The sequence below is a fragment of the Phyllobates terribilis genome, unplaced genomic scaffold (assembly GCF_046119375.1).
Source record: "Phyllobates terribilis strain yellow unplaced genomic scaffold, ASM4611937v1 Scaffold_85__1_contigs__length_6476398, whole genome shotgun sequence".
Taxonomy (NCBI): domain Eukaryota; kingdom Metazoa; phylum Chordata; class Amphibia; order Anura; family Dendrobatidae; genus Phyllobates; species Phyllobates terribilis.
In genome coordinates, this window is record NW_027362845.1 from 1,903,139 (window position 1) to 1,975,227 (window position 72,089).

The window sequence follows — 72,089 nt, forward strand, 5'->3', positions numbered from 1 at the left end:
CTAGTCCCTATATCCTAGTTATGTACAGCATAATTCCCTATATCCTAGTCCCTATATCCTAGTTATGTACATCATAATTCCCTATATCCTAGTCCCTATATCCTAGTTATGTACAGCATAATTCCCTATATTCTTATATCCTAGAACGCACTGAATAAGATTGGATTGAGGACTGGTCCCCAAGAATTATAATAAATAATTGATATACAACCATCAATATAGAAGCACAAGCACTTTAGTAGTTATGGGTTATTTAACCCTTCGCTGAAAGAATTCCACTATCCAGCACTGTGTGTTTTTAGTGTGTCTATCCTTCCGTTATATCTAATATGTGAAATAAAAGTTATGTTTTATTTTTAGGTCTATATTCGGGATCTCTATTTGCCTTTGGCAATCTGTGTATGTATGAAGTAAACCCTAAGCTGACCTCTGAACAGATTTTGTTAGTGTATGGATAAAATCAATGTCAACCCTACAATTCACAGCCACTTCACATAATGTCCGCTTTTATAATGGATATAACTGTTTGTGTCAGCTTTTTAAAAAAAGGTTTTCGTACATATGGAATATTCCTTAATAAACACATTTATATCCAAAAAATTAAAATTTACAAAATCATATAGGGGTGAGAAGGAAATACCCCAATTATTAGAATTCATGTAGCTAATAAAGGATGGCATGTTATTGTTACAATTGTCCCATATAAAGAAAGGGTCATCAATGAACCTTTTATATAAAGTTATATACTTTTTCCATTTATTATTTTGAATAAAAATCTCCTCAAATACCCCTATGAATAGATTTGCGTAGGTTGGTGCGACCTTTGAACCCATCGCAGTGCCTCGCGTCTGATGGTAATGATCACCTTCAAATGTAAAATAATTATTTTTTTAAATAAAGGATAGCCCTGTGTAGATGAAGGATTTGTCTACTGGACAATCTGACATCCGTCAAATATTTTTGAAACATGTCAATCTGATATCCTTTAATATATTTTAATATAAAGATGATACATCTAATGTGAGAAAACCATAATTCGGCTCCCATTGTATCTCTTGTAGAAGTTGAATTAGATGTGTAGAATCTTTTAGATCGTTAGGTAATTTTGACACATGATCCTGCATTAATTTATCAATATATTCTGACAGATTGCTCGTCAGAGATCCAATGCCTGATATTATAGGTCTTCCAGGGGGATTGGCAAAATTATTATGGATTTTTGGAAGGTGATAAAAGAAGGGAGTAGTGGGATTTTTTATTAAGAGAAACTTTTTTTCTTTTAGATTTAATATATTTTCCTCCATTGCTCTGTTGATCAAACTATTATATATTGGCATCACTTCAGGTAAAGGGTCTGACGGAATTGTCCACATCCACATCTGATATTATCCTGTATGCTTCTCTGCAATAATCTGTGCAGTTTTGTATTACTAAATCCCACCTTTATCAGCAGCTCTAATGACTAAGTTTTCATTATTACCTAAGGATTATAGGGCTTTTTTCTCAGATATTGAAAGATTATTTATATTTTTTTGTGGTGGGCCTCCTTTAATTGTAAGTTCTTTTAATTTATTCAGAACTATATCATGGAAGGTGCTAATGTGATGTCCCTTACTCTCGATCGGATAAAAATAGGATTTTGTTTTTACATTCACATGAAATTATAAATCAGTTTGTAATGAAGATAAAACAGGCTGTTCTCTCACTTTATTTATAGCAAAATGTTTTTTGAATCAGTCATTTTCCTCATAAATACCTGAAGTTTTAAAAAAAGATCAAAGTCTTTGGGTTTGTTTGTGGGATAAAAGGAAAGTTATTTTGATAACATCATTTGATAAAAGGTAGTCCGACAGATTAAAAATATTTGTGGGTATTATTGTTTGGGGCTTGGGGTAGGTTTATTTTCCCTCTTTTCTACCTCCTCGAGTTCCTCTAGTAGGTTTTTTTCTTTCCCCTGGTTTGGGGGAGAAGTATTGGTTAATTGCCCTTTCTTGGGAGACACAGCCCGGGGTAAAAAAGGTACCAGACCTTTAGTCCCAGTTGTGGTATTGTCTACTATAATAATATTGCTTGTTTTTTTAGTAGAGGAAACAATGTATTGAGAGGTCCGGAAGTGGAGTAGAAATGGGATCTGAGAATTCGATTAGAGCAAGAGATTCAATTTCATTAGGTGGAATTAGACTTTTATTTAATTTATTGCCCTTGTCTCAGTTTTATTTTTACTTACACAAACACTTTCCCTTTCTTCATTTATTCTATTTGTAGTCTAATGTTGTCTAGATGTTTTTTTGCATTAAGAACCAAAATGAAGGTAGAGGTTTTCCATTCAGAAGATGGAAGTATTGTATTTGAATTTTATATAGGAGGAGAGTTTGTCAAATTTGTTCTCCTGCTCATAGCACTTTTTGTAGATTCAACTGTTGCAATTGATAGAGGTTCAATTCTATTTGGTAGGCCTTTCTCAATTATTTTGCTATTTGTTATCTTCGGTTCGATCTTATTATTTTCATTTTTTTTTAATTTTTTTTTTTATTTGTATCAATACATTCATTAGCCTTGTCCTTTAGTTGTATAGGTAGATTTATTTATTTTTCGATTTATTCATTATTGTCTCATGTTCCAATTGTAATATGGATGTGATAGTGTTAGAATTTTTTTTATATTCTGGATGAGATTCAAACCTTAATAGGTCCTTGTGACAAAACAGCTTTTTACCTTAATCAGCCAGAAGTCTACATTTGTTAAGCCAAGAAAAATCCACTATTCTGTTTGTGTTGACTTGTGAATGTATGTCATACGATTATTAGTATAAAGCTGAATGTTGCCGTCTCTTGTTTTTTAAACAATGATGTTTGTTACTATGCTAATTGCATATTATACTAAAGCCATCTAGATGTTGATCTACAAGAGCCCCCTGCTATACCAACTATATAAATTGATTAAATGCTCAAACAATGAGACATGAGCCCTGTGGAATAATACCCTCCCTAATCCTTGACCTGTGGATGCGTGCGTGAAAGGACAACTGTAACTATTTAGGGGACATATGCCTCTGTAGCAGTGAGAATTGAAAGAGAGAATCAAAAATCAGTCACAGTCTTCTGGGCATCAGCTTGGTAGCATGGCTCAATCCAGAGAGACACAGATTTGGATTCTACATGATTCTGGTCTACGGATGTACAGCCCTGACTGGAAGGATACGGATCTGCTCCATTGACCATCAGAGAAGCCATGGATACATTTGGGGAGACCAGGTTGGGACGATGAAGTCACCTGGCCCCATTGATATGTTATTTGGGGTTGCCAGGTGGGACCTTCTGGTCGCCTGGAACCCATGGAAACTCTCGGAGAGGTCAGGGTGGGACTCTGGGGTCTCCTGGCCTTGTACCTCAATGGACTGTCAGCTTCCTAGGCTTGCTGCTACCTCCTCTCTGTGGGCGCCCACCAAAAGTGGGGGCCACTGGTTGAGGTAGTTGACCCTGGAAGTCTCAAAATTACAGTTCTATCCATGACGGGTCAGCGGAAGGAAAGACTGTGTAATGTTGTACCACCTTGGGTATTTGCTGTGACTGTTCTGTTTAATGTCCGTTTGGTGGTTCAATAAAATATTGCCACACTGCTTTACCCTCACACTGTGTTGTCTGAGTAGTATTATGCCAACGGAAGACCACAGGTCTTCAGTTCTTAGCTAAAAATATAAAACCTTTTCACTTGCAGTTTCATACAATTGTGTTCTCTTTTTATGTAAACATGTTAACATAATGTGCAGACAATTATTTAAATTAGAGTCCCATTCAAGTGTAAACATACTGTCATTAGGAAATGTTTGTAGAACTGTCCATGTCCATAATGGATCCTCCTGTTTGTCTAATAATTTGTAACATGAGCCATTCCCTTGATGATAGAGAAATTTGTGGATAATTACAATGCTGCCGGTTTATTGAAGACGTCAATTCAGAAAGGTTTATTAAATATAATAATTGAATATGGAACGTGCAGATCGCTCAGATGTTTTTGATATCAATGAATCTGGCTCTATGTTTCTGCACTTCTATAGAATAATCTGGAAAGATCTAGATTTTGGACCCATTGTTTGTTACATCTGGGTGATGCCTTGCCTGTCGCAGGATAATATCTTTGTCCCGGTAGTGTAAAACTTTAGCCAGCACAGGTCTTTGTGGAAGCCCAGGAGGAAGATGAGCACCCTATGAGCTCATTCTACAGCTTATAGGAGGGTTAAGGCTTCAAGCCTGATTATTAATTTCAGCCAGTTTTCAAATAATTCAGTAGGAAAGGAGCCTTCTATTTTTTTCAGTCACACCACTAAGTGGTATATCATTGAGCCTTGACCTACTTTCAAGATCATCTGTTTCTGCCAGCAGTGCTGATATTTTCTGTTCTGCAAGCCTGTTCTCATTGCTTGCATCAGCTATCTGGTCCTCAATGGCACCGACTTAGCCTTCCACTGCCCCTGCTCTATTTTCTGCAGTTTGTGTCATATACCTGCTATCTCATCTTTAAGACCACCAAAATGTACATTGAAAGCAGAGAGAGAATTTACAATGTACCACTGCAATGAAAACATCTTTTAAAGTAGGTTCCTTAGGTACCTGTATGTCCCATTGGCGCAGATTAGGCCGTGGGGCAGTGAGTATTGTGCCACATGCAATTTTGTGGTCTTTTCATCCCCTTCAAAGCGGCTGCCTCTCCCATCTCCTGCACACCCAACTCCTTCACTTGGAGCCCATGCACAGGTGTGGGGTAGCTGTTATAAGAAGGCCACTGTCACCTGCTGACACCTGTGTTTCTGTGCAGGCAAATTGCTACAGCCTGGCCACCACTTCCCTCCTCCTAGTCTCCCCTGCTCAATCTGTCTCCAGCGTGACAACCATGGTGTCATCTTGGAGCTGAGAGACTGCTTCTCCCGAAGTCTTTATGTGGCTTTTCCTGGTCATTTTTTTCCCCTGGAGCAAAGTACTTCCACACTCAGACAGTTAACTAGTAGATGTATGCCGATTTTCAGGATGGTCGTCAGGTCTTATATTGGATAAATAGCTAGATGCTCGGCAGGAGCTCCTACATATGCTTGTTCACATATGTCGTCAGGGTTGTTGCCCAAAAGTACTGCTGCTTTCGGTGTGAGTGGGATAGTCGTGCAAGAAAATATTGCTACAAAAAAAGGGACTGGCCTCTCCAACATTCACTTCAGCAAGGGAGTAAACTGTCCTGCATCCAGAAGTTGAGGATCCACCTAGGCAATGGTGGTAACAAAATCTTATCAAGTTGGGCCTAATGAAGAACTTTGTAAAGGCTATGGATAAAAATGTAAAAGCATTCATGCATCTGATTGATAACTTTCCAAGGTTAAGTGAAGCAAATATAAAAGAAGGAGTCTTTATTGGACTTCAGATTCGTAAGCTTCTTCAAGATGAGTAGTTTCTTCATTTGTTCCAGGGCAAGGAAAAGGCTGTATGGTTTACATTTGCATTTGTGGTAACTAACTTTTTGGGAAACTCAAGAGCAGATACAGTAACTATGAAGAGTTGGTGTTATTTCTACTCAAAACATGTAAGGATCTTGGCTTTAACATGTCCTTAATGACTAATTTCTTATATTCTAGACTTTTCTTCTACCAAACTGTGGAGTAGTGAGAGACGAGGATGGTGAGAAATGTAACCAAGATATTGCAGCTATGGAGAAAAGATATAAAGGAAAATAAATCCATCAATGCTTGCAGATTACTGTTGCATAATTTTAAGAGATGATCCAATACAGGAGTACAAGAAACAAGCAAAAAAACAGTTATCATTGAATGAGGACTAATTTTGTAGTGCAATTTCTGTAACTGTTTAAAATTCGCAATAGGGTTTAGACAGGTTTTAGTTATTTGAATTGTTTCTAAGTTTTCTCTAAATAAATATCAGAAAATTGGCATAACAAAATATTCTGCATCTGTATATTTACAAAAATAATAATGTTTCAAAGTGCTGGAATTAAATTATATGTAGCAGTAAAAGGAAAACTCATTGTCCAATTTGAATTCAGGAGGTCAAACTCATTAAGAAATGGCTCAGTTCATAACGGAACCTGACAACTTTTAAAAATATGTAAAACAGTTTTACATGATCTGAAAGGTCCATAAGCTAGGTTCTTCAGCTGCTCAGTCAGGACGTCCAGCCTCTGTACAGGTCCCAGTACCTTCCTCTCCTCTTCTGCACCAATCAGTTAGATAAGTGTGGGGCTTGAGAAGAGAGCAGTTCTCTCACTGATCAGGAAGGACACTGTCTCATTGTTCTCAGTCACAGGAAGCTACCTTCAGTCTATAGGACACACTCACTTATTAGCACAATTTTTTCTTGCTAAAAGTGTGTCTTTTCAAGTAAAAATTTTCCACATTAAGGATATAAAAAAGGCTTCTCCCCGATGTGACTTTTCTGATGTCTATCAAGATGAGCTGTCCGGTGAAAAAATTTCCCACATTCTGAATAGGAAAAAGGCTTCTCCCCTGTGTGAATTCTCTGGTGCTTAACAAGACTTGATTTCCTTGTAAAACATTTCCAACATTCTGAACATGAAAAAGGTTTTTCCCCTCTGTGAGTTCTTTGATGTGTAACAAAATCTAATTTCTGGTTAAAACATTTCCAACATTCTGAACATGAAAAAGGCTTCTCCCCTGTGTGAGTTTTCTGATGTGTAACAAGATGTGATTTCACTGTAAAACATTTCCCACATTCTGAACATGAAAAAGGCTTCTCCCCTGTGTGAGTTCTCTGATGTGTAACAAGAGCTGATTTCTGGTTAAAACATTTCCCACATTCTGAACAGGAAAAAGGCTTCTCTCCTGTGTGAGTTCTCTGGTGCTTAACAAGACTTGATTTCCCTGTAAAACATTTCCCACATTCTGAACATGAAAAAGGTTTTTCCCCTGTGTGAGTTCTTTGATGCGTAACAAGAACTAATTTCTGGTTAAAACATTTCCCACATTCTGAACATGAAAAAGGCTTCTCCCCTGTGTGAATTCTCTGATGTTTGATAAGACTTGATTTCTCTGTAAAATATTTCCCACATTCTGAACATGAAAAAGGCTTCTCTCCTGTGTGAGTTCTCTGGTGCTTAACAAGATCTGATTTCTGGTTAAAACATTTCCCACATTCTGAACAGGAAAAAGGCTTCTCCCCTGTGTGAGTTCTCTGATGTGTAACAAGATGTGATTTCTTGTTAAAACATTTCCCACATTCTGAACATGAAAAAGGCATCTTCCCTGTGTGAGTTCTCTGATGTATATCAAGTGTCGCTTTCTGGAAAAAACATTTCCCACATTCTGAACAGGAAAAAGCCTTCTCCCCTGTGTGAATTCTCTGGTGCTTAACGAGATTTGATTTCTCTGTAAAACATTTCCCACATTCTGAACATGAAAAAGGCTTCTCTCCTGTGTGAGTTTTCTGGTGATTAACAAGACTTGATTTCCCTGTAAAACATTTCCCACATTCTGAACATGAAAAAGGTTTTTTCCCTGTGTGAGTTCTTTGATGTGTAACAAGATCTAATTTCTGGTTAAAACATTTCCCACATTCTGAACATGAAAAAGGCTTCTCCCCTGTGTGAATTCTCTGATGTTTGATAAGACTTGATTTCTCTGTAAAATTTTTCCCACATTCTGAACATGAAAAAGGCTTCTCTCCTGTGTGAGTTCTCTGGTGCTTAACAAGATCTGATTTCTGGTTAAAACATTTCCCACATTCTGAACAGGAAAACGGCTTCTCCCCTGTGTGAGTTCTCTGATGTGTAACAAGATGTGATTTCTTGTTAAAACATTTCCCACATTCTGAACAGGAAAAAGCCTTCTCCCCTGTGTGAATTCTCTGATGTCTATCAAGATGTGCTTTTGAGAAAAAACATTTCCCACATTCTGAACATGAAAAAGGCTTCTCCCCTGTGTGAGTTCTCTGATGTGCAACAAGATCTAATTTCTGGTTAAAACATTTCCCACATTCTGAACATGAAAAAGGCTTCTCCCCTGTGTGAGTTCTCTGATGTGCAACAAGATCTAATTTCTGGTTAAAACATTTCCCACATTCTGAACATGAAAAAGGCTTCTCCCCTGTGTGAGTTCTCTGGTGACTAAGAAGACTTGCTTTCATGTTAAAACATTTCATACACTTGAAACAAGAAAATCTATTCTTTGCTGTGTGAATTTTTTGATGTTTAAGAAAAAGTTTTTTGAGGGGAAAACTATTTCCATATTCTGACCGTGCAAATGGCTTCTTAGCTTTAGGAGCAGTTAGTTTTTTAATGCTTAGTTTGTGACTTTGATTTTCCTTAGTAGTCGGTAATGAATCAGAAGATAGGACCTGTTTCAAAGGATCAGATGACATATCTTTGCTGTAAAGGGATGATGGTATATTTGGAGTAATAGCATTCCCTTCAATTGTATCCTGTGAGATCTCCAGCTCATCTGATTTGAAAATTGAAGATGTCAGCTGTCCCTCTGATCTCCTAGTACAGTCATCTGCCAAGTAAAAAAAATATATTTGAATAAAATATTCTTGAAATTTATATTTTTGAACATTTCTAAACTGTTGGTACAAATGGCAAGTTATGTAAAAATATTGAATTATTCACCAAGACAATGATAGTTCACAGTCTAGTAGAAAACCTCATAGCATGAACCAGTAGAGTTTGGTGTTCAACTGTTTCTTCATTCTGCCTCCCAAATATCAAATATGCAAAAATTATACCAATAAAAATTTCTACTCATATCACAAAAAACAAGCCTCCACTCAGGTCCATCATCTGTCAACGGAAAAACAGAGGTTTCCACATCATTAGTGGCTCAAAAACTCTTGAAAAGCAACATGGCTTCCATAAACCAATCCAGCAAAATCCACTCTTCCAAATTCAAATATGCTTCCTACTTCACTCAAATGGAAAGCACCACATCCTACTAAAGCTCATGCATAATGCCGGAAGGTGCCTGATACAGCCTTGTTCTCCGCTGGTTAAGTCTTCTGTGTTCAGCTCCCGTGTTGTGTATTTTCTTCTTAGTTTCTTCTTGTGATTCCAGCCCGTTTACTGACTACTATTGTGTCTTCTGATTTTGTATTTTCTCTGCCCTCCTGGTTCTGATCCGGCCACCTGACTATTCTTCTTGTCATCTCACACCACAGAACAGCAGGCAACACTAAGTCCAAGCCTAGGGGTCTTTGTTTAAGTACAGATCCATGTAGAGGGGTTAAAGGGTGATGGGCAAAACTTTGACTATAGACAATAACACATCTGATGAAAAGATCAAAGAAAAAAAAAGAGTAACTAGTGGTGAAACCTCTCCGGGATAATTAGAGTATGCATCTTGATAGCTCCTGGCAATTTAAACTATAGTAAGGGCCAATATTTTATGTCAAATGAGTCTCAAAAAGAAATATACATTTAATGAGAACTTTTCATAATAGTGCAGAGCTGAGGTGCCTTAAATTTAGAACTCGTGCATTTGGATGAGACAATGGAGACCTTTTTTGAAAGACTACCAGGGAATTACAGAGTTAGGTGAGGCAGGCCAATCCCACCACAATCAAACTATCATACATAATGAACCTGTAAAAAAAAATTCAGAATAAAAAAAAACACATTACATCCCCAACAAGAATGCATGTTTGGGGGGGACTCCAACACTAAACCGAAGTTGCACTTATTTATGGTAGACCGTTGGAGCTACTATGAGTCCTGACCAGAAGAGTAGAGAAAGTATTAGTGCCCCCATTTTAGGATAAATTGTATCTAAATTCTTTAGGATTGATAATATTATTTATGACGTGGAGTGAATCCATGAAACCAGGGCTCGAGCCAACACATCTCCTGCAGGCGTGAATATATGTATATTACAGCCATCAGCCACTCACAGCTTAGATACTGTATATATCATGGCACAGGTGTAATGTTTTTTGTATACTTTATCTATTTGAAGTGATTTGGTTTAAAAAGAAATTGAAAAGTCAGGATAAAGGGAAACTCTGTTATTATACAGAAATTCACACTTGGCCCTCACTGCACGTTTAATGTTGTCGATCATAAAAGTGAGGTTTGGTCATAAAGACTGGATCTGGTCTTGTAGGGACCATATGAGGACATTCAGCAGCACAGAAGGGAGAGAAGGTAGATTCATCTAATAAGATATCAGGGATCTAGGAAGCCAACAGCATCATTACCCTCCGCTTTCTCTTACAGGCCCATCATAATATTTTTCTTCAAATGATTTTTGTAACTTGTCAGCACATTCTACGTACACTGTCATTTGGATTGGTAGTTTACAAATCTGGGCAGGTAAGAGTCAGGATCTTCTAATTTCAGTTGGTAGGTGGATCCTCCAGGTTGTAAGTTCTATAGAAAAGGAGTTTTAATATCCAAAGTCATTTGAGGAGTTTCAATGTCCAAAGTCATTTGAACAGTTTTTGGTGGAGGACAATTGTGATCCAGCTGGACTACATGACCGGTAAATCAGCCACAGCCGGTGACTGAGAAGAATCAGTGACTTCTCTACATTTAGTGGTTACTACTCACCTGGGTAGTCATATGTAGGAATCTCCTCTTTACACCGCTCATCCCCCCTCACATATGTCTCTATAGTATTAATATGGGTCAGATCTTCACCCTGAAAGAAATATTGTACAAGTCACAGACAGATGGAGAAGTCACATCTATGATCAGTAGTGAAGAGCGAGTACCGTAATATTCGTAATCGCTATAATCGTTACGAGTACTTTGTAATAATCGCGTATTCGTTCCGAATAGCGAATACAATGTAAGTCAATGGGAAATGCGAGTAATGTTCTGCTAGACCCTAAAAAGGGGTCTGGGGGCCTGAGGAAAAGGCTGATGGATGGGAAAGTGATGAAACAGAATGAGAAGAGCCTGGAGAATATGCCTGCATGCATTTCTGACTCACATATGGTTTCTGGGAATAAGTTTGTCGCAGTGTTACGCCACTTTTACAGACACACAAGAACAACTACCAAACCTTACCTAAATTGCATTTAACATGCCAAAAAGGTTAAGAAACAGTTTTTCCTGCACAATCACTTGTATATAAGGCTAAATAAACCAGAGAAACCAAAAAATATCCCTTTTAGCCTTTGTTCACACATACTGCTGCAGCTTTTTTTCACCTTTTACAATTGGGAGGGTCCTGATACATTTTGTAGGTCCCTCTGTCAAACATCATTTTTAGTTCGCTATTCCCCAGCACTTTACAAGCACAGCTAGAACGTACTAGTAGGTATGTTGATCTTTGACCTGAGAGGCCTCAGGTGGCTCTATAACATGCGACTTGGAGGGACAGCTGTTCCTTAGACATTTGGGCGGTCCCTCCATCATTGACACTCAGATAGTGGAATACATATACAATAGCAGTTTAAAATGTGCCCATTGTAGCGTTGGGCTTGATCCTCCTTCTCCTCCAACACCACGCGATACTGCGGCCCTAAATTCAAATGTTCAGAGGCCCTGCAGAAGGCAGGAAAGCTGAGTTTTGTGAGAGCCCTCGTGTGGCCCTGTAACATACATTTTGAAGTGCCCTCCTGTAGAGATTTTGGAGGTCCCTCGTGTACATCTGAGAGTGCCCTCACTTACTCATATTGTAGGGCCCTCAACTCTATTATTTAACTCATTTAGGGGCAGAGACTACAGAGAAAAAGCCAAGAGACATGGAGTACTAGAAGGTAGCAGTAAGTGCGGCCTGCGATCCTCAGGTATGGCTGAACTCAGTGAACCGGAAAAATAAAGCTGCACTAGTCAACTGGATGACGAGCTCAAATATATCACTTGTGCAAGTCAATGGACTAAGGATATATGGTGATCCCCTCCAGGATGGGTTGGTGAAGCTTCTCCAAATGGCTCCGAGATTTTGATTGTCAATATTCCCAGATTATATAGGCAGAGAAGACTTCTTGATATTGTACTACTTGGACCAGTGCAGAATGTGCATCGTACTCCAAAAATTACTCCTGGGGGATGTGTCATAAGTGCAGGGAGATTCCTTGACAAGGGCCTCCCCTTGTCAAACATTATCTACGATGGAGTACTGTAGTAGTTGTGGCCCTCAATTCATATTTTCAGAGGGCCATCAGTCGGTCATCAACAGTCAGGGGATACATATTCAATAGAAATTTACACAATCTCAGTCACAATGTGGCACAAGCCAGGCATGTTTCTTGCCAAATAGGTTGACTGACAGTACATTTCTATTGAATATGTATTCCCTATCTCAGTCACAATGTGGCACAACCTGTGACAAGGGCCTCCAACCTCCAATGACAAATATTAGTTTGGTAGGACCACTGTACATTACAGATTTGTCCACTGCACAATGTGCATAGTGTAACGGGTCTGGGAGGTGGAACCTCTGAGCAACTATACAAAGGGGCAGTCCTTGTAAGGAAGCGGGTGACTCCCAGGGAAGGCGGGCAGGTAGTCACGGCAAGTGACAGGGACAGTCTCTGGGTAGAAGGGCAGGAGGTCACGGCAAGTGACGGGGACAGTCTCTTGACAGGCGGATGGTCACGGCAAGTGACAGCAGGGTAAGAGTCTCTAGACGGGCAGGTGGTCACGGCAAGTGACAGCAGGGAAAGAGTCTCTAGACGGGCAGGTGGTCACGGCAAGTGACAGCAGGGAAAGAGTCTCTAGATAGGCTAGCAGGCAGGTGAGCGCTCCCAGGTGAGCGGGCAAGAGTCTCTGGACAGGCAGGTGGTCACGGCAAGTGATGGCAGAGCCTCCAGGTAGGCTAGCAAGCAGGTAGCAGGTGAGCGCTCCCAGGTGAGCGGGCAAGAGTCTCTGGACAGGCAGGTGGTCACGGCAAGTGACGGCAGAGCCTCCAGGTAGGCTAGCAGGCAGGTAGCAGGTGAGCGCTCCCAGGTGAGCGGGCAAGAGTCTCTGGACAGGCAGGTGGTCACAGCAAGTGACGGCTAAGCCTCCAGGTAGGCTAGCAGGCAGGTAGCAGGTGAACGCTCCCAGGTGAGCGAGTAAGAGTCTCTGGACAGGCAGGCAGGTATCAGGCAGGTATCTGGCAGGTACTTCCTGGTCCGCAGGGGGACTGATCCATAGACAGACTGGCAGGTGCTGGTAGGCAGACTGTCGGACCACAGGATAGCAAGCAGGTAAGCAGATATCAGGCAGGTATCAGGCAGGTATCAAGCAGGAATCTAGCAGGTGACTGGCAGGTGACTGGCAGGTAACTGGCAGGTAACTGGTAACGGGACCTGAGGGCTGAAGCAGAGTTGAAAGGCTTTGCAACAACATTGCTCGGGCACCTCCATTTTGGAGGAGGTGCCTTATATATGGTGAGGTCCTCCGGCCATTCGCCGGGGACTCCTTAGGACGGCGCGCGCGGCTCCTTTAAGAGAGGGGAAGCGCGCGCGCGCCCTAAGCACAGAGGCCGGGAAGCAGCGCGCGTTGCCAGCAGAGCGGGAGGAAGACGCCGGGCACGGAGCGGAGAGGTGAGGGGAACGGCGTCCCTGCCTAGCAGGAGGCAGGGACGCCAACGCTACACATAGGGGTTCGTAAAAATTAGCCCAATGGGCTGAGTCATGGTTGACACAGGAAGCCACCATCCCAAGGGTCTCCAATCACAAATAGTAGTTAGGCTGGAGTAGGAATACTGTCCTGGTTTTTCCACTGCACAATGTGCATAGTTTGTAAAAATTAGCCCTATGGGCTCAGTCATGATTGACGATGGAAGGAATCTTGTTTTATGGGAAGGGGGTGACGTTAACAGCAGTAGCATGAATCTGCATTTTTGATGAATTTAGGTTGGCTTGCTGTCATCTAGAGGGATTACAAACTGTGGATATATCCAGTCCTTGTTGAATTTAATCAGAGTAAGTCTGTCTGCATTTTCTGTGGAGAGGCGTGTGCGCCTATCAGTGATGAGTGCCCCAGCGGAACTGAAAACATGCTGAGACACCACACTAGCAACCGGGCAGGCCAGCACCTCCAAGGCATATAAAGAGAGGTCGGGCCAAGTGTTCAGCTTAGACACCCAATAATTAAAGGGAACTGAAGCGTCAGAAAGGTCACATGTATGGTCACTTAAAGTAACCCTTGACCATGTTATGCAACTTATCCCACCTAGGCATTTTTATAGGCAGATAGCCTTTGCTGTTTTGCTGGTTTATTGAAAATTGCCCAATTTGGGCACATTTTCCCCCCTCCTCCGTTGGAACTGTTGTTCGTGTCTCTCCCCATTATCCTTTGGTGTTGAAAAGAGCTGGTACCTCTGCCACCAGCATTATCTGAGGGTGATGTTTTCAGCAACTGATCTACAAGGCCCTCTTAAACTATTCCATTGTACAACCCCTGGCAAAAATTATGGAATCACCGGGCTCGGAGGATGTTCATTCAGTTGTTTAATGTTGTTGAAAAAAAGCAGATCACAGACATGGCACAAAACTAAAGTAATTTCAAATGGCAACTTTAGGGCTTTAAGAAACACTAAAAGAAATCAAGATAAAAAATGTGGTACCCAGTAAGAGTAATTTTTTTCAGACCAAGCAGAGGGAAAAAATTATGGAATCACTCAATTCTGAGGAAAAAAATATGGAATCACCCTGTAAATTTTCATTTCCAAAACTAACACCTGCATCAAATTAGATCTGCTCGTTAGTCTGCATCTAAAAAGGAGTGATCACACCTTGGAGAGCTGTTGCACCAAGTGAACTGACATGAATCATGGCTCCAATATGAGAGATGTCAATTGAAACAAATGGGTGGATTGGACAACCTTTCAGGGTAGGATCTGGTGTCCGTCAGGGCTGTCCTCTTAGCCCTTTGCTTTATGCCTTTGCAATTGATCCCTTCCTATCTTGAGGATAGTGGCCTACGCGGACGATGTCACCGTCTTTATTTCTTCGCAAGATGAGGCAATGGTGGTGATGTCACAAGAGGAGCGCTACTCGGAGGCATCCGGGTCCAAGATCAACCAGGATAAGTGTGAAAGTCTCTGGCTGGGAGGCGGAGATCCCGGGTTTGATCTTCCGGACACCCTCCCCGAACCCCAACACCACGCCAAAGTCCTGGGCACTGAATTCGGCCACGGTAATTACCCCATGAAAAACTGGGAAGGCAGAATCAAAGGTGTCACCCAAAGAGTGGACCAATGGAAGGGTTGGTCTTTGAGCCTGAGGGAAAGGGTTGGCCTGTGCAAAGCTTTCCTGCTCCCCTTGCTAATCTACCTGGGCAGCGTCTGTGTCTTGCCAGAGCATCTCTGGACACGGGTCTACAGTCTGTTCTTCCAGATGTTATGGGGGAATAGACTGAACCTAGTCAAGCGGGAGGTCACTTACCGCACGAGGAGACTAGGGTGGTTGGATATGGTGAACCCCGTCGTGTTCCTAGTGAACACCTTCTTGAAAGTTAACGTGGCAAACCTCTGGAAGGAGAGGGCTCCTCCATGGGTATTATCCTGCAAGGGATGGTTTCAGCCATCAATCTTCAGGGGGAAGATTGAAAGATCTTCACACACTGCATGGGCATCTCCCGGCTTATGTTACCCCGGTTCTGAAAATGATCCACCGGTGGGATCTGGGAATGTGGGAGGTGAGGTCCCTCCTGAGGAAACTCCTCAATTGGAGGGTCTTGCTTTCTCATTTTCAGAGTCCACTGGTCCTCAAGAACTGCCCAAGTCGGGATCTAAAGGTTGGGGGGAGTTTGTTAAATTCTAGCAGGATCCCCAAGAAGTACTGGGACTTGACTTGGCGCTGCTTCCAAGGTAAGCTGTGTGTAAGGGGCAATTTGAAGTACAGGAGCTCCGAGGACAGGAATTGCCCCGGTGAGGCTTGTGCTAACATGCTGGAAAGCATGGAGCACTTCCTTCTTCATTGTCCCTTTAATACAGAGGTGTACAACAGGGTGGGAGCTTCCATTGGTTGGCCATGGCTGGCTACTCTATCCTATGCCAGGTGGGCCTATGGAGCATTCGGAGACATTGGGAGAAGGGACCGAACCACTTTATTCATACTAAGTGTAGTGGTCAGGTATTTCACGTGGAACGCACGAGTTTTAGTTTCAAAGCAGAGTAAAATCCTAAGTGCAAATGAAGTTTGTAGGAACATCCTAGGTGACCTGGTGAAGGCACGTTCTCTGGAGTATGAAAGACTGGCTGACCGGAGGGTGGCCCGCTTCTGGAGGGGCTTTTCCTTCAGGGTGCCTTAGTCTGGTAGTACTCCTATATCCAGGTGGTGGGCTGATGTCTTTTGTTTTGTATTTATATCTCCTGAATAGGTTTGCAAGCATCGAACTTGAGCCTTGGATGGTGAGCATGTAGGTTGCCTTTGCCCTGGCCTCTGCTTAACTTGGTATGGCAGATGCTACAGACTACAATGTTTTTCTCTGAAGGACTTTCAGAAAAAAAAATTCCACACAGCAGCTGAACGCCCCCTTGCCCTGACTTGGCGCACAGCGGGAGTGCTCTTGGGAACAGTTGACCCAGTTCTCACTCTGGGCAAACCACAACTCCTTGGTGCCTGTTTTGGTGCTACATATCCATCTTCCTCTGTGTTGCTGTCATGGCTATGCATGCCAACGGTTCAGGTCGGATCAGTGGACTCATAATCGACTACCTCATCTTCCATGTCATCCTCCTTCCCAGTTGACATTGTAGGCTGACCTGATAGCAACTGTGTCTCATCATCATCAGCCTCCACCTCTGGAGAAAAAAAAATGATGTTCCGCCAAGTGTCTTTCTTCTGGCCATAGGTCCTCAAATAGATAAGCATCAACGCAAGCCACCTCCTCTTGTCCCTCTTCAATGCTGCACAGTGATAGTCCAGAGCCAACCAAAGTATACGTACCAAACAGATCCTCGGAGTGGCCAAGCTTGGGGTCATATGTCTCCTGTGACTGAAAATTGTTGGAGGGAGGAGAACCAGCTTCAGGATTGGATGGGCCAGCCTTCTGTGTATCCACAGTAGACTGTGTGGTCGTGGAAGATTTGTTGCTGCTTGACAAATGCGTAGTGGCCTTGTCTGCTATCCAAGACAGAATCTGCTCTCGCTCTTCTGGCTTCCACACACGTTTACGTTCCAGACCGGGAAATTTTTCCAGGAAGATACTGGATGCATCAAGCTTCTTCTGACCTGACACAGACTGAGTGCCTTCTTGCGCACCACTGACACGTCCCTTAACAACAGTCTTTTTTGGCATTTTGGGTTTTGTTGACACATTTTCAGATATTGATGGCACAAGTCAAGCTAGCTGTCACAGCCAAAATAGTGGTTAAAATGGCCTGGTGAGTGCTTTGTAGCAGGCAGTAGGAAATGTTTGGACTACTGCTTAGTGTAGGGCACTCAATGATTCAATGATTTTTTAAGTGGACTAACATGGACAGAAGGTAGGCTCTGACCCCTAAAACAGCAGGGAAAATAGACCGGTGCTAAAAAAAAAAAAAAAAAAAAAAAAAAAAAAAAAGGCAGAACAAAATGCTACTTCTGTGTGTGCTGGCAAAATATTGCTGTGCCTCTGACAAGAGCTGTTTTAATATGGACACTGGAAGAACACTACCTAATACACTCCCTACCTAATACACAATCTCTCCCTCCTTGTACTCTGACTTTGTTGTGTGTCTTCAGCTCTGAAAAGAGCTATTTTTTTGGTGGTATTATGGAGCTAGTGAGCGGCTCCTTTAAACACAGAACTAGTATACACGGCAGGTAGCCCTTACAAGGGCTTTTGTTTTATCAAGAGGCCTAAACACTCTCCCTAGCAGCTCGGCAATCTCTCCCTATGCTTATAGAATGCAGGCTCCAGACGCAATGTGCACAAAATGGCGACGACAGGGCTTAAATAGACCCTATGAAGCTGGGTGGCCAGCCAATCACAGTAATGCCACAACCAAGATGTCTGAAGCATTACTGTGATTGGTTATGAAGCCCAGCAGTGGCTGCAAAGGAGGCGCCAAAACTGCAGGGCGGGACATTCGAATATAGCAAGGCGAGTACACAAATACTCGCAATATAATAAGTAACCCGAATACCGTACTATTCGTGCGAATAGTAACGAATACACTCACTCATCACTAATGATCAACTCTAATCCAGCCATCTCCACCATTCTCATTATACAAGTATAAACCATATAATTCTGGTGGATAAAATAAGACCGAACACAAGACCTTCACAGCCGTCTACACATCATAGGAGAGATCTCATGACACCTTCTCTCCATCTACCTGATGATCCTGAGGAACATTGGGATCTTCTTTACAGTCCTGTGGAAGAAGAGAACGGGGACATCTCTCTGGTGTTGTCCTCTTACTGGATAGAACTGGGGGAAACACATACAGGGACTGAATTCATTCTTTACATACAGATAATTATAGGCCGTGTGTGTTTAGTCCTGTCTATTACCTGGTGATGTGAGGGGCTGGGGAACCTCCATCATGATGTCCTTATACAGATCTTTGAGTCCTTCTAAATACTCCCACTCCTCCATGGAGAAATAGACAGCGACATCCTGACATCTTATAGGAACCTGACACATACAATGATAGAGTTATCTCCCCAAACCCTTCATAGCTTTACTATAAAATGTCCCAGCATTCCTCATTCCTAGCAGTGTCACCTCTCCAGTCAGCAGCTCAATAATCTTGTAGGTGAGATATAGGATCTTCTGGTCACTGATGTCCTCATATATCAGGGGGTGAGGTGGAGGCCCCGCGATTGGGCTCAGGGGTCTTCCCCATCCCTCAGACACAGGGTCCTGACAGCGCTCACTAGAGGTCTTCTTCACTACTGTGTAATCCTGGTTATGGAGAGACACATTAATAACTCTCACTCCAGACATTTCCAGAGTCCTCACCTCTCCAGTTCTGTCCATCTGTTATTCCCATAGATAAGAATGATGTAATGTGACGTCATCAGAATCTCTCACCTCTCCAGTAAGCCGGAAGAGGATCTCTAGGGTGAGGTGTAATATCCTCTCCGCCATCTTGTCTCTGTCCATATCCATCTTTGATGCGTAATTCAGGAAAATTCTCTTATATAGAAGATATTCACTGAGAGGATCCGATATTATAGAGACCTGAATGAGAAATTAAGCAGATGTAAAATCATAAAAACCCTGTGTAATAATACAATTATTGGAGATAACAAGGGAAACATTTGAGGAGATTTATGTTTTACAGTATCTAGTTTCCTTCTTTACATCTACTAATAAAACCTATATATTTTAGGCCACAGACAACAAGCAGTTTCTTCCTCAGAATCTGCAAGTGAATACCTTTCTCATAGACTCATTTTCCTTATTGCGAATTCTCGTCTCATTTACTAACACTGGAATCGGCATTAGCAATACTGCAGGAGATATTCATTACACGTGACATGAGAAATAACTACTTCATGATGAGGACGAAATCTTCATCTTCCACTACGGCTCTATAAAGGTATTTGGCCAGAGTCCATCACTGACTACATCACCACCGGCTGTCTTTTGTTACCATTTGTATTATCCGTCTCTTTGATTTATCATCAATTTTCCTTTGCTTGTCAACTCTTTCCTTTGCTTCCTCTAGTCCATGTTGAGTGTGGTGCACAGCATGTCACCAAACAGCACAGTGAGTATCTGTAGCCCTATATAAAGGCCCACTGACTGATAACAAGATTGTAGACACCTGTGATGCTAATTAGTGGACACAACTTGATTTAACATGTCCCTTTTGTCACATAATTTTCAGGGGTACCATCATTTCTGTCCAGGCTTCATTTTCATAGATTTTTAATTTATTATTACTTTTGTCAAATTCAAGTTATTTCTGTGACCATTGTGGGTTTTTCTTTCATTAAACGAGGGGGCACCAACAATTTTGACCACGTGTGTATAACATCGCATGATAGCCAGTGATAATTTTCTTGCTATAGTAAAATCTTCAAATATAGTAGCCACAAATTTAGAGTCCCTAATGTAGCTGGGAATTTCTTGCACTAGTGGTTGAAGATAGAAATCTATCCACACACCCAGTCTCTCTCCCATGGAACCTAAGCCCGCTACTATTGGTCTGAGTGGTGGTGGAAATATGTTTTTGTGGATCTTAGGAAATTAATGATATATAGGTATGAAAGGTTGTTCCACCAGTTTTTTTTTTATCCAAGGCTCCTGTACTCAAACCTTCTTGTAGCAATATATATAATTCCATATTGAGGTCTCTGATTAGTTCCAAATACACATCAGGGTTTCGTGTTTCTTAAATCAATCAAATTGAGCTTGAGCTAAATAGAATGTAATACCACTATTGTGCCCCACTTGTCTGCTGTCAAATTCATATTAGTTTTGAGTTCCCTCAGGGCAATTTTTTCTTTTCTAGTTAGATTGTTATTTTTATTTCCCTTATGAGTGATTTCATTTGTTTAGAGAAACCAAATCCTTTTTAATAAGATCCTGAAACTGATCTAAAACCAAGGAACGTGACTGAAGTGGATTAAAGGACGGATTTCCCCTATGAAACAGACTATTCAGAGAGGCATCAGACTTCATAGATTCCCTCTCCAATGATTTCAATTGTAAGAAAACCTTTTGTTCTGAAAAAGATTTGTTAGGAGTAATATCAGAATTAACTGTTGCAACATCAGTAATATTTTCAGCATCATTATCAGAGATATCAAAATGACATTTCACAGTAAGGGTCCGCGCCAGTCTATTAACATCCAAAATTGCTCTAAATACATCAAACTCATTGGTAGGGGCAAAACTTAGGACTTTCGCTAAAAGTGATAATTGTTCCTCTGATAACACAAAACCGGACAAATTCCAAATCGGTAGCTCTAATAGCGGCGGTTTCTGTTCTGAGTGGTATATCTGTTTCCGCTTGTGTTTGTGGCCCCCCTTCCTCCGTTTTTTGCCATGCTAGTAGATGTATTTTGTGGATTTTCAGAATAAAATCTTCCATCTTCGCTAATTTAGCTTTCAGTTTGTAATTATTGCTAGTGAAATCCTTGTTGTGCACAAATGTTTCCAATGAGGATTGGATACAAAAACTAAAACAGGAATAAAAAGTAAGTTCCAGCTCCTCATATTTCAGGATTAACCCATCAACTTCAATGAACAATCGCTAAGGATGCAGTTCCACTCTGTGTGAAATGTCTCATCATACAGGGCTGTGGTCTTTTTTTTTAGCCTTAAGCCCCTCTGTATCATCTCCTTTTTCACATACATTTCCAATTCTTGTAACAAGAAAAAAACATGCAAAAAGCACAAGACACATGTTAAACATTTGTTTTAAAAGAAATTAAGTCTTTTGAGCACCAGAACAGATGTACACCGCAGGGATGGCACAGGTGCGGCTGCTACACCAACCCTGGCAGTTTACCACTTGCTGCTGTCAAATGCAAACATGGCATCTAAGAATGTTTGACAGAGTTCGGCTCATTGCCCCTCCTCTTCAAGTACTCAATAGTATAGGGCTGCCTAGTTACTACGATACTTAAATGGCTAATAATGGTGCCTGGGCCTGCAATGCATGGAAGTCTATTAGGCCGGGCCAGAAGCATCGTCCAATAAGTTACTTTTTAACGCCTCCAAACACAGACTAAAACACACGCCCCCAGGAAGAAGCAGGTGCAAAACGCGCGTCGGGGCTTCCGCCTACAAAGTGGCTGCGACTATCCTAGGTACTAATCCTATACATGTATCTATGCTCTTATATTTTTATATGGTAGTTCTTTTAACCCCTTCAGCTTTTTAGCTGGTACGTCTATTGCACGCAAGGCACTTTATGCATTTATTTATACGCTGTACTATAAGCATTTACTTATTAATATATACATATGTATATATATATATGTTGTAATAGAACCACATGTTGTATACTATCCACTTGGTGGCTACAATATAATTATTTATTATTTTTATGTCACATGAATTTTTGTAATTGTGACATACACAGGGGTACCATTTCTAATTTATACTGGGTGAGGTGTCACTCTGTCTTGTATCCCGTCCTCTTGAATTTTAATATATTTTTGTCTTTGTAAAGTTCTATTAAAAAAAATTTACGTTTTACTCTATTGGGTTTATATACGCTCTGTCTTTTTGGATGTCTATGTAATTTGGCAGTACCCATTTAATGTATGTGGTCAAATATAAGCACATTAGACTGAGGTTGAATGAAAGCACTGATTTCGGGGGTTTGGTTGACTATATAATGTATTTGGAGGTCTCCCGACAGATAATGTCAGGGCAGAGTAGGATCTGGCATCCTGAATTTCAGAGGCTAATCCGTTTGTTCTTCCTGTAGATAATCCACCGCTAGAGTAGTCTGGAGGCGACCCTCTTACAGATCACAAGAAAGCTGGAATATTTGTGTGTATGGGGGAGTCAGGAGAGATAGCCGTCTGCCAAATGATCGCTCAGCCAACACTTTTCTCATGTGTATGGGGCCGTTAGTATTACATGACAACAGTGATAGTACACAGCACTACAGCAGTACAGTGCATCATCTGAGCAAGCAGAGGCTTGTATGTTGTATGATCGCACTAAAGAGAGTTGTTTAACCCTTTAGAGCCAATTTTGACCTTATTGACCCAAGCCAAATTTTACAATTCTGACCAGTGTCACTTTATGAGGCAATATCTCTGGAACGCTTCAACGGATCTTACTAATTCAAAGATTGTTTTTAGTGACATATTGTACTTCACGATAGTGGTAAAAATTTTTCGATATGACTTACATTTATTTGTAAAAAAAAAATGGAAATTTGGTGAAAATTAAGCAATTTTCAAACTTTGAATTCTTATGCCCTTAAATCAGAGTTATGTCACATGCTTCACAGGAACTGAAGCAAAGTGGAAGAAAAAAATAAACATTTAACTTTTTTCACATAAATTTTACTTCAGACCCAAATTTATTTTATTTTCACAAGGCTAATAATAAAAAATGGACCACAAAATGTGTTGTGCAATTTCTGCTGAGCATGCGGATATCCCATATGTGGGGGAAAACCACTGTTTAGGCGCACCGCAGGGTTCGGAAGGGAAGGAGCATTGTTTGACTTTTTGAAAGCAAAAATGGCTGTAAATAAGACCGGACACCATGTTGCGTTTGAAGAGCCCTTGATGTGACTAAAGAGTGGAAACCCCCCCCATAAGTCCCCCCATTTTGGAAACTACACCCCTCATGGAATGTATCTAGATATGTGGTGATCACATTGAACCCCCAGCTGCTTCACAGAAGTTTAGAGCGCAGAGCAGTGAAGATAAAAAATTCAACTTTTTCAAGAAACATTTAATTTTAGCCCCAAATTTCTTTGTTTTCACAAGGGTAACAGAAGAAATTGAAGCCCAAAATTTGTTGTTCAATCTCTCGAGTACGCTGATATCCCGTATATAGAGGAAAACTATTGTTTGGGCGCATGGCAGGGCTCAGAAAGGAAGGAGTGACGTTTTGGAACGCAGACTTTGATGGAATGGTCTGCGGGTGTCATTTCGCATTTGGAGAGCCCCTGATGTGCCTAAACAGTGGAAAAGCCCAAAAAGTGACCCCATTTTGGAAACTACACCCCTCAATGATTTTATCTATGGGTACAGTGAGCATTTTGAACACACAAATACTACACATAATTTGATAACATTAGGTCGTCATATGGAAAATTTAAATTTTTTTCACGAAAATATTGTTTTAGCCCCAAATCTGTAATTTTCATGATGGATAATAGTTGAAAATGGATCCCAAAATTTGTTACATAATTTATTCCGAATGCGATGATAGCGCATATGTGGTTAAAAACTTCTGTTTGGGCACATGGCAGGGCTAGGAAAGGAAAGAGTGCTATTTATCTGGAATAAATTGAGAATGCCAAGTCGCATTTGGAGAGCCCCTGACATGCAAAAATAGCAGAAACCCCCCTGAGGTGACCCCATATTTGAAAATTTACTGCCTAAGGAATTAATCTAGGGGTGTAGTGAGTGTTTTGAACTCATAGGTGCCTCACAGAATTTTATAACACTGAAACATGGAAATGACATTTTAGTGGTAAAAATAGAATTATTGTATTTGCTGCAAATTTTCAGGTACACAAGGGTTAATAGGTGAAAATGGACCCCATAATTTATCGCACAATTTCTTCCGAACACGGTGAGCCCCATATGTCATCAGAAATTGCTTTTAGGCCACGCGTCAGAGCTGAGAAGGAAGGAGCACTATTTGGAATTTGGAGCACAGATTTTGCTAGAATAGTTTGCGGGCGACATTTGCTTAGCTCTGAATGTGTCAGAACAGCAAAAAAACAACAAAAGTAACCCCATTGTAGAAAATGCACCTCTCAATGAATTCATCTACGGCTGCAGTGACTATTTTGTAACATCCATGTCAGGCTTTTTCTGGAGAACTGCAAATCTGCCAGTTTAATGCCCACACATTGTGCCCCCATACAGTGTAGTGCCCCCATATATTGTAGCGCCCTCATGTAGCATAGGCGTCTCTGCCCCCTGCCAGGCAGAGACGCCATCCCCCTTACTGCCGCGGTCCTGCTCCAGCGTCTTCTGGTCTCCCTGCAGCTGCAGCTGGTGCACGCAGCTTCCCTGGCTCTGTGCTTAGGGCGCGCGCGCGCTCCCTCCCTCTTAAAGGGGCCGCGCGCGCCGTCCTAAAAAGTCCCCGGCCAATCACCGGAGTGCTTTCCCTATAAGAGGCACCTCCTCCAATATGGAGGTGCCCATGCAAGGTTGTTGCTTTGTGATTCTTACTTTGCTTCAGCCCCCAGGTCCTCTGCAAGTCAGTCCTGTCTGAAAGTCTGATCTTCTGCTCAGTCCGCTAGCCTGACTTCTCTTCTGCCCGACAGTCTGTCTACAGTCCAGTCCACCTGTCTATGGGCTCTGCCCGCCTGCTTACCTGGAAGCATCTGCCTGTTACTTTCCGTGCCTGCCAGCCCGCTTACCTGGAAGCACCTGCCTGTTACCTGCCGTGCCTGCCCGCTTACCTGGAAGTACCAGCCAGCTACCTGTTGTGCCGCCAGCTTGCCTACCCGGAACACTCGCCTATCTGCCTAATCAGCCTGCTTGTCTACCCGCACCACCCGTCAGCCTGCCAGGCGAAGTTCATCCACTGTACCAGTCAGTTCCTGCCTTCTGACCCGTGAGAGTCACCTGCTCTCATACACGGTCGGTCCCAGAGTGGCACCTGAAGGAGGGGCATTTGGATTTGGGAGAGCAGAATCCAATGGATTTTAATCGAGGGGGAAGAGAGTCATGTCACTTTTCAGAGTTTCTTCTACAAGTAACGTGGGAACCCCCTATTAGTTCCAGTGACAGATGATGGACCTCAGTGGGGCTGGATTTGTGCGGGATAAATTAGAGGTTTTTATTGGTAACATTTTGGGACACATCATATATTTTTTGATCACTTCCAGAATAAGGCTGGGATCACAAACTTGTGCTCAACGCTGAGCACTTACCGTGGGATCTCCATGTAAATTCCACAAATGTGATTCAGACGAAACCCTTAATAGACCCACCCACCATAACGAGGCAGATGGAGACACTTTGCACTCCGTTTGGCATTTGCTCCGGTGGTATCCATCTTTTTAGGCGTGCACAGATCTGTGGTCGCCCACACTTGTGCGCTAAAAAGATGCCTAAAATAATGGGAGACCACTGGTACAGAGACCAGTCCAAAGTGACTCCATCGGTCTCATAAGTGAGTAGTTCCGTCCGGGGTTTTGTCTGAATCTCGGTTTTGGGTAATTTGCATGGAAATCTCGACATAAGGTCTCAGTGGAGAGCGCAGGATAAATATGAGTTGAGCCTTATTCTGATTTTTGTAAGGTAGAATGAACAAAGAGAGCAGTACAAGAATAGTTCATATTTTTATTTTTGCACCGTTTTCCGTTTGGTATAAGTGATTAGGTGGATTTATTCTTTTGGTCGGTGCAATTACAGCGACACCAGATTTATATATATATTTTTTTTTTCAAGGTTTTGCTGCTATCACACAGTAAAAATGCATTTTTATAAAAACAATTTTTTTTTTGTTGCCATATTCTGAGAACTGTAACTTTTTTATTTTTTGGCAAACAGAGCTGTATAACGGCTTATTGTTTGTGGGACGAGTTTCAGATTTTTTCTGGTACCATTTTGCACATATTTTTTGATCGCTTTTTATGCAGATTTCTCAGACATAAAATGAACAAAAAACAGCAATACAGTAATTTTTTCTTTATTTTTTGCACCATTCGCTGTGCAGTAAAAGTGATTAGACTGATTTGTTCGGTACGATTACAGCAATACCAGATTTATGTTTTTTGTGCTTTGTTATTTTTACAGACTAAAAATAATATTTTACAAAAATGAATTTGTTTTGGCATCGCCATATTCTGAGAGATGAAACTTTATTTTTTTTGCCGAATGAGCTATATTAGGGCTATTAGCTATATTAGGGCTTGTTTTTTTGCAGTTTGGTGTTTTCAGTTTTACAATTTTTTTTACATAACTTTTTGATCGCTAGTCAGTATGATCAATAAGCGATGTTTTGGTGTGAATTTATATTTTTTTTTACGGTGTCCGCGAAACAGAATAAATAACATGCCAGTTTTATAGAGCGGGTCATTCCGGACGCAGCAATAACAATTGTGTGTACTTTTTTTTGTTTATTTTTGTTGTATGACAATTGCTGCGTTTTAAATGGCGAAGCGGCTTTTCGTGATTTGTGTGCGTTTTTTTTCGTGTTTTTTTACATATTTAATTTCACTGTTTTTCACTGTGGAACATGTATAATTTTTATTTTTTATCACTGATCTCACACACTGCAGTGCATGAGAATACTTAGGTTATAGCTAGATCTCACAGGCCACTGTACCCTGGGGTCATCACATGAAGTCAGGGTACCATGGTAACAATCGGGACCAGTAATTCTCATTGCGGGGGTCCGATGGTTACAAAGGGGGTCTTGTGACTCCCTAGTAACAATTTAAATACTGCTGTCGCGATTGACAGCGTTATTTAAGGGGTTCATCGGCCCCAATAACGTCCGGGGACGATACTGCAGGGTGTCAGCTGTCATAATGCTGTTAATGAGCTGACTGCACAGTGTTAGTTCAGTCACGTCCATAACAACTTTATTATACGCCATTATCCTATATATATCGACGTAGATAGAAATCACAGGTCCCACAGGAATAGCTGTACTTGGGCCCCCAACCTCAAAAGAGCAAAAAATATTTATTATAATAATATATATATTAATATAATATTATATATATATATATATATATATATATATATATATATATATATATATATATATATATATATATATATATATAATTACAGTTGTGCTCAGAATGGATATTGGTTGGTTGAAACAATTTATTGTCAAACTACTGTGTTTTCTCTTTTCAAATCTTAAATGACAACCAAAAACATCCAAATGACTCTGATCAAAAGCTCACATACCCCATTTCTTAATACTGTGTATTGCCCCCTCTAACATCATTGACAGCTTGAAGTCTTTTGTGGTAGTTGTGGATGAGGTTCTTTATTTTCTCAGATGGTAAAGCTGCCCATTCTTCTTGGCAAAAAGCCTCCAGTTCCTGTAAATTCCTGGGCTGTCTAGCATGAACTGCGCGCTTGATATCTCCCCAGAGTGGCTCAATGATATTGAGGTCAGGAGACTGAGATGGCCACTCCAGAACCTTCACTTTGTTCTGCTGTAGCCAATGGCAGGTCAACTTGGCCTTGTGTTTTGGAATGTTGTCATGTTGGAACATCCAAGTACGTCCATGCGCAGCTTCCAGTGAGATGAGTGAAAATTTGCCTCCAGTATTTGCTGATAACGTGCTGCATTCATCTTTCCTTCAACTTTTACCAAGTTTCTTGTGCCTTTGTAGCTCACACATCCCCAAAACATCAGCGATCCACCTCCGTGCTTTACAGTAGGAATGGTGCTTGTCAGGGAAATATTAATGTCAGGGACATATTAACAGAATATTAGCAATTGGGAAATGCGAGAAATTTTCTGCTGGACCCTACACAAAGGGGCCTGGGGACCTGAGGAAAAGGCTGAAATGGATGGGAAAGTGATGAAACAGAATGGGAAGAGCCTGGAGAATATGCCTGCATTTCTGACTCACAAATGGTTTCTGGGAATAAGTTTGTTGCAGTATTACGTCACTTTTACAGACACACAAGAAGAACAACCAAACCTAACCTATATTACATTTAACAGGCCAAAAAGGTTAAGAAACAGTTTTTCCTGCACAATCACTTGTATATAAGGCTAATAAACCTGATAAGCCAAAAAAATATCCCTTTTAGCCTTTGTTCACACATACTGTTGTGGCTTTTTCCGCCTTTTACAATTGGGAGGGCCCTGACTTATACATTTTGTAGGTCCCTCTGTCATACATCATTGTTAGTTCGATATTCTCCAGCACTTTACAAGCACAGCTAGAACGCACCAGTAGGTGCCCCCTCACAAGAATGGGTTGGAGAAGCTTCTCCAAATGGCTCAGAGATTTTGATTGTCAATATTCCCAAGATTATATAGGAAGAGAAGACTTCTTGATACTGTATTACTTGGTCCAGTGCAGAATGTGCATCGTATTTCCAAAAATTACTCCTGGGGGCTGTGTTATAGGTGCAGGGAGATTACTTGACAAGGTCCTCCCTTGTCAAACATTATCTACGATGGAGTACTGTAGTAGTTTTGGCCCTCAATTCATGTTTTCAGAGGGCCATCAGTCGGTCATCAACAAGTCAGTGTAAATTTCTATTGAATATGTATCCCCTATCTCAGTCACAATGTGGCACAACCTGTGACAAGGGCCTCCAATGACAAATATTAGTTTGGTTAGACCACTGTACATTCCAGATTTGTTCACTGCACAATGTGCATAGGGTTTGTAAAAATTAGCCCTATGGGCTGAGTCATGGTTGACGCAGGAACCACCATCCCAAGGGCCTCCAATCACAAATAGTAGTTAGGCTGGAGTAGGAATACTGTCCTGATTTGTCCACTGCACAATCTGCATAGGGTTTGTAAAAATTAGCCCTATGGGTTGAGTCATGGTTGACGCAGGAAGCCACCATCCCAAGGGCCTCCAATCACAAATAGTAGTTAGGCTGGAGTAGGAATACTGTCCTGGTTTGTCCACTGCACAATGTGCATAGGGTTTGAAAAAATTAGCCCTATGGGCTGAGTCATGGTTGACGAAGGAAGGAATCTGTTTTTTATGGGAAGGGGGTGACGTTAACAGCAGTAGCATGAATCTGCATTTTTGGTGAAGGTAGGTTGGCTTGCTGTCATCTGGAGGGATTACAAACTGTGGAGATATCCAGTCCTTGTTGAATTTAATCAGAGTAAGTCTCTCTGCATTTTTCGTGGAGAGGCGTGTGCGCCTATCAGTGATGATTACCCCAGCGGAACTGAAAACACGCTCAGACACCACACTAGCAGCCGGGCAGGCCAGCATCTCCAAGGCATATAAGGTGAGGTCGGTTCAAGTGTTCAGTTTAGACACCTAATAATTAATGGGAACTGAAAGGACGCACGTATGGTCACTTAAGTAACCCTTGACCATGTTCTGCAACTTATCCCTCCTTGGCATTGTTACAGGCACAGATAGCCCTTGCTGTTGTGCTGGTTTACTGAAAATAGCCCAATTTGGGCACATTTTCCTCCACCTCCATTGGAGCTGGTGTTCGTCTCTCTCCCCATTATCCCTTGGTGTAGAAAAGAGCTGGTACCTCTGCCACCAGCATTGTCTGAGGGTGGTGTTTTCAGCAACTGATCTACAACGGCCCTCTTAAACGATTCCATTGTAAAACTCTTTGGTGACTCCAAAAGGAGAGAAGGAAATTTCTCCTTGTACCGTGGATCGAGAAAGGTGGCCAAGCAGTATAGGTTGTTGGATAAAATATGTATCACAATAGGGTCTTGCCACAGACACTTACACATCAACTGTGCCATGTGGGCTGTAGCATCGGCGTCTCTGCCCCTAGCTAGGCAGAGACGCCGTCTCTCTAACCTCCCCGCTCCTGGCGCGGCGTCCTCTAGCACTTCTCTCCCCGCTGCTTCCGGCACGCGCTCCTTCCCTGGCTGTGTGCTTAGGGCGCGCGCGCTCCTCCTCTCTTAAAGGGACCGCGCTCGCCGTCCTAAGGAGTCCCTGGCCAATTGCCGGAGGACCTCCCATATATAAGGCACCTCCTCCAAAATGGAGGTGCCTGAGCAAAGTTGTTTGCACTGTGTCTGATCTGTGCTTCAGCCCTCAAGTCCCGCTGCTAGCCTGACTTCTCGTCCTGCCTGCCAGCCTATTATCTGCCCGTGACATGCCAGCCTGCTCACCTGGAGCGCTCACCTGTTACCTGCCGGTTACCTGCCTTGGCTATCTCTCCGCTCACCTGGGAGCATCCGCCTGCCTTGTCTGTCAGACCGCTCACCTGGAAGCGCCCACCAGTTACCTGCCAATTACCTGCCTCGTCTGTCTGCCCGCTCACCTGGGAGCGCCCACCTGTTACCTGCCGGTTACCTGCCTCGTCTGTCTGCCGGCTCACCTGGGAGCACCCACCAGTTACCTGCCAGTTACCCGCCTCGTCTGTCTGCCCGCTCACCTGGGAGCACCTGCCTGTTTCCTGCCAGCCTGCCTGGAGACCCTGCCGTCACTTGCTCTGACCACCTTCCTGGTAAACCTAAAGACTGCTACTTGCTCTGCTTTCTCGAACTGTGACCACCTGTCTGCTACCAGAGACTTCCGCCTGCTTGCCGTGTCCATCCGCCATACCGGTCAGTCCCAGCCATCTGACCCATGGGAGCCACCTGCTCTCTTACAAGGTCGTCCCCAGAGTAGCACCTGGTCCCTCAGCCCGGATCCTCCCTGGTCACGGTGTCGTTAGCTGCCGTACGACCAGGGTCGGTTCGGGTGGATACTTAGTCATGCCCCTCTGGGTCCCTCCTTGCACCTCGGCACAGAGGTTCCACCACCCGGACCCGTAACTGTTTGCTCGGGCCATGGAACCCAGTGGCACCCAAGCTCCCTCGCTCTCTGACCTATACCAGGAAGTCTCCCGTCAGAGATCCCAGCAGGAGTCCATCCTGAACCACCTGCGGAATGTCAACTCCCGCCTGGACACACTGACTGCTCCACCTGCAACCACCGCAAGTCGCACGACTCGCACCCCGGCAGCGCCGCTGCCCACCAATACCATGGCATCCTGCCCCGGACCCCGGCTTTCTGCACCTCCTCGTTTCGGAGGCGACCCCGCTCAAGCTCGGGGCTTCATAAACCAGTGCACCCTGCACTTTGAACTCTTGGCTCACCAGTTTATCTCCGACCGGGCCAAAGTGGCATTCATCATGTCCCATCTCACTGGGGAGGCACTGGCATGGCTTAATCCCCTGTGGGAGAGAGGGGACCCCCTGGTGTCCGACCTGTCGTCTTTCCTCACTGCTTTCCGGAGAGTCTTCGATGAACCGGGATGAAAGACCTCATCTGCCTCCGCTCTGCTACGTCTCCGCCAAGGGAGTCTCACCGTGGGCCAATATGCCATATGGTTCCGCACCCTCGCTTCTGAGCTTGCCTGGGATAACGAGGCCTTGGTGTCTGTCTTCTGGGAGGGTCTTTCCGGTCGGATTAAAGATGAGCTCGCCGGTCGGGACATTCCTATCACCCTGGATGACCTGGTGTCGCTGGCTACCCGGATTGATATCCGGTTTCAAAAACACACCAAAGAGACCACCCGTGAGAGAAGGTTTCCCCGCCTAGCTCCTACTTTCCAGAGACCTGTCTCCTCTTCTGTCACTCCCCGGGCTCACTCACCCGAGCCCATGCAGATCGACCAGACCAAGATGGTCAAATCTCGCCAAGACTCGCCGAGCCGAGGGGAGCTGTTTCTATTGTGGCAGTAAGGAGCACCTGATCCGTTCCTGCCCGGAGAGGACGAGAAACTCCAGTGTCTAGGACCGCTCGGAGAGGTCGCCCTAGACAAAAGTAAGTCCTCTCCAACCCTGACTTTGTCTGTATCTATCTCCTGGGGAGAGAACCGTCACTTTGAACTCGCCCACCTGGATTCTGGATCCGCTGGAAACCTCATCTCCCAATCCCTGGTTGAGAAATACCGTATTCCCACCAAGTCTCTGGCTGAACCTTTGTCAGTCGCTTCCGTGGAAGGAAGACTCCTTCCGGTGACCATCCTGCTCGTCACGGAACCCATAACCCTGCAGGTGGGAATGCTGAACTCTGAGGTAATCTCCTTCCATGTGTTGCCCAGACTCTCCCACTCCCTATTGCTAGGTCTACCTTGGCTCCAGACACATGAACCCGTGTTGAACTGGCATTCCGGTGAAGTACTCCGGTGGGGGCCGCTCTGCCATAAGACCTGCCTGGTTCCGGTTCGTCCTCCACCTACCCCAGCTAATTTACCCGGTCTTCCGGCTCCTTACTGGCCCTATGCTGGAGTCTTCGGTAAAAAGGAAGCAGAGACATTGCCACCTCATAGGCCATATGATTGCCCGATCGACCTGGTACCTGGCGCCACTCCACCCCGTGGGCGTATTTATCCGTGGTCTGCGGCTGAAACCCGGGCCATGTCTGAGTACATAGAGGAGAATCTGGCCAGGGGATTCATCCGGAAGTCTACTTCCCTGGCTGGAGCCGGATTCTTCTTTGTCAAAAAAAAGGATGGCTCGCTACGCCCCTGTATTGACTATAGAGGACTCAATCAGATCACGGTTAAAAATAAATACCCCCTTCCGCTCATCTCTGAGTTATTTGATCGCCTTAAAGGCGCCAGGACCTGCCTTGGCTATCTCTCCGCTCACCTGGGAGCATCCGCCTGCCTTGTCTGTCAGACCGCTCACCTGGGAGCGCCCACCAGTTACCTGCCAATTACCTGCCTCGTCTGTCTGCCCGCTCACCTGGGAGCGCCCACCTGTTACCTGCCGGTTACCTGCCTCATCTGTCTGCCGGCTCACCTGGGAGCACCCACCAGTTACCTGCCAGTTACCCGCCTCGTCTGTCTGCCCGCTCACCTGGGAGCACCTGCCTGTTTCCTGCCAGCCTGCCTGGAGACCCTGCCGTCACTTGCTCTGACCACCTTCCTGGTAAACCTAAAGACTGCTACTTGCTCTGCTTTCTCGAACTGTGACCACCTGTCTGCTACCAGAGACTTCCGCCTGCTTGCCGTGTCCATCCGCCATACCGGTCATTCCCAGCCATCTGACCCGTGGGAGCCACCTGCTCTCTTACAAGGTCGTCCCCAGAGTAGCACCTGGTCCCTCAGCCCGGATCCTCCCTGGTCACAGTGTCGTTAGCTGCGGTACTACCAGGGTCGGTTCGGGTGGATACTTAGTCACGCCCCTCTGGGTCCCTCCTTGCACCTCGGCACAGAGGTTCCACCACCCGGACCCGTAACATGGGCCAAGCTGCAAAAAGGCAAATGTTCCGTGTCCCCAACAGTAGAAAAAGTACCCATTCTCTCCTCACGCTGACTCGCCTCCTCCTCCACCTCCACCTCCTCTCCAGCCCATCCAGCCTGGACAGACATGAAGCTTGGGTTGGGTGTCCCCTCTGTAGCATTACGAGCCCCCTCGGTAGCACAGAAAAACAAGTCCTCTCCCTCCTCATCTTCCTCCTCATCACCCATTGTTGCCTCAGAATATTGAGTGGGCTGGGTAGTAACACCCATTGGGAAATCTGGCTCCATACCAACATGCTGGGCACTCAAAGCTTCCTCTTTGAGATTATGCAGTGATTGTTTCAAGAGACACAGCAGCGGGATGGTTATACTGATAATAGCCTGATCACCGCTCACGAGGTGTGTGCAGTACTCAAAGTTGAAGAGGAAGCGAGACTGGCAATCGATGGGCTTAGACCCAAAAAGTCGCCAGGTCTGGATGGCTTAACATCCGAGTTCTTTAGGACCTTAAAGGACTCTTTAGTCCCTCTCTTGACTCAGGTGTTTAATGAGTGTCTCTCCTTGGGCACTCTGCCGAGATCATTAAGGAGGTCAGCTTTGATCATTTTGTCGAAGTGTAAGGATCCGTCATGCATTGAGAATTGGCGTCCCATAGCACCTCTCAATGTGAGCAGGAAGATTTTGGCTAAGATACTTTTCAACAGGCTGGTGAAGTTTGCACCCCGGCTCCTTTAGAAGGCTCAGCACTGTTGCGTTCCTGGCTGTAGCACTTTTACTGTTGTTCTTTTTGTCCGAGAGGCCATGGAGCAAGGCAGGGCAGGCCTTTGGAAGGGGTTCTTGCTGACCATGGATCAGGCAAAAGCATTTGATAGGGTTAACCATGAGTACCTCTGGTCCACTCTTGAGGTATGGTCTGCCTGGAGGGTTTGTGGACTGGCTTAAGACCTTGTATGCAGGGGCTGAGACTTTCCCTCTGGTAAATGGGTGGATAGGACAACCTTTCAGGGTAGGATCTGGTGTCCGTCAGGGCTGTCCTCTTAGCCCTTTGCTTTACGCCTTTGCAGTTGATTCCTTTCTCAGAAGGATCGATTGTGGATCGTTGGCAGGGGTGCGGATGGGCAGGACGGCGCCGGAGGCTATCCGGAGGGTAGTGGCCTACGCGGACGATGTCACAGTCTTTGTTTCTTCGCAAGAGGAGGCAATAGTGGTGATGTCAGAAGTGGAGCGCTACTCGGAGACATCCGGGTCCAAGGTCAACCAGGATAAGTGTGAAAGTCTCTGGCTGGGAGGCGGAGAAGCGGGGTTTGATCTTCCGGACACCCTCCCTGAACCCCAAGAACACGCCAAAGTTCTGGGCACCGAATTCAGCCAGGGTGATTACCTCATGAAAAACTGGGAAGGCAGAATCAAAGGTGTCGCCCAAAGAGTGGACCAATGGAAGGGTTGGTCTTTGACCCTGAGGGAAAGGGTTGGCCTGTGCAAAGCTTTCCTGCTCCCCTTGCTAATCTACCTGGGCAGCATCTTTGTCTTGTCAGAGCCTCTTTGTACACGGGTCTACAGTCTGTTCTTTCAGATGTTATGGGGGAATAGACTGAACCTAGTCAAGCGGGAGGTCAATTACCGCACGAGGAGACTAGGCTGGTTGGATATGGTGAGCTCCGTGGTGTTCCTAGTGAACACCTTCTTGAACGTTAACATGGCAAACCTCTAGATGGAGAGGGCTCCTCTGTGGGTATTATCCTGCAAGGGATGGTTTCAGCCTTTCTTCCAGGAATGGGAGACAGGGGGAAGATTGATGGATCTTCGCACACCGCATGGGCATCTCCAGGCTTATGTTACCCCGGTTCTGAAAATGATCCAGATCCACCGGTGGGGTCTGGGAATGTCGGAGGTGAGGTCCCTCCCGAGGAAACTCCTCGATAGGAGGGTCTTGCTTTCTCATTTTCAGAGTCCATTGGTCCTCAAGGACTGCCCAAGTCGGGATCTGAAGGTTGGGTTGAGTTTGTTAAATACTAGCAGGATCCCCAGGAAGTACTGGGACTTGACTTGGCGCTGCCCCCGTGAGGCTTGTGCTAACATGCTGGAAAGCATGAAGCACTTCTTGCTTTATTGTCCCTTTAATACAGAGGTGTACAACAGGGTGGGAGTTTCCATTGGTTACTCTGTCCTATGCCGGGCGGGCCTATGGAGCGTTCGGAGACCTTGGGAGAAGGGACCGAACCATTTCAGTGGTCAGGTATTTCACGTGGAATGCACAAGTTTTAGTTTCGATGCAGAGTAAAATCCTCAGTTTAGATGAAGTTTGGAGGAACATCCTAGGTGACCTGGTGAATGTAAGTTCTCTGGAGTATAAAAGACTGGGTGCCCGGAGGGAGGCCCGTCTCTGGAGGGGCTTTTCCTTCAGGGTGCCTTAGTCCGGTAGTACTCCTATATCCTGGTGGTGGGCTGATGTCTTCCCACCCTAGATTTTTGTTTTGTATTTATGTCTCCTGAATAGAAGGTTTTCAAGCATCGAACTTGAGCCTTGGATGGTGAGTATGTAGGTTGCCTTTGCCCTGGCCTCTGCTCAACTTGGTATGGCAGATGATACAGACTACAATGTTTTTCTCTGAAGGACTTTCAGGAAAAAAATTCCACACAGCAGCTGAACGCCCCCTTGCCCCGACTTGGCGCACAGCGAGGGTGCTCTTGGGAACAGTTGACCCAGTTCTCACTCTGGGCAAACCATGAGCGCTTGGTGCCTGTGTTGGTGCTACATATCCATCTTCCTCTGTGTTGCTGTCATGGCTATGCATGCCAACGGTCCAGGTCGAATCAGTAGACTCATCATCAACCACCTCGTCTTCCATCTAATCCTCCTTCCCAGTTGACATTGTAGGCTGACTTGATAGCAACTGTGTCTCATCATTAGCCTCCACCTCTGGAGACAAAAAATGACGTTCCGCCAAGTGGCTTTCTTCTGGCCGTAGGTCCTCAAATATTTGAGCATGAACCCATGCCACCTTCTCTTGTCCCTCTTCAATGCTGCACAGTGATAGTCCAGAGCCATCCAAAGGATACGTACCAAACAGATCCTCGGAGTGGCCAAGCTTGGGGTCATATGTCTCCTGTGACTGATAATGGCTGGAGGAAGGAGAACCAGCTTCAGGATTGGATGGGCCAGTCTTCTGTGTATCCACAGTAGACTGTGTGGTCGTGGAAGATTTGTTGCTTCTTGATAAATGCGTAGAGGCCTTGTCTGCTATCCACGACAGAATCTGCTCTCACTCTTCTGGCTTCCACACACGTTTACGTTCCAGACCGGGAAATTTTTCCAGGAACATAGTGAATGCATCAAGCTTCTTCTAACCTGACACAGAGTGCCTTCTCGCGCACCACTGAAAACACCACGTCCACGTCCCTTAACAACAGGCTTTTTTTGGCATTTTGGGTTTTGTTGACAGATTTTCAGATGTTGATGGCACAAGCCAAGCTAGCTGTCACAGCCAAAATAGTGGTGAAAATGGCCTGGTGCATGCTTTGTAGCAGGCAGTAGGAAATGTTTGGACTACTGCTTTGTGTAAGGCACAAAACGCTTTTTTAAGTGGACTAATATGGACAGAAGGCAGGCACTGACCCCTAAAATAGCCAGGAAAATAGACCGGTTCTAAAAAAAAAAGGCAGCACAAAATGCTACTTCTGTGTGTGCTGGAAAAACATTGCTTTGCTTCTTACAAGAGCTGTTTTAATATGGACACTGGAAGAACACTACCTAATACACTCCCTACCTAATACATAATCTCTCCCTCCTTGTACTCTGACTTTGTTGTGTGTCTTCAGCTCTGAAAAGAGCTATTTTTTGATGGTATTATGGAGCTAGTGAGCGGCTCCTTTAAACACAGAACTAGTATACACGGCAGGTAGCCCTTAAAAGGACTTTTGTTTTATCAAGAGGCCTAAACACTCTCCCTAGCTGCTGAGCAATCTCTCCCTATGCTTATAGAATGCAGGCTCCAGACGCAATGTGCACAAAATGGCGGCAGCATGGTTTAAATAGACCCTATGACGCTGGGCGGCCAGCCAATCACAGTAATGCCACAACCAAGATGTCTGCGGCATTACTGTGATTGGTTATGAAGCCCAGCATGTTTAGTGGCTGCAAAGGAGGCGCCAAAATGGCAGGGTGGGACAACCGAATATAGCGAAGCGAGCACACAAATACTCGCAATATAACTAGTAAACCGAATACCGTACTATCCGTGCGAATAGTAACGAATACACTCGCTCATCACAATCAGCTCTAATCCAGCCATCTTCACCATTCTCATTATACAAATATAAACCATATAATTCTGGTGGATAAATCAAGACCGAACACAAGACCGAACACAAGACCTTCACAGCCGTATACACATCACAGGAGAGATCTCATGACACCTTCTCTCCATCTACCTGATGATCCTGAGGAATATTGGGATCTTCTTGTTTACAGTCCTGTGGAAGAAGAGGATGTAGACATCTCTCTGGTGTTGTCCTCTTACTGGATAGATCTAGAGGAAGCACATACAGGGACTGAATTCATTCTTTACATATAGACAATTATAGGCCGTGTGTATTCAGTCCTGTCTATTACCTGGTGATGTGAGGGGCTGGGGAACCTCCATCATGATGTCCTTGTACAGATCTTTGTGTCCTTCTAAATACTCCCACTCCGTCATGGAGAAATATATAGCGACATCCTGACGCCTTATAGCAACCTGAAACATGCAATGATACAGTCATCCCCCTGATCCCTTCATAGCGTTACTGTATAATGTCCCAGCATTCCCAGCAGTGTCACCTCTCCAGTCAGCAGCTCAATCATCTTGTAGGCGAGTTCTAGGATCTTCTGGTCATTGATGTCCTCATGTATCAGGGGGTGAGGTGGAGGCCCCGTGATTGGGCTCAGGGGTCTTCCCCATCCCTCAGACACAGGGTCCTGACAGCGCTCACTAGAGGTCTTCTTCACTACTGTGTAATCCTGGTTATGGAGAGACACATTAATAAATCTCATTACAGACATTTCCAGAGTCCTCACCTCTCCAGTTCTGTCCATCTGTTATTCCCATAGATAAGAATGATGTAATGTGACGTCATCAGAATCTCTTACCTCTCCAGTAAGCCGGAAGAGGATCTCTAGGGTGAGGTGCAATATTTTCTCAGCCATCTTGTCTGTGTCCATATGCATCTTTGATGGGTAAATCAGGAAAATTCTCTTTAACAGATCTTCACTGAGAGGATCTGATATTGTAGAGATCTGAATGAGAAGTTGAGCAGATGTAACGTCATAAAAACCCTGTGTAATAATACAATTACTGGAGATAATAAGGGAAACATTTGAGGAGATTTATGTTTTACAGTATTTAGTTTTCTTCTTTACAGCTACTAATAAAACCTATATATTTTAGGCTATAGACAGCAAGCAGTTTCTTCCTCAGAATCTGCAAGTGAATACTTTTCTCATAGACTCATCTTCCTTATTGCTAATTCTCGTCTCATTTACTGACACTGGAATCGGCATTAGCAATACAGCAGGAGATATTCATTACACGTGACATGAGAAATAACTACTTCATGATGAAGACGAAATCTTCATCTTCTACTACGGCTCTAGAAACGTATTTGGCCAGAGTCCGTCACTGACTACATCACCACCGGCCGTCTATATGTTTCCCGTCTTCACCGGACTGTCATCTTCTATCATGCTAGATCTCAGGTCTGATTCACACTCAGAAGTTTAAGGCATTTATAAAAGCTTGTTTGTAAGAACACAAAGACAGGAGTTATTTGATAGCAAAGTTCCCAAGTACAGTGTTTTATGGGGTTTATTTCTGGCCTTAGGCTTTCCTATATTACAAGAAAAACTCCATAAAAAAAGTAGATATTAAAATCAGAAAATAGGAGGAATGATCCAGTGTATCAGGATATAAACTTGATTAAAACATAGCTTTTATTGAGGCATTAAAAAATGCTGCTACCACCATAATAAGTCTTAGTGCACACAAGGATCACAGCTGTCTCGACCCATGCGTTTCGACTTGCAGTCTTAATCATGGTCTGTCTGAACTGTGGACTAGTGAGCATATAAAGGTAGGTTGTAATTAAAGATGATAGTTATCATGTGCTCACTAGTCTCTGAGGTCAGTATGATTAGCATAGACAAAAGTGAAATAAAAACGTTAGTGGCACACATATTGTTATCCTCTAAAATTAATATCATTGACATGTAGAAAAAATTAAAATATTTGTGATTCAATATAGAATAAATATAAAAACTAGCGATATACCATGTCCAAGGTGCAAACAAAACTGTCATTAATATTGTAGCATTAGATCCTGCCTGAGATTCAATCCAAAGGGTACTCGGGTTTCTTTCATAAAAATCCAATATGGTTCCCTATTTAGCAGTTTGCGTCTATGGTCTCCCCCCCCGGATAGGTCTATACACTCTTTCTATGCCTTGAAATTTCAGTGCTGAAACGTCCCATTTATGGAACGTTCGGAAGTGTGTTGATACTGCTGAAATATTTGTGGCCAAAGGATTAACTGCATCAGATATGTGTCCTCTAATCCGTAGTATTAAAGGGCCGGTAGTACAACCAATGTATTGGATCATACATGTAATACATTCAACAAGGTATATAACCCAGGGTGTGCTGCAATTAATAAAGTCATGTGTTTTGTGTATACGATTATTATGCAGTGAGGTAAACGTATCCTTTTTCACTGTGTGTGAACACGCTTTACAGCGGCTCGCTCCGCATTTGAAAAAACCACTAAGGTTTAACCAGGTAGTAGATTCAGAATGCCTATGCTCTTCACTCAGGAAAAGACTGGGGGACAGGATGGTACCACAGCCACAAACCCAATATCCTTGGTAAGAATTTTATTAAGCCCCGGATCCTGGTGTAACATTGGTATGTATTTCTTTATAATGGACACCACTTTGTTATACTGAGGACTATAAGTTGTAGAGAATGTTACACTGGAAGTTTCACATCCCCAATTTTTTTTTGTCCCTTATTTTTGAGAAGATCCTTACGTTCTAGGCTCGATACCATTTTGTATGATTTTATAAGATTCCAATCAGGATAACCTCTGTTTGCCAATCTGTCATAAACTTCACTGGCTTCCATATCAAACGCAGTATTATCCGTACAATTTTGTTTCGCCCTAATTAATTCCCCATATGGAATATTGCGCTTGATATGCAGCGGATGGTAAGAATTGGCCTGCAGAATACTGTTACTGGCAGTCTCTTTTCTATAGGGTGTTATTTTTACAGTATTGAGATATTTGTTACCGTTCAATTTAAGATCCAAAAAATGTATTTCTCTAGAATCAAAACAAAGTGTGAATCTCAAATTGAAATCATTGTTGTTGAGATTTTCTGCAAATTTCAACGCCTCCTCCTGTGTGCCTCCCCACATCAGGAGGAGGTCGACGATAAATCGACCGTACCATATGATTTTTGGGCTGTAAATATTGCTCTCATTGGAAATGTGTTGCTCCTCCCATTCGGACATTAATCCAATGGAAGTGAAAATTTGCTACCCATACTTACTCCTCTTCTTCGTAAAAAAAAATTGATTGTCAAAGCAAAAATAATTATGATCCAGAAGAAATTTGACATGATAATGAAATATTTTATTTCTACTGTATACGTGCTATAGGTATCCAAGTGATAGTTCAGGCTAGTTAATGCTACACTCTGTGGTATGGATGGATATTGAGCTACACACGTGGTCAAAATTGTTAGTACCCCTTGTTTAATGAAAGAAAAACTCACAATGGTCACAGAAATACCTTGACTCTGACAAAAGTAATAATAAATTAAAAATATTAGAAAATGAACAAATGAAAGTCAGTCATTGCCTTTCAACCCTGCTTCCACAGAATTTAAAAAAAAATTAAACTCATGAAATAGGCCTGGACAAAAATGATGGTACTCTTAACTTAATATTTTGTTGAACAACCTTTTGAGGCAATCACTGCAATCAAACGATTCCTGTAACTGTCAATGAGACTCCTGCACGTCTCGACAGGTATTTTGGCCACTCCTCATGAGCAAACCTCTCCAGTTGTCTCGTGTTTGAAGGTTGCCTTTTCCAGACGGCATGTTTCAGCTCTTTCCAAAGATGCTCAATAGGATTTAGGTCAGGGCTCATAGAAGGCCACTTCAGAATAGTCCAATGTTTTCCTCTTAGCCATTCTTGGGTGTTTATAGCTGTGTGTTTTGGGTCATTATCCTGTTGCAAGACCCATGACCTGCGACCGAGACCAAGCTTTCTGACACTGGGCAGCACATTTCTCTCTAAAATCCCTTGATAGTCTTGAGATATCATTGTACCCTGCACAGATTCAAGACACCCTATGCCAGAAGCAGCAAAGCAGCCCCAGAACATAACAGAGCCTCAACCATGTTTCACAGTAGGGACAGTGTTCTTTTCTTGATATGCTTCATTTTTCTGTCTGTGAACATAGAGCTGATGTGCCTTGCCAAAAACTTCCATTTTTGTCTCATCTGTCCATAGGACATTCTCCCAGAAGCTTTGTCGTTTGTCAACATGTAGCTTGGCAAATTCCAGTCTGGCTTTTTTATGATTTTTTTTCAACAAAGGTGTTCTCCTTGGTCCTCTCCAATGAAGTCCACTTTGGATCAAACAATGACGGATTGTGCGATCTGACACTGATGTTCCTTGAGCTTGAAGTTCACCTTTAATCTCTTTAGAAGTTATCCTGGGCTCTTTTTTGTTACCATTCGTATGATCCGTCTCTTTGATTTGTTATCAATTTTCCTCCTGCGGCCACATCCAGGGAGGTTGGCTACAGTCCCATGGATCTTAAATCTCCGAATAACATGTGCAATTGTAGTCACAGAAACATCAAGCTGCTTGGAGATGGTCTTATAACCTTTACCTTTAACATGCTTGTGTATAATTTTCTTTCTAATCTCCTGAGACTACTTTTTCCTTTGCTTCCTCTAGTCCATGTTGAGTGTGGTACACACCATGTCGCCAAACAGCACAGTGAGTATCTGTAGCCCTATATACAGGCCCACTGACTGATTACAAGATTGTAGACACCTGTGATGCTAATTAGTGGACACAACTTGATTTAGCATGTCCCTTTTGTCACATTATTTTCAGGGGTACCATCATTCCTGTCCAGGCCTATTTCATGAGTTTATTTTTTTCAAAATTCTGTGGAAGCAGGGTTGAAAAGCAATGTCTGACTTTCATTTGTTCATTTTCATAGGTTTTTAATTTATCATTACTTTTGTCAAATTCAAGTTATTTCTGTTACCATTGTGGGTTTTTCTTTCATTAAACGAGGGGTACCAACAATTTTGACCACGTGTGTATAACATCGCATGATAGCCAGTGATAATTTTCTTGCTATAGAAAAATCTTCAAATACAGTAGCCACAAATTTAGAGTCACTAATGTAGCTGGGAATTTCTTGCACTAGTGGTTGAAGATAGAAATCTATCTACACACCCAGTCTCTGTCCCATAGAACCTAAGCCCGCTACTATTGGTCTGAGTGGTGGTGGAAACATGTTTTTGTGGTTCTTAGGAAATTAATGATATATAGGTATGAAAGGTTGTTCCACATAGAGCTGTTCCGCCAGTTTTTTTTATCCAAGGCTCCTGTACTCAAACCTTCTTGTAGGTTTCCATATTAAATTCCATATTGAAATCATTGGTGGGGTCTCTGGTTAGTTCCAAATACACATCAGTGTTTCTTGTTTCTTAAATTAATCAAAGTGAGCTTGAGCTAAATAGAATGTAATTCCACTATTGTGCCCCACTCGTCTGCTTGTCGCACTGTCAAATTCATATTAATTTTGAGTTCCCTCAGGGCAATTTTTTCTTTTCTAGTTAGATTGTTATTTTTATTTCCTTTATGAGTGATTTCATTTGTTTAGAGAAACCAAATCCTTTTCAATAAGATCCTGAAACTGATCTAAAACCATGGAACGTGATTGAAGTGGATTAAAGGATGGATTTCCCCTATGAAACAGACTATTCAGAGAGGCATCAGATTCCATAGATTCCCTCTCCAATGATTTCAATTGTAATAACACCTTTTGTTCTGGAAAAGATTTGTTAGGAGTAATATCAGAACTAACTGTTGCAACATCAGTAATATTTTCAACATCATTATCAGAGCTATCAAAATGGCATTTCACAGTAAGGGTCCGCGCCAGTCTATTAACAGCCAAAATTGCTCTAAATACATCAAACTCATTGGTAGGGGGAAAACTTAAAAGTGATAATTGTTCCTCTGATAACACAAAACTGGACAAATTCCAAATCGGTAGCTCTAATAGCGGTGGTATCTGTTTCCTCTTGTGTTTGCGGCCCCCCTTTCCTCTGTTTTTTGGCATGCTAGTAGATGTATTTTGCTGGATACTTCTGCTGGTCATAAATTGCTGATTTTCACTTGCCGAGCTTACTGAGGAATCTGAATATTCATCTGATGTAGGAAATGTAGATGAGAAATCTGTAGAAATATCCATACCCTAGAAACTGACTTTGGCAGGTTTTATACGTTTGCAGGGACGTTTGTTTAGAATAGAGAATGCACCTTTATTCCAATCATACACTTTGTTCTGTGAGTAATCCTCACTATCACGTTTGAATTTTGTTTTTTTAATGTTGATAATAAAATCTTCTATCATCGCTAAACTAGCTTTCAGTTTGTCATTACTGCTAGTGAAATCCTTGTTGTGCACAAATGTTTCCAATGAGGATTGGATACTTTTTATTTCTGTTTTAGTTTTTGTAAATTCGAGCTCCTCATATTTCAGGATTAATCCCATCAACTTCAATGAACAATCGTTAAGGATGCAGTTCCACTCTGTAATGTCTCATCATACAGGGCTGTGGCCACTTTTTTTTTAGCCTTTATCCCCTTGGTATCATCTCCTTTTTCACATACATTTCCAGAGTTGTAAAATCCCAGCAGATTATTAATTCTTGAGATTTTTCAATCTCAGGCTGGATCTAATGCTACAATATTAATGACAGTTTTGTTCACACCTTGGACATGGTATATCGCTAGTTTTTATATTTATTCTATATTTGTATCACAAATATTTTTATTTTTTCTACATGTCAATGATATTAATTTTAGAGGGTAATAATATGTGTCACTAATGGTTTTATTTCCCTTCTGTCTATGCTAATCATACTGACCACAGAGACTAGTGAGCACATGATAACTATTATCTTTAATTACAACCTACCTTTATATGCTCACTAGTCCACAGTTCAGACAGACCATGATTAAGACTGCATGTCGAAAAGCGCAGGTCGAGACAGCTGTGATCCTTGTGTGCACTAAGACTTATTATGGTGGTAGCAGCATTTTTTAATGGCTCAATAAAAGCTATGTTTTATTCAAGTTTATAGCCTGATACGCTGGGTCATTCCTCCTATTTTCTGATTCATGAACCAGGCTGCTCTGGCTGGAGCCGCGCGAGGCTGAGACTGCACCACACCCCAAATGTGAGCGGAATTTACTGACCTTTTTTTTTTCTCAGATATTAAAATGTTTCAAAAGAAAATTGGCACCAACAATCCTTGTAATAAGAAAAAAATATGCAAAAAACACAAGACACATTTTGTTACTTTTTAACAAGTTAAACATTTGTTTTAAAAGAAATTAACTCTTTTGAGCACCAGAACAGATGTACACCGCAGGGATGGCACAGGTGCGGTTGCTACACCAACCTTGGCAGTTTAACCACTGATGCTGTCCAATGCAAACATGGCATCTAAGAAGGTGTGACAGAGTTCGGCTGAATGCCCAAGTACTCAATAGTAGTACGATACTTAAATGCCTATTAATGGTGTCTGGGTCTGCAATGTACAAAGGTCTACTAGGCCGGGCCAGAGGCAGCGTCCAATAAGTTACTTTTTAACGCCTCCAAACACATTAGACTAAAACACACGTAACTTTTTTATTTTTTGGCAAAAAGAGCTGTATGATGGATTATTGTTTGCGGGTCGAGTGGCAGATTTTTTTTGGTACCATTTTGCACATATTTTTAGATCGCTATTTATGCAGATTTTTCAAACATAAAATGAACACAAACCAGCAATACAGTAATTTTTTTTCTATATTTTTTGTGCCATTCGCTGTGCAGTAAAAGTGATCAGACCGATTTGTTCGTCGGGTCGGTGCGATTACAGCAATACCAGATTTATATTTTTTGTGCTTTGCTAATTTTACAGACTAAAAATAATATTTTACAAAAATGAATTTGTTTTGGCATCGCCATTTTCTGAGTTGAAACTTTTTTATTTTTTTAGCCGAATGAGCTATATTAGGGCTATTAGTTATATTAGGGCTTGTTTTTTGCGGTTTGGTGGTTTCATTTTTACCATTTTTCTTTTTACATAACTTTTTGATCGCTAGTCAGTATGATCAATAAGCGATGTTTTTGTGTGCATTTTTTTTTTTTACGGTGTCTGCGAAACGGATCCAGCGATACCAACTGTGTGTACTTTTTTCTTTTGTTTATTTTTGTTGCATCACAATCGCTGCGTTTTAAATGGCGAAATGGCTTTTCGTGATGTGTTTTTTACTTGCTTAATTACACTTTTTTTCACTGTGAGACATGTATAATTTTTATTTTTATCACTGGTCTCATACACTGCAGTACTCGTGTACTGCAGTGTATGAGAATAGTCAGCTTATAGCTAGATCTCACAGGCCACTGTACCCTGGGGTCATCACATGAAGTCAGGGTACCATGGTAACCATCGGGACCAGCAATTCTCATCGCGGGGGTCCGATGGCTACAAAGGGGGTCTTGTGACTACCTTGTAACAATTTAAATACTGCTGTCGCGATTGACAGCGGTATTTAAGGGGTTCATTGGTCCCAATCGGTCGCAAAAACGTCCGGGGCCGATACTACAGGGTGTCAGCTGTCATAATGTTGTCAATGACCTGACTGCACAATGTTAGTTAAGTCACATCCATAACAACTTTATTATACGCCATTATCCTATAATATATATATATATATATATATATATATATAATCGACGTAGATAGAAATCACAGGTCCCACAGGAATAGCTGTACTTGGGCCCCCAACCTCAAAAGGGCAAAAAATATCATAACTATATATGTACAGTACAGACCAAAAGTTTGGACACACCTTCTCATTTAAAGATTTTTCTGTATTTTCATGACTATAAAAATTGTACATTCACACTGAAGGCATCAAAACTATGACTGCTTTGCACACTCTTGGCATTCTCTTGATGAGCTTCAAGAGGTACTGCATAAGGGGCATAATGGGGGCATTATACTGTGTGGGGGCATCATACATACTGCATAAGGGGCATAATGGGGGCATTACACTGTGGGGGCATCATACATCCTGCATAAGTGGCATTACACTGTGTGGGGGCATTATACATCCTGCATAAGGGGCATAATGTGGGCATTACACTGTGTGGGGGCATCATACATACTGCATAAGGGGCATAATGGGGGCATTATACTGTGTGGGGGCATCATACATACTGCATAAGGGGCATAATGGGGGCATTACACTGTGGGGGCATCATACATCCTGCATAAGTGGCATTACACTGTGTGGGGGCATTATACATCCTGCATAAGGGGCATAATGTGGGCATTACACTGTGTGGGGGCATCATACATACTGCATAAGGGGCATAATGGGGGCATTACACTGTGTGGGGGCATCATACATCCTGCATAAGGGGCATAATGGGGGCATTACACTGTGGGGGGCATCATACATACTGCATAAGTGGCATAATGGGGGCATTACACTGTGTGGGGGCATCATACATCCTGCATAAGGGGCATAATGGGGGCATTACACTGTGTGGGGGCATCATACATCCTGCATAAGGGGCATAATGGGGGCATTACACTGTGTGGGGGCATCATACATCCTGCATAATGGTCATAATGGGGCATTACACTGTGTGGGGGCATCATACATACTGCATAAGGGGCATAATGGGGGCATTACACTGTGGGGCAGTAAAGGGGCCCTGTACTATGAGAACAATACGTTTCCTCCCTTCCTGTCTCCATAGTTGGGTCGTATGTATCTACTACAGGAAACAGAACAAAAACCGTATGATTCTTATAAAGGGGCAACAGAAGACCCCAAAAGAGTCTCCGTGCTGAAGGGGTTAATGCCCCCTGCGCCCAGTAATGGGGGGTCTCCACATACCTCCACCTGCAGAGCCGCCACCACATATATGGCTGCTCTGTGCGCACAGGAGCTGTGATGAGGTCACAGGAGGGGAGGAGTCAGGGGTCACATGATCAGGGGCCTCAGTGGATGCAGGACTCTGCTGTGCTGGTTGTCATGGTGCTGGATGAGCTGAAGTTTGTGTGGGGTCAGGAGGGGTTTACAGTGTGGATGTAGCAGAGCCGCGTGTGTACGAGGTGTACGGAGCGGAGCCGCTTGTGTACGAGGTGTGCGGAGCCGCGTGTGTACGAGGTGTACGGAGCGGAGCCGCTTGTATACAAGGTGTACGGAGCGGAGCCGCGTGTACGAGGTGTGCGGAGCTGCGTGTGTACGAGGTGTGCGGAGCCACGAGTGTACGAGGTGTACGGAGCGGAGCCGCGTGTGTACGAGGTGTACGGAGCGGAGCCGCGTGTGTACGAGGTGTACGGAGCGGAGCCGCGTGTGTACGAGGTGTACGGAGCGGAGCCGCGTGTGTACGAGGTGTACGGAGCGGAGCCGCGTGTGTATCAGGTGTATCAGACTGTAAAAGAACTGACACTGGACACTCGGTAAAACTGCGCTGGGACGTCTCTTGTTTCTCGCACAGATATTGGTAACATAAGATGGAGTCAGATGAACCCTCCTACAAAACCTGATAACAAAGTCATTACTACAGGACTGGATGAGAAAGGGATTTATTCTACAAGAGACGCTGGGGTCACAAATGAGAGAATCCGGGCCCCGTGGCTGGATACTCCGGACCCCCAGCGTGTTAGGAGCAGACGGGGTCTTTGTCCCTGGAGCTTCTCTGCTCGGTATAATGAGACTCTGATCTTGTTCTTATAAAGAGGGTTGGAGTAAAATAGAAGCTGCCTGAATATGAGGACCTTGTCTGATCTCTATGTCCTTGTGTACAGAGCTATGGAGATAGCGCTATTTTTTGTATAATAGATGTGATGTCGCTGGAGCCCTAATATTCCTGTACAGGGGTCTCTGTAGAGATAATCTTACCCCAGCATTATGGATTGGGAGACGGAGAAAAAGGGATTGGTGACATTTTATTGTAACAGACCCTTTAAAAAAAAACAAAACCTGTAATAAAAAATAACTGATTAGTTATTGAGTATAACTGAGTGGTTAGTTTTCCCACCATGTTGTTTTGTAGGAAGTAAAGAGCCGAGGCAGAAAATGCTTTATTTCCAGAAGTCTACAAAAGAGGGAGGATTGGCAACTCCGAATGTCTTTTTCGATTTTGGGATTGGGAGTTAGAAAAAGGGACAGGAGAACATTTTGAGTTTTGTTTTGGGGGCAAGAGATGCAATATTTGTCCAAATAGTGTAAATATATGAACACAGTTAGGTCCAGAAATATTTGGACAGTGATTGAATCTTCGTGATTTCAGCTCTGCAGGCCATGAATTTTGATTTTAAATGAAACAACTGAGATACAATAGAAGTGGAGACTTTCAGGTTTAATTAAAAGAGTTGAACAAAAATATCCTGTGAAACGTTTAGGAATTGCAATAATTTTTCCACAAACCCTCCTCATTTCAGCGGCTCAAAAGTAATTGGACAAATTAACTTTACCATAAATACAATGTTCATGTTTAATACTTTAAAAGACCCAAGATAAAAACATAGTAAGTAAATACTCTTGCAGTAAATGAACAACAACAGTGAGTGCATGAAAATAATATAAGGTGCTTAGTTAACATAATTTTGATCAAAAAATAGTAAAAGCCATCCCAACACGCCTCGGTGACCCTATTCGGGACGGTCCTAACGTCCTAAAACCTTACCATTTGTCAAGTAGAGTCCATGTGGATAAGGGCTAAGAAGTACTGAGACCCGGCTAATGGACACCCAGCCATGGGAAACTACATGAATATATTGTCCAGCTCAAAGAAATGGCAGGAATAAAATCCTTTGCAGCAATGATGGCCTGAAGTCTGGAAGCCATGGACATCACCAAAGGCTGGGTTTACTCCTTTGTGAGGCTTTGCCGCCTTCACTGCAATTAACTTCAGTTCATGTTAGTTTGTGAGTCTTTCTGCCTTAAGTTTAGTCTACGGCCTGTGAAATGCATCTCGATCGGGTTGAGATCTGGTGAATGACGTGGCCATTGCAGAACATTCCACTTATTTGCCTTAACCCCTTTACCCGCAAAGGTGGTTTGCACGTTAAAGACCAGGCCAGTTTTTAAAATTCTGACCTCTGTCACTTTGAGGCAATAATTCTGGAACGCTTCAACGGATCCCACTGATTCTGGGACTGTTTTTTCGTGACATATTGTGCTTCATGATAGTGGTAAAAATTTCTTCAATATCAGTTGCGTTACTTTGTTAAAAAATCGGAAATTTGGCGAAAATTTTGAAAATATAGCAATTTTCAAACTTTGAATTATCATGCCCTTAAATCAGAGAGATATGTCGCACATAGTGATGAGCAAGCATGTTCGGTTAACCCTTTTGGCGAGTATTCTCAGGCGAATACTGAGTATCTTCAGCGTACTCGGTGATATGTTTGAATCACTCCCGTGAACATGATTTGCGACTGTTTGACAGCTTTAATACATGTGAGGAATGCGAAAGAAACAAGCATTTCTCACATGTATTAAAGCTGTCAAACAGTTTGATGTAGGGATATTTTCTCTCCCACAGTTAATCCAGCTTCACACAGACAGAGGCTGGAGGAGGAGCTGCAAGTGTCAGCAGGGGAGACATCCAGCTCTGCTATATCTAGTTCTTCAATAGCACTGGCACAGTTCACCACATAAGATGAACCAGCATCAGGCAACTTACTTAGAGATATGCTGGTGGCAGCAGTTCTATGTAGAAGGACTTTGCCACTTTATTATTGACTATACAAACTGTAACTGTTATGATCTGCAACAAGTACTAAGGAAAGATAGGGGAAGGCTGTCCCTACAGTAAGACTAAGCTGAATCCCTACAATGTAGCGGGCTGCCTGTTCCTAGTGAACAGACCCGCCTTAGTCCTAGGCTAGTCTGAACGAAGACCTATAGAATTAAGGGAGAGGTCCCTAAAAGAACTAAGGACTGGGACAAAAATGGGACACCTCCTAAACAGAAGTTGTTGCAGAACACGAAAAGACAAACTGACAAAAAGTACTAGAGGTCCCAGAGGACCAAGCGAACTTGACAGGGAAAGGCACAGAAGCACCAGGCTAGAGAAACAGTAAAACACTGAAGTCCAGCACAGCCACAAGGGCGGAGCTGGAATATAAAGGCAGATGGTCACGTGACCGCAAAACACAAGATAGAAAAAACAAACAGGAGGGTTCTAACAGTAACTAAAGGACTAGATAAGAGTATCTCACATGGAAAATAAAATGGGAGCCTTTGCAAAATCACACAACAAGCTGATAGCTGCACATAATGAACTCCCAGATGAATTGTAAGCAATACAAACTAAACTAGTGGATTTCAAGGAAACAATGTAAAATTGCGAGGGATACCAGAAGATGTGCCTCCTCAAGAACTGGAGATTCCTTCAAGGTCTGATTTTAAAGAAGTGCTGGCTCCAGCTCTAATGGGGTTAATCAACAACTTCCTGTCTCCTGACTTCCTGTGTTCTAATACTATAAGTTCCATCATGCATTGCACTGGCCTGTAAGCCAGCACCTAGCACACCCACCCTCCTCTATCTTCAATCTGTAGCATCTTATTGTGACACAAGCAACTATGGCTGAGGAGACCTCACATTAGTGTCACAAGCTCCAGCACCAAGGACGGTACAGCCATGGTAATAAAGCTTTTATCTTTTGCTCTTTATGATATATTTCATAGTATATATAGATTAGTATAGATATGTGATATAGAGAGATCTCACTGTACATATGTCTCATATAAGTAAATGCACACTACATGTGTGGGTATACATGTTCATATACATATACTTGTGTGCATATTATATTGCACACAATATAAGATACACTAGGTAACTGCTCTCCTCCAAATTAAAGATGTCTGAGTGCATGCAGAGAAGCTAATTAACCAAATCTGCTAATCTGGTTGATAAACCTCACTCAGAAACTGAACCACCCAAAATGGCACCATGGCATGCATACTTTATTACGTAGACATGGGGCATTCTCCTTCTAGGTGGGATTAGTAAAATTTATTGCTCTTTTCTGATAACTCGGCACGCTATAATTTGTCCATCTATGTATCTCTTGGTTTGAGTAACGCCTTAGGAATTCCGATGGAGGGGGTGAGTTCGCCCCTCAGCGCCATCTTTGCCAACTCGACATGAATCTCTCTGTTATCAGCCGTGCACATGCATACTTCATTCCCAGGAAATCACTTAGTTGTTCGTGTCTATAAATTAGAACAGAAGCTGTTAGTTATATATTCATTAACTATTAACATAATCCATGTGCATATACACATTTGCATACATACACATAGATTATTCCATCATCGCTATATTGATTCACACTGAATAGGTAATCTATTAAAAGACACTAATTGATTTTCTATAATATATATTTTACCTTGACAAACTCCCCCTAAAATCAATTATTTGCTTTTAATATCTATATGCTAAAAATCAGAGGAGGAGAAGAGATTGACCCTATGTTAAAGCTAATCTGGAACCCTACGATGTGACGGGTGCCCCGTCCCTTTTAGACGGACCCACCGACGTTCCTAAATATAACTCGTACGAAGACCTACAGGAAAGGGGTGGAGACCCTAAAAGATCTAGTGACTGGGTAATCGAGGGCCACCCCTAACACAGAAATATGGATATTAACTTTACAAACTCATTTACTTCCGGGAATCTCTCTGGTACAGCACTTTTGTTCTAAGGGGAACTGTTTGTTCATAGATTTTGAGAGCCTTAGTAACTTTCCCTGTGGAACCGGTATTGTCTGGGATATACGTACAACAATGCTCACCTATCATTTTGCATACCCCTCCTTTCTCTGCTAGTAACATATCCAGAGCTATTCTGTTTTGGAAAGCCAAGGTAGATGTGGGTGCTAGTTGGTCAGCTATCCTTTGTAAGGCATCTTTGGTGTAATTGACAAATCTTTGTTGGTTATAATATATGTAATTTATCCAATCTACGTTATTGTTAACGGTTATTATGGGTATTATGGACTGAAATCCCGCCTTCACTTGGTCTCAGGCCTTGAATTCGTCTGGCGCCCCCCTAAGCACTCCGAGAACATCAATATATATATATGTGGGTCAAAACTGCCTTTGGGGTTAACTTCTCTCTTGGCCCTGTATGTGCCTGTAAACGCAGCCTTTATTTCCTCTTTGGATTCATGGGACTCAGATATAAGGTAAACAGACATTATTGCTTTAATTAAGGCACATTCCCCAGTCTATTTGCCCTCCAATCTAATCCTAATCTTCATGTCACCACATTCAAGGAAGTGTTGTACCAGAAAACTGGAATATCATTCTCTTTAGTAATAATTGCTTGGAACGCACGTGTTACCGTAACAAAGACTCCCCTCAGCTACTGTCATCAGACAAAGGAACATCAGGGTTGTGGGTTCTTTATCCAGACAAAATCTCCAGGTTGGATGCTGTGAGTACCTGGTTCTAGATCTGAGTCTGGAATAGAAGAGTACACTGTAGCATGTGTTAGTTTTAACTCTTTAGCAAGTCCGACAACAAAATTCACAAGCTTATCATTCCCTGAACTAAGCTGCTCTGGGTAATATCGACCCATTCTAGGTGGCCCCCCCCAAACAAGATCTCATATGGTGTGAGCCCTGTGGGTTGTCTCAGGGTATTTCGGATTGAGTATAGGGCAATAGGCAGCACTTCCGGCCATGGAAGTGACAATTCTTTACTGGCTTTAAGAATTTTGTTTTTTAAAGTGCCATTCATCCTTTCAACTTTGCCGTTACTTTGAGGATGATAAGGAGTATGCAGGCCCACATCCGCCCCAATCATCTCCCAGATTGATTTGGTAACTTCTGCAGTGAAGGCGGGTCCTTGATCACTCTCAATCACTTCTTGTTTTCAATCCTTGTTTTCCTTCCGTTACCGCATTCTGACGGTCCACTTAAGTCCTGTGTGTCGGATTCTCTTCCAGTCTTTGCTCCTCTTCATCTTCCAACCCCAAATTTCTCATTCCCGTTTCTTCCTCATCTCCTCGTTGTCTCCGAAATCTGGTGAGCACAAACACCTCTGTACCCCCCGACAGCTCTGCTTCCTCTGGAAATATTGGTTCCATAGCTGCTGTTTTTGCTGTAATGTCAGCCCTTGGCTTACTCTGAATTCAGCTTCCCATGAGCCTTAATTTTGATCATAGCCACTTGCCTAGGTAACTTCAGAGCTTCTAGCAGACTTCTCACTACTGCTGCATTCCGGATTGGAGCTCCACTGGCTGTCTTGTAGCCCCTCAGGGCCCATATGAAGCCAAAGTCGTGGGCAATCCCGAATCCGTACCTCGAGCCAATGTAAATATTGGGCACTTGGGGCGTGGCTTGGCTGGACATGTGAGCGGTCGCAGGACAGATCAGCTCTGGGAGCAACAGCCTGTAAAAGTCTCCACTGGGCCCTAAATAGTAATAAAACCAGAGATAATATCTCCCTCTGAGCTCCTGTAACCATCGTTGCACAACAGAGGAGTTTTTTATGGCTGGGAAAGCAGGCAGAAGGCTCCATGAGGTGACTGCAGGAGCAGACAGACAATCTCTAGATGGCGCCGAGAAACCGAAGCTTTCCACGTCTCTAGATGCACCAGGCAAGTCTACTCCCATGAACGCTGCAGTTAAACTAGCTAGTTATGCTAGGACAAACAGAGCAGCCCCCTTGAGTAATACAGTGCAAGCACACATGAGGGAGATGGCTAATTGCTTCTCTGCTCTCCCAGGAGAATGTAACAATGACAGCCAGAGGTTAACCCCTTCAGCACTCTCTCAACCCAGCAGACAGAAGACCCTACAATTAAGGATATTTTCATGGCTGTTACACAGTATGGATCTGTCCTGTCCTCACTTAATAATCAAATGGGTGAGATTAAGGAAGAACTTTCCTATATGAGACAGGGGCTGCAGAAAGTAACAGATCGGACCACAGTAGCTGAGGGGAGAATTAGTGATTTGAAGGATAAACAGCCCCAAATTATCAGTGACAATCGCAGACATGACCAACAGATCCTGGCATTGCTGGCTAAAATTGACGATCTGGAGAACAGACTCAGGCGGAATAATATAAGGGTAATTGGCATCCCTGAAAAAAACGAGAGCAGTAACCCTACTGAGTATTTTGAGAAATGGCTGCTCTCCCTGTTTGGGGTAGAACACCTGACCCCTCTATTTGCTGTGGAAAGGGCGCACAGAGTTCCTACTCGGCTGATACCCGGCGCCCCGCCGCGGCCAGTCCTAATGAAGCTGCTTCACTATAAGGACCGTGACAACATCCTTAAGGCAGCTCGTGATAAAGGGGACATCTCCGTCAATGGCCAAAAGGTGTCCTTTTTCCCTGACTACTCCATTGAAGTGTCAAAACACAGGGCACAATTTGTGGATGTGAAACGCCGGCTAAGCCAGCTACAAATACCATACTCCATGCTTTACCCAGCAAAACTCAGAGCGGCCGCCCTGGGAGGGACCTCCTTTTTTGAAAATCCTAAGGAAGCACTCCGCTGGCTTGATCTAAATGAACAGCAACTTCGCCAGAACCCACAACGTTGAATGAAGACATATAACTTAAGTCATGTGCCATCAGAAGATATCTGATTGACTGTTGGAGTCATAATTCTCACCAAGTAACCCATGGCCTAGTGGAAAATGGATATTTTGTCTATTATCCTAAAATGGCAGGCTCCCAAGAAACGTTTATTTTTCTCTTTTTGTAGGTTGCTCGCTTGCTTCATGTGCGGGTGCAAGTTGGACTGGTACCCCCATCCATCTGTTTTTTTCTGGATGGATCGGTATTTTTCTGTTTGTATGTTTTTGTAAGTTGTATGTTTATAGATTGTGCTGCGCAGTTCTGCCACCCATATGGATTACAGTGATCTTGTATGGAAAAGAGGGTATTATCATAGCCTTGTATTTGGGAACCGGAGTTATGTTAACGCTTGTCATGTATATCCTGTCCATCCCCTATGCGTTATATCCTAATGGCTAACCAAGTAAAATTCCTTTCTTGGAACGTGAGAGGGTTGGGAGACCCCTTAAAGAGGACGGCTGTCATTGAATATATATGGGGAAATTCACCAGCAGTGGTATGTCTGCAGGAAACACATCTAGAAAAAAGTAATATAGCGACCTTGAAGCGTTCATGGATTAGCCATAGTTTTCATTCTACCTTTTCAAGTTACTCGAGGGGTGTCAGTATTTTAGTACATAGATCTATCCCTTTTGAATTGATATCCACTAAGGTGGATGAGGAGGGCAGATTCATTGGATTCATTGTAGAATATTCACCAAAGAATTATTACTAGTGGCAGTCTACATTCCCCCTCCCTATAATAATATCAGGAGGCATACTCCACACACATTAAGGAGAAGGCCAAAAATAAGCGACTATTTTCCCAAACACATTTTTATGAAGAAGGGGAAAAGGCATGGCATTTACTGGCTATGATTGCAAGGGCTCAAATAGGGACATCCTTTATAGGCGCTTTAAAAAATAAGGAAGGTGCAATGGTTAATCAGCCAGATCAAATGTCAAATACTTTCAGAGAATTTTATCAGGACTTATACAGAACCAAAACACGATTTAGCAGAGAACAAATCCTGACTTATTTGGAGGGGATTGATCTTCCAGCTATCTCTGAAGCAGATAAAAAATACTTAAATAGTCCCCTGCAATTAGAGGAGTTACAAATGGCCACAGCTTCAATGGCCAATAATAAATCACCAGGGTTGGACGGGTTCCCTATGGAAATATACAAAAAATTTGGGGATATATTACTACCTCAATTGCTGTGCACCTTCCAGGAGGCAGCAAGGGAAGGCATTCTGCCCCTCTCAATGAGAGAAGCAGTTATCGTAGTGATACCCAAACCGGGTAAGGATCCATTGCTTCCCGAATCCTATAGGTCTATATCCCTGCTACCTATGGACATTAAAATTATAGCAAAAGTTCTGGCCTCCAGGTTAAATAACATAATATCTAATGTTATACATAGTGATCAATCGGGCTTTATGCCAGCTAGGTCTACAGTCGTTAATATCCGTAGACTATTTCTTAATCTTCAGCTGCCAGTGGACAATGCAGGAGACAGGGTTATTTGCTCGCTAGACGCTGCTAAAGCATTTGACTCTGCTGAATGGGAATATCTATGGGTAGTTTTGGAGAAATTTGGTATGGTTGCTGGATTTATTTCATGGATCAAGCTACTATATGAGAGGCCATTGGCACGATTAAGGGTAAATGGGCGTCTTACTTCAGCCTTTGAACTGGGGAGGGGTACCCGGCAGGGCTGCCCATTGTCCCCTTTACTGTTCGCACTGGCCATTGAACCACTAGCTGCGGCTATCAGGATGCACCTTGGCATAATGGGATTTCGCAGAGGGAATATAGAGGAGAAAATTGCGCTTTATGCTGACGATGCACTACTATTTTTAGCGGAAGCCTCCAAAACATTAGCTGTAGCTATGGAGACAATCGAGAAGTTTGGGAAATTTTCGGGTTTGGCGATTAATTGGACTAAGTCAGTACTGCTTCCAATAGATAATGGGAACATTAATGCACCTCACTATACTGACTCGGGCTTACAAGTGGTCAATGAATTTAAATATTTGGGTATTAATGTAACATCTAAAGTCACTGACTATGAGAAACTAAACCTCAACCCAATACTGGCCAGATTCAAGTGTAAACTTGACACGTGGTCTAAATTGCCACTGTCAGTGGTGGGCCACACTAACTTGGTCAAGATGATCTGGATGCCACAATTGCTATATGTATTGCATAATTCTCCAATATGGATTCCCCAGAGATATTTCCTTAAAGCAAACAGCATGTTTAGGGACTTAATCTGGGGAAAACAAGCTCCAAGAATTAAACTGGAAACTTTGCAAAGAGATAAAACAATGGGTGGCCTTCCTGTCCCAAATCCGTGGGTTTATTATATGGCAGCTCAGCTCCAGCATATTCGTGGGTGGGACGACCCTGGAGGGGGAGGGGGGGCTCAATGTCTTCTACTCCAATCACATTTTAAATCACTCAGACTCTATGAAGCATTGGAGGCTCACAAATTTAAGACACCCTCTTGTAGAACCCCAACTACGCTGTTAATACACAAACTTTGGTGGGCAGTGAGGAAATTACAGGGGATACAAGGGATCTCACAATTTACATCACTGTGGGAAACGCCATGGCTCCCTAACCTATATAAATTGGAAGGGTTTAACAATTGGAGTCTAAAAGGACTAGAAATATTCACTCATGTTTTAGCGAGAGATTCACTCAAGGAATTTTCACAGATACAAAATGAATATGGACTGCCCAACACCGAAGTTTATAAGTACCTTCAGTTACGACATGCATATCAGGCAGAGAGTCTTGTCCTAAGTAACGGAGTTCCTCAAAATGCTATAATACAGAGAATGGCTAGCTCACATAATTCTCATTGCTTTCTAGGGGTCTGCTGGACCTGGTATTAGCAAAACACCCCATAAGATCAAAAGAAAAATGGGAGGGCTTGATAGGCCCTATTGAAGAGGGGCTGTGGTCTGAAATACTGGAAAGAGTTCCCCAGTTATCTCTGAGTGAGTCCCATAGATTCTCCCACTTATAGGTGCTGCACCAGTCATATAGAACACCCCAATTTCTCCACGATATAGGGCTTCGACCAGACTCCCTATGTGCTAGATGTAAAACATCCCCGGCTAACATGCTTCATATGATGTGGACCTGCCCTGCTCTGGAAAACTTCTGGAGGGATGTAATAGCGATCATTGATAGAACATACTCAGTCGATTCAGATCCCTCACCATTAGTATGTATACTGGGATATATAGAAGATCTGAGCACTGACGAACATGGCAAAATAGCGGTGGCACACATGTTATACATACAGTGCCTACAAGTAGTATTCAACCCCCTGCAGATTTAGCTGGTTGACACATGCGGAATTAACTTGGCATTGTGACATTTGTACTGTAGATCAGCCTGGAAGTGGGAAATGCACTGCAGCAAATATTTTTTTTTTTTTTTAAAAAAAACGTTAAAAGTTAATTCAGAGTGTCATTTATTATTCAACCCCTCAAACCACAAGAATTCTGTTTGGTCCCCCAAAAGTATTAAGAAGTAGTTCAGGCACCAAGAATAATGAGCTTCACATGTGTGGATTAAAGATCTCTTTTGCCAGCCTTTTCTGACTATTTAAGACCCTCCCCAAACTTGTGAACAGCACTCAGACATGGTCAACATGGGAAAGACAAAGGAGCATTCCAAGGCCATCAGAGACAAGATCGTGGAGGGTCACAAGGCTGGCAAGGGGTACAAAACCCTTTCCAAGGAGTTGGGCCTACCTGTCTCCACTGTTGGGAGCATCATCCGTAAGTGGAAGGCTTATGGAACTACTGTTAGCCTTCCACGGCCAGGACAGCCTTTGAAAGTGTCCTCCCGTGCCAAGGCCAGGCTTGTCCGAAGAGTTAAGGCTAACCCAAGGACAACAAGGAAGGAGCTCCGGGAAGATCTCATGGCAGTGGGGACATTGGTTTCAGTCAATACCATAAGTAACGTACTCCACCGCAATGGTCTCTGTTCCAGACGAGCCCGTAAGGTACATTTACTTTCAAAGCGTCATGTCAAGGCTCGTCTACAGTTTGCTCATGATCACTTGGAGGACTCTGAGACAGACTGGTTCAAGGTTCTATGGTCTGATGAGACCAAGATCGAGATCTTTGGTGCCAACCACACACGTGACGTTTGGAGACTGGATGGCACTGCATACGACCCCAAGAATACCATCCCTACAGTCAAGTATGGTGGTGGCAGCATCATGCTGTGGGGCTGTTTCTCTGCCAAGGGGCCTGGCCATCTGGTCCGCATCCATGGGAAGATGGATAGCACGGCCTACCTGGAGATTTTGGCCAAGAACCTCCGCTCCTCCATCAAGGATCTTAAGATGGGTCGTAATTTCATCTTCCAACAAGACAACGACCCAAAGCACACAGCCAAGAAAACCAAGGCCTGGTTCAAGAGGGAAAAAGTCAAAGTGTTGGAGTGGCCTAGTCAGTCTCCTGACCTTAACCCAATTGAAAACTTGTGGAAGGAGCTCAAGAATAAAGTCCACATAAGACACCCAAAGAACCTAGATAACTTGGAGAAGATCTGCATGGAGGAGTGGGCCAAGATAACTCCACAGACCTGTGCCGGCCTGATCAGGTCTTATAAAAGACGATTATTAGCTGTAATTGCAAACAAGGGTTATTCCACAAAATATTAAACATAGGGGTTGTATAATAATTGACCCACACTTTTATGTTTAAAATTTAATAAAATTCAACTGAGCAACATAACTTTTTGGTTTGTAAGATTTATGCTTCTGTTCATAAAACCTACTCTCGTTTGCAGTTTGAAGGCTCTAACTTATTTGCATCTTATCAAACCAGCTAAATCTGCAGGGGGTTGAATACTACTTGTAGGCACTGTAGCTAGGAAACTAATAGCCCAACATTGGTTATCAGAGCAGGCGCCCACGGTGACGGAATTTATAAATAAGATTAATTGGTTATTAAATCTGGAAAAAAGTATATATCTGAAAAGGAAGGCCATCTCTAAATTTGAAAAAATATGGGCTCCATGGATTGACGGCTCCGGCCTTGCATCCAGAGAACTGCATAGATTTCGACTTGGTCTGCTATGATTGGTGTATAGATTACTTGACAGGTGCAAAATCCTACATTGGACTGCTTTAGGCACGTATATAACTGATCCAAAGCAAGAGTTAGATACCCCTTAATACAATTGTGACTATTCATACTGTAAGATTGTTAATTTGCTGTGGACAGAACTGTGGAACATTTAACTCAAAATGTTTTGTTTGAAAGGGCGATGTGTTGTGGGGGGAGGGACAGAATAGGGACTGGGTCCCTTCTTTGGTTGGGTTGTTTTATTTGTTTTACTGTTGTGTTACAAAAAAAGTATTAACAATAAAAAAATATTTGATTTAAAAAAAAAAACCCTGATGGGCCAAATTATGAACCCTGGGTCTTCTGAATTACCATAGATAATTTAGAATTGTGTATACATGCAAACCACACCTCAAAATGCTAAATACCAAGTATGTAGGGTTTAGAAAAGATAACCTCAATTCATCCAGAGCATTGAGGATCATACAATTAAATATTACCTTTACTAGTATTGGTTGACATTTATTAATAACAATCATATAGAGATACCATGTATGCGCTCAGATAATAAGGTATACAATGAAATCCCACATGCCCTTAAGCAAAAAAAAAGGGGTACCATGGACTATACAGTAAAATCCCACTTGACCTCTATTCAAAAAGGTACCGTGGACTATGTCAGGGAAAATCAACAAAGCCTCACTGAAAGAATCCTTCGGGTTATACCAAGCAAAATGAAACAATCTCACCCAATCCTAAAGTCCATCATGGCTTGATTCATCCTGGTGTAATGTCATCCTATTATTCATGACAAAAACATATTGGAGGTATCCTGCTCCCAACGCGTTTCCTCCTAAAAAAGATTCATCAGGGGAGACTAAAAGAGGGGATGAGGGCCTCCACCATTCCAAGCAGCCCGTGTCCTCCTCTCAAAAGACCCAGGGTTCCACAGGACTGATGACAGATCGCCAACTGGCACGGTAGATAGGCACGGATGGAAGGCGGGCACGGCTGGTAGGCGGACAGGCGGACACGGCTGGTAGTTCGGCTGGTGGACATGGCTGATAGACAGGCTGGTGAACAGCACAAGGACCTGAGGGCTGGAGAGAGTGTTTTAGCAAACAAACTTCAGCATTGCACAGGCACCTCCATTTTGGAGGAGGTGCCTTAAACAGATGTCCTCCGGCCATTGGCCAGGGACATTTTAAGACGGTGCGCGCAGCCCCTTGAAGAAGCAAGGAGCGCACGCCCTAAGCACAGTGTCCGGGAATCTGCGTGTGGTGCGCGCAACCTGGGCCATCACAGCATGGGAGCCAGGAGGAGGAGCAGTGGAAGCCGTTCTGGGGCTTCTGCGGTAAGGGGATCGGCGTCTCTGCCGAGCAGGAGACAGAGACGCCGACGCTACAACCCCTTAGTGACCATAAGACATCTTTTTACTGACCTGCGATATAAGAGACTAGCGTTCCCTGACTGGTGACAATCCTGTAACGGTCACCTGTACACTATAGCTGACAACTTGCTGCATCAGCCTAGATCAGTGTTAGCACCGACCATGGACGTTTAACTCCTTAGATTCTGCTGTCAATAGTGACTACAGAATCTAAATAGTTAACAGAGTGTTTGGGCTCCCTCTTTAACCTCATCAACACCCTGAGATCTTGATTGTGTGATCCTGATGTTTGCCATGGCAGGTAACGGTCAAATAACGGCCTTAGAGTCAGCCAGCTATAGCAGCCTGTTCAGAAGTTATCAAAATATAGGTGGTAAAAATAAACTTTTTCATTCTTGTCATGCCACTTTCTATTACTTCCTGAAAAGAACCAGAAGGGTTAATGAACTACCTGAAAGCAATTTTAAATATGTTGAGGGGTGCAGTTTTTAAAATGGTATCACTTTTGGGTGGTTTCCAACATATAGGACCCCCAAAGTCACTTCAAAACTGGACAGGTTCCTATAAACAAAATTTTTTTTGAATTTCCTTGAAAAAAATGAAAAATTACTGCTACATTTTTAAACCTTCTAAAACGCTAACAAAATAAAACAATGCTTTACAAATGGTGCTGATGTAAGGCAGACATGAGGGAAATGTTATTTATTAACCGGTTCCCGACCGCCCACTGTAGATAAACGTCGGCGCTTGCTGGGCTCTGTGCAGCACCGACGTTTAAAAATGGTGGGTGGTCTCGCAGCGCTCAGGACCCCCAGGGTCCTGCAAGCGCTGCGATTCCGGTGCAGAGCGTTAGCTCTGACAGGGGACATCATCGGGACCTGATTGGATTAGGTCCCAATGATGTTAACCCTTTGCTGTCTTCTATATGCTGCGATCTATAGTGATCGCGGCATATAGAAGACAGCAGGAGGAGAGGGGGTCGTCCACTTACCTCTCCGACGGCCCCCTTATACCTCCCAGGACCTGACGTTGCTATGGCAGCTGGAGGTCACATGACCGCCTCCAGATCTGCCATATATGGTGTCCTGCCTGGCTCAGCCTGCAGCTGAAGCCTGGCAGGAGACTCTGACTGTGAAACCGTCAGCGAAGATCTCATGTAATGTAATACATGTCTATTACATTACATGAGATCAGTGATCAGAAAAATAAAAATTAATGTCCCATACACGGACTAAGTAAAAATGTAAAAAAAAATGTTTTTAAACTGTTAAAAAAAAATCACAAAATAAATAAAAATAAATAAATAAAATATTAAACCAATAAATCCTTATATTTATGCAAAACCAAAAAAAGTACACATATTTGGTATCGCCGCGTCCGAAACAACCCGATCTATAAAACTGTCACACTAATTAACTCCTTCTGTGCACACCGTAATAAAAATAAATAAAAAACGGAGCAAAAAAATATGCTTTTTCATCATATTGCCAAACAAAAAGTGGAAAAAAATGCTATCAAAAAGCAAAATGGAAATAAAAATGGTACCACTGAAAACGTTATCTTGTTCCGCAAAAAACAAGCTGCCATACAGCTCCATCAGCCGAAAAATAAAAAAGTTATACCTCTCAGAATAAAGCAATGCAAAAAAAATATTTTTTCTATAAAATTGTTTTATTGTGTAAAAGCGCCAAAACATAAAAAAATATACAGTAAGTGTAGTATCGCTGTAAACGTACTGACCCGAAGAATAACGCTGCCTTATCACTTTTACCACACGCAGAACGGCATAAAAAAAAACTAAAAAAACAATTTCTGAATTGTTGGTTTTTGTTAATTTTTACCTCCCAAAAAACGAAATAGAAAGTGATCAAAAAATGTCACGTACCCAAAAATGGTACCAATAAAAAGGTCAACTCGTCCCGCAAAAAACAAGCCATCACATGACTCTGTCGGCCAAAATCTGAAAAAATTATAGCTCTCAAAATATGGCGATGCAAAAACTAGATTTTGCAAAAAAAAGCGTCTTAGTGTGTGACAGCTGTCAGTCATAAAAACCCAATATAAATCTGGTATCTCTGTAATCGCACCGACCCGAAGAATAAAGTAATCTAATCAGTTATATCACTGTAGGAACGGCGTAAAAAATAAATAAAACCAATTCTTCACCTGCTACTGATTAGTTTATTATGTCTCCCAAAGATCGCAGTAAGGCGCAGAGCCTTACATTTATCCTGCGCTCTGCGCTGAGCACTTACCCCAGAGTTTCCGTGTAAATCTCTGAAATATGTGATTCAGCCGGAACCCATGACGGAAGATTACCTGTAATGAAGCAGATATAGGCCACTGTGGATGCCGTCTGGCCTGGGATCCCACGGTGTCATTTGTTTTAGGCGTGCATAAAAGTGCGGTTGGCCACAGTTTTGTGCACTTCTGAAAAAAAGGACACCGCTAAACAGAGGCCAGACGGAGTCCAGAGTAACTCTGCTGCCTTATTACAGTGAATGGATCCTGCAAGGGTTTCATCTGAATTACATCACTTGGAAATTTAGATGGAAACCCCGATGTAAGTGCTCAGCCTAGAGCGCCGGATAAATGTTACGTAAAATGTTCCCAATAAAAGCTTCAACTCAGTCCTCAAAAAAAGCTAGTCCCCACTCAGGTCCGTCATCTGTTAAAAATATAAGGGACTTCCAAGTTACTGGTAGCAGAAAGGCTCTGGAAAAGCGAAATGGCCCTTGCCCCCCAAAAGAAATTCAGAAAATTTTGTGCTCCCAAATCCAAATGCCTATTCTACAATAATTTGTTCTCCAATTGTCAAATAGCACTCCGTCCCCCCCAGATCTCGCCGTATGGCTGAGTGGTACGATACAGCCACATATGGGGTATTGCCACTTTTAGAAGAAATTGTGTGACGCATTTCGGCACCATTTTTACCCATTGCCCTGTGTGAAAATGTAAAATCTGAGGGTAAAACATTTTTTTGTGGTAAAAATATAATTATGCTTTTTTCACTGCCCAATGGTATAAATTTAAAAATTAAAAAATACTCACTACTTCCCTAGATGAATTCCTTGAGAGATGTAGTTTACAAAATGGGGTCACTTGTGGGGGTTTCTGCTGTTTCGGCATGTCAGCGACTCTTCGAATGTGACATGGTGTCTGCTGCCTATCCCAGCCAACATAGCGCTCCTTTCTCTTCCGAACCCTGCTGTACACCAAAGCAGTGGTTTTCCCCCACATATAGGGTATCAGCGTACTCAGGAGAAATTGTACAACACATTTCATGGTGCAATTTATCCTGTTACCCTTATGATAATGCAAAATTAGGGAATGAAAAACATTTTTTGTGGGAAAACTGTAAAAATTTTATTTTTATGGCTCAATATTATAAACTTCTGTGAAGCAGCTGGGGGTGCAAGGTGCTCACCACACATCTAGATAAGTGCCCTAAGGGGTCTAGTTTCCAAAATGGTGTCACTTGTGGGGGGTTTCCACTGTTTAGGCACATCAGGGGCTCCCCAAATGCAACATGGCGTCCGCTAATTATTCAAACAAATTTTACATTCAAAAAGTCTAATGGCGCTCCTTCCCTTTCAAACCCTGCCGTGCGCCCAAACAGTGGTTTGCCTCCACATATGGGGTATCGGCGTGTTCAGGAGAAACTGCACAACAAATTTCATGGTGCAATTTATCCTATTACCCTTATGATAATGCAAAATTAAGGGATGAAAAGCGTTTTTGTGGGAAAAATGTGAAAATTTTATTTTTACAGCTGATTATTATAAACTTCTGTGAAGCACCTTGGGGTTCAAGGTGCTCACCCCCCATCTAGATAAGTTCCCTAAGGGGTCTAGTTTCCAAAATGGTGTCACTTGTGGGGGGTTTCCACTGTTTAGGCACATCAGGGGCTCCCCAAATGCAACATGGCGTCCGCTAATTATTCAAACAAATTTTACATTCAAAAAGTCTAATGGCGCTCCTTCCCTTCCGAGCCCTGCTGTGCGCCCAAACAGTGGTTTTCCCTCACATATGGGGTATCAGCACGCTCAAGAGAAATTGCACAAATCATTTTGGGGCCCATTTTTTCCTGTTACCCCTGTGAAAATAAAAAAAAAATGGGTCTAAATTAACATTTTTGTGAAAAAAGTTAAATGTTAATTTTTTTCTTCCACATTCCAAAAATTCCTGTGAAGCACCTGAAGGGTTAATAACGTTCTTGAATGTGGTTTTGAGCACATTGAGGGGTGCAGTTTTTTAGAATGGTGTCACTTTTGGGTATTTTCTGTCATAAAGACCCCACAAAGTGACTTCAAATATGATATGGTCCCTAAAAAAATGTTTTTGTAAATTTTGTTGGAAAAATGAGAAATCGCTGGTCAACTTTTAACCCTTATAGCTCCCTAACAAAAAAAAATTTTGGTTTCAAAATTGTGCTGATGTAAAGTAGACATGTGGGAAATGTTATTTATTAACTATTTTGTGTGACATATCTCTGTGATTTAAGGGCATGAAAATTCAAAGTTTGAAAATTGCAAAATTTTCAAAATTTTCGCCAAATTTCCAATTTTTTCACAAAGTGATATCGAAGAAATTTTACCACTATCATGAAGTACAATATGTCACGAAAAAACAATCTCAGAATCAGGGGAATAAGTTCAAGCGTTCCAGGGTAATTACTTCATAAACTGGCAGTGGTCAGAATTGAAAAAATTGTCCCGGTCACGAAGGCAAAAACAGGCTCTGGCGCGAAGTGGTTAAAAAGCAATCAAGAGAACACCGTTTATCTGCACCATTTGCTTGTTGGCACTGCAGAATACAGCCAGGTCCTTTCCATATTAAAGCGCTAAAAATCCAGCTATTTAAAACTGTGGTTTGTCCATCACACGGATCACATATAATTGCGCTGAAAATACTGCCATTTCTGGCCTCCATTGAAATTTTGTTGCAGTGTGTCAGTGAACTTATTGACACGAGGTCGACGCTGTTAAAAATAGTTACCTACAGGCCAGCAATTTAAAACTGTGGTTTGTCCGTCACACGGATCACATATAAGTTTGCTCCAAATTCAGCCATTTGTAGTGAGCGTGGAAGATATTGTCCTCCATTTAAAATGGGCAAGGCACGTGAGAAGGGATGGGGAACTGGACGTGATGTTGCATGCCGAGGCCGTGGGCAATGTGAAATTGTGCCACAACAAACACCCACATCTCGCTCGACCTTCCTGTCCCAATTAATAGGGGACCGCAATACACCACTATTGAACACAGAGCAGTGTGAAAAGGCTATTGGTTGGATAGCAGATAATGCTTACATCACTTAGCCACCACCACCACCCTGTCTTCCACACGGTCAAGTCTCAGTAGCTGTGAGTCTAGACCGCATAGTCCTCACCCTGAACCTCCTTCCTCCCACCATGCCGAGTGCCCAGAGACAACTGATCCCACACTTGGACACGCCGAAGAGTTGTTCACTTTTCCATTTATAGATTCGGACGTCTCGCCTGGTCCACTTTAAGCAGGGCAAGAGGAGATCGCATGTAGCAATGCCCAAATATTTGAGCAGCCACGGTCATACGAAGGTGACGGTGGGAAAGTGTCACAAGAGGTGGACGATGATGAGGCACAATTGCCAGAAAGTCAGAAGGAAGACCAGGGTGCGGAAGTGGAAGACAAGGTGGTGAATGATATAGTAACTGACCTAACCTGGCAGGAGGACATGCAGAGCAAGGACAGCAGCACACAGGAGGAGGGAGGCAGAGCACCCCAACAGGCAGGAAGAAGCAGTGTGGTGACCACAGACAGAAGACGAGCAACCGTTCCCCGTAACACCAACACGACTGAAGTTGCCAGTACAACTGTTAAGTCTTCCCGAGACTGGTTGTTTTTTAAATACTCTGCCGATAACCCCAAAAAGGCCATTTGCACCACCTGCCTGGCCAGCATCAGCAGGGGTAGCAAAACTACCAGCCTGAGCACCACCAGCATGATCAGGCACATGGCAGCAAAGCACCCGACATTGTGGACCGAATCCCAGGGTCCAGGAACAGTGTCTGCGGGTGACACCACTGCTTCTTCTGCTGTTGTGCGTGCAAGCCAATCCCCTGCCCATGGCGCATGCCATGCGAAGATGCCTCCTGCCCTGCACCTGTCATTGCTGTTAGAACCTTGCTGTTAGGTTTTTTTTCCTTTGCTGGTCACATGACCTTGTTGGCCTATTTAATCCTGCTCCGCCCTTCTGGCTTTGCTGGACTTCATTGTATATCTACTTTCTAGCTAGCCTGTGCTCTGTATCTAACTCTGTTAGTTTGCTTGGTCTACGGACCTCTATGTTCTATCTATTTTGTTTGTTCGTCTGTCTGCTACTATTTCTGTTAGGAGGTGTCCCATATTCCTCCCAGTCCTTAGTACTTGTAGGGATTCCCTCCCCAAATCTATAGGTCTCCGTACAGACTAGATTAGGACTTTAGCAGGTCTGATCGCAGGATCAGGTTCCCTGTTACATCGTAGGGATTCAGCTGAGTCTTATAGTAGGGACAGATCTCCTCTCTTTCCTTAGCTTTGGTAGCAGAACATAACAGTAAGTCCAGCCTATAAATTCTCTAAGGAAAGATTTTTTTTGTTCCATCATGGTGTCGGTTCAGGATTTGGCTAAACACCTGCAGGGACTCTCTCTGGAAGTGGCCGAGCTCCGTCAGCACGTGAGTAACTGTCCTGGAGCATATTTCTTGGAGCCTAAGGTATGTTTGCCGGATTTATTTTTTGGTGAACATCGAGAATTTTTTTCATTTAAAAATGCTTGCTTATTGTATTTTCGTTTGAGACCCAAGTCCTCTGGGGATGAATCCCAGCGCGTAGGGTTCATAATGTCACTTTTGCGCAAAGAGCCTCAGGAGTGGGCCTTTTCTTTGCAACCTAGTGATACATGCTTCAGATCAGTGGATAGTTTTTTTTCTGCTTTAGGACTATTATATGATGATCCTGACCGTGTGGCATCAGCTGAGACTGAGTTGAGACGTTTAAAACAAGGATCAGGTAATATGGAAAAATATTGTACACATTTTCGTCGTTGGTCCACTCAAACAGGGTGGAACGATTCTGCTCTGAAAAGTCTATTTCTTGCTGGGCTCAGTGAAAAGGTTAAAGACCTGCTAATTGCTTATCCTACACCTGAGGATTTGCAACAGGCTATGCAATTAGCTATACGGGTGGATAGAAGACTGCGTGCTAGGGTTAATGAGAGCAAATCCTCTGCTATGTCAGTTTCTGGTTATGATAATGTGTGTACTAACAGTGGTGAACCGATGGAGATTGGATCGGTGGCACCTCGCTCTCAAGAAAAACACCGTCGTTTTTCAGAAGGCTTGTGTTTCTATTGCGGGAAATCTGGTCATTTGATTAAAGGCTGTGAGCTTCGTATGAAGAAAGAAAAAAAAATGGTCAGTCACGCCCGTATTGCCTGTTTAAATTCCAAGGGTATATTTTTAGTTGCTTCCACGATTGCTCAGGAAAAATTAATGGAATTTCGGGTGTTTGTTGATTGCGGGTCTACACTGAATGTTATTGATGGGGGATTCGTGGAAAAACTCAATTTAAAACCTGAACCTTTATCATCCCCCATTGCTGTGGTTTCTGTGGATGGCTCCCCTTTGAAGAATATTACTCTCAAGGTCAGTGAATTTCCTCTCACTATTAATGGTGTTCACCATGAGAAATTGGATTTGGTAGTGTTGAATAACTTGCCTTCTCCAGTAATATTGGGATTGCCCTGGTTAAAATTTCACAATCCTGTACTGGATTGGTCTACCAGTGAAATTAAATCCTGGAGCCATAAATGTTATGACAAGTGTTGTAACGGGCGTATTGCAGCTTTGGATAGGGGAGAATTGCCTGTTCCTATTCAGGATTTTTGGAGAGTTTTTTCTGAGAAAGAATCGCAGGTTTTGCCTCCCCATAGAGACTATGATTGTTCTATTGAATTTGTCCCTGGAGCGACTCTTCCTAAAAGTCGTTTATTTAACCTTACTATTCCTGAGAGGAAGGCTTTGGAGGAATACATACAGACAAGTTTGGCCGCCGGTCACATTAGGCCCTCTAAGTCTCCTGTGGCGGTTGGATTTTTTTTTGTAAAAAAAAAGGACGGCGGTTTACGTCCTTGTCTGGATTTTCGTGAGATTAACAAAATTACGGTACGCAATCCTTACCCACTGCCATTGATTCCTGATCTGTTTAACCAGTTATTGGGGGCCAAGTGGTTCTCTAAAATTGACCTTAAGGGGGCATACAATCTGTTGCGCATGAAGGAGGGTGATGAATGGAAGACTGCTTTTAACACTCCTGTGGGTCATTTTGAGAATCTGGTTATGCCTTTTGGTCTTACTAATGCTCCTGCATTTTTTCAGAATCTGATTAATGACATCCTTAGACCTTTGATCGGTAAAAATGTGGTTGTGTATTTGGATGACATTTTGATTTATTCGCCAGATCTGGAGTCTCATTGGCGGAGCGTGCGTGAGGTATTACAGTTATTAATGGACAATTCGCTTTTTGCTAAGCTGGAGAAATGTGAGTTCGCTGTACAGAGAATTAGTTTTTTGGGCTACATTATCTCCAGCAAAGGTTTTGAGATGGATCCGGTTAAGGTTCAGGCTGTGCAGGAATGGCCTAGGCCTATTGGTTTGAAATCGATACAGAGGTTTTTGGGTTTCGCCAATTACTATAGAAAATTCATAAAAAATTTTTCTAGTATTGTCAAACCTCTGACTGATCTCACCAGGAAAGGTGCTGATGCGGTTCAGTGGTCTTCTGAGGCCATTGAAGCTTTTGTGTATCTCAAGGAGAGGTTCACCTCTGCTCCCATCCTTATGCAGCCTGATGTTACTAGGCCGTTTTTGGTTGAGGTTGATGCTTCCTCTGTGGGGGTTGGCGCAGTATTGTCTCAGGATAACGGGGATGGATTACATCCCTGTGCATTTTTTTCAAAAAAATTTTCGGAGACTGAATTGAATTACGATATTGGTAATCGGGAATTATTGGCTATTAAACTCGCATTTGAACACTGGCGCCACTTCTTGGAAGGTGCGGAATTTCCCGTTCAGGTTCTTACGGATCATAAAAATCTGATATATCTTGACGCTGCCAAGCGCCTGAATGCCCGTCAGGCTAGGTGGGCACTGTTTTTCTCGCGGTTTAATTTCTCCGTTACTTACATCCCTGGTACTAAGAATGTTAAGGCGGATGCCTTGTCTCGCAGTTTTTCTCCCATAGTCGGTGCTGAGAAAGAGGAAAACATTTTACAAGAAGGTGTTGTGATAGCTGCTTTAGACTCCGTTTTGGAACATGAGATTCTTAAAGCTCAGGAGAATGCCCCATCTAACACTCCTCATGGGAGGTTGTTTGTGCCTGGGACCTTTAGGAGAGATTTGTTTGTTGAGTGTCACGAATCTCGGTTGGCAGGTCATCCCGGAATCTCTGAGACCAAGAGACTGGTGGGTCGCAGTTTTTGGTGGCCTGGATGGCAGAAGGAAGTCATTAAGTGGGTGCGCCAATGTACTATATGTGCTAGATCTAAGTCCTCACATACTCCTGCTGCGGGGTTGCTTTGTCCTTTGGAGGTCCCCAGTGCTCCTTGGACACATTTGGCTATGGACTTTATAACTGACCTTCCCCCCTCTGAGGGTTTTACTGTCATCTGGGTGGTCGTGGACCGTTTTAGCAAGATGTGTCACTTGGTTCCCTTCGTCAAACTGCCCTGCGCTAAAACTCTCGCTAAGGCCTTTGTCAAGGAAATTGTCAGACTTCATGGCGTTCCTACTGACATTGTTTCTGATAGGGGTCCTCAGTTCGTGGCTCGTTTTTGGCGTGCCTTTTGTGACAGGTTGGGAATTCATTTGTCGTTTTCGTCCGGATATCATCCTGAATCTAATGGCCAGACAGAAAGGAAAAACCAGGATGTTGAGCAGTTCTTGCGTTGTTTTGTGGCAGACAATCAAGAGGGGTGGTCTGAGTTTCTGCCACTTGCCGAATTTGCTCTGAACAATCATACATCTTCTTCTGCTGGTTGTTCGCCTTTTTTTTGTTGTTCTGGGAGACATCCGTCGTTTGGGTCGTTCTCCAAGTTGGGATCTGCCATGCCTGAGGAGGAGAATTTTTCCGGTGATTTGGAAAGAGTTTGGACGGATGTGCGTGGTAATCTTCAGGAGGCCAACAGAAAATCTAAAGACTACTTTGATAGGAAACGACAGGAGGTTTTGTTCGCTGTTGGTGACATGGTT

The 72,089-nt window shown here is 43.1% G+C and overlaps 1 protein-coding gene across 1 annotated transcript; it reads right to left on the reverse strand.

Moving 5' to 3' along the window:
• Nucleotides 1–5,826: 5,826 nt before the first annotated feature.
• On the reverse strand, nt 5,827–38,060 carry LOC141197660 (uncharacterized). The gene is made up of 8 exons (XM_073662742.1): nt 37,987–38,060; nt 37,806–37,903; nt 18,913–19,062; nt 18,604–18,783; nt 18,390–18,513; nt 18,212–18,306; nt 10,555–10,645; nt 5,827–8,509 (listed from the first exon to the last, which is right to left on the reverse strand). Exons 1-8 carry the CDS (start codon nt 38,018–38,020, stop codon nt 6,396–6,398), a joined length of 2,886 nt encoding a protein of 961 aa, XP_073518843.1. The 5' UTR covers nt 38,021–38,060; the 3' UTR covers nt 5,827–6,395.
• Between the last annotated feature and the right edge of the window lie 34,029 nt (nt 38,061–72,089).

What these genes read in the sequence shown, in the direction of transcription:
- LOC141197660 (XM_073662742.1), bottom strand. Translation starts at nt 38,020, where the DNA reads ATGATGGAGGTTCCCCAGCCCCTCACATCACCAG. An exon ending in ATATTCCTCAGGATCATCAG is followed by an intron (nt 19,063 to 37,805) that starts GTAGATGGAGAG and finishes TTTCTCATTCAG; the next exon opens with GTCTCTATAATATCGGATCC. An exon ending in CCAGCCCCTCACATCACCAG is followed by an intron (nt 18,307 to 18,389) that starts GTAATAGACAGG and finishes TGTTTCCCCCAG; the next exon opens with TTCTATCCAGTAAGAGGACA.